Below are 72,089 nucleotides of genomic sequence, written 5' to 3'. Positions count from 1 at the left end.
TATAGGAGTGATATCCATGGTAAATCTGAAACATAATCCACTTGTACTACATGTGGTTTTTGCTTTGTATTCGGGACGTACCTGCAGTGAAAAATTCCTCAGCATGTGGAAACCCCTGATGGGCTGTTTTTACATGCTGTACTTACGCCCTGATTTCACTGTATGTTAGTATACCTTTATGCTGCTATCCTGAAATAAACCAGCGACATACCCTGAAAACGTGATGGGACCTTACATGTAGGTTTGCAAAGATTTGTGGGAAAAACTGCAGCAGAAAACATCTGTGGTGTCGTAACATATCCTGAATGGATGGGAGCAGTATAGCATGCCTGGTCGGACTTAGTGCGGGGGCAGGGCAACCATTGGAAACCCCAGTTAATACTATACACATCAATACATTATATTATTAAAATTCATAATTGGTTTACAGCGAGCTCCCGGTAAGCATGGTTCACCTATATGTTATTGCACAGTGCATAGGAGACTTGGCAATAAGCATGCTCTCCTGCTTTCTACATACTGCACCATGTATTATGTAATAGAAGAACCTGCTGATGCTACACCTGCTCACGCATCCACAGCAGCAGCAGCAGGCAGTGCAGACGCTGGCATTCTCAGCTTAGGTAATAAGCATTTCTGAACACAGCCAGGACATAATGTGTAGGTTTTGCCCCTAAATCCATTGTGCTGGTGTTCTGAGCACATGCCTGGTGTCCTCACGCTGAAGCAGCTGCCGTCCCCTCCTACCCAACTGCTGTGTGTGATCAGGGCGGCTGGTGAACTAGATGCACCTACCAAAGGTCATGCTGACTTTGAGATGAAATGAGTGTCACATTGCCTTATATTAGAGGCTTTTTTTTTCCTTGTATATGATCATTATTGTTGTTGTAAGAATTACATTTCCCCTTAGACAAACAGGGAGAAAATGAAGCTGAGCACAGTTATATACTGCAGACCAGTGGCATGCAGGTGCAGGTGATAAACCTCCGTATATCCTGTACATAGATGTGATGTCTAGCTGTATTTCAGTGACTGTTTTATCTTTTTTCCTTATGCCTTGCATCAGATGAATTGCTGTATTCCATTATCGTGGTGTATGCTGTATTAGTGTGACATATATTTCTACATATTGCCGCATGTAAATGACACAATAGCATTTCTGATTAATACTCTGGGCACAATTCTGCTGTTTTTATTGGTAAATATAGGGCTGCATAATGGTGCGTTTACACAGGCAGATTTATCTGACAGATTTTGGAAGCCAAACCCCGGAATGGATTTGAAAAAGGGAGAAATCTCAGTCTTTCCTTTATGACCCGTTCCCTGTTTATGGTCTGTTCCTGGCTATGGCTTCAAAAATCTGACAGATAAATCTGCCTGTGTAAACGCACCATAAGTCACTGGAATCTGTAAGGTGCTGCTGATCCCCACCATGTGTTTCGTGGACGAGCAGGTGTGAATAGAGCCTGATTGTACTTTAAAAGCATTTATACAGAACATTGCATTTTTTATTGATGATGATTTTTAAAAGGTCAGTACCAATATTGATATATAGGGGAAGTCAATCAGACACATCATATGTTCGATCTGTTGAGGTTCAATAACTGGAGAGTTGTCCAGCGGTGCAGCACCCTTTTAAAGGTTTAGAAGTTTTTTTTTTTTATGCATTTATTGATTGGTGGTGACAGAATTTATTGTATTAAAATTAGGCTTTGTTTGCATTTAGATTTTGGCAGTGTTAGAGATATAATCTGTATCCCTTAACAGTAAAATGTACAGTACTTTTCACCAAGCATGGTAAGCCCTCTCATTTCTTGGGCCAAATATCACTCTGGATGTTACAATACTCAGCATGGCTACCTTTCTCGTTCCTGGTGTACCTAGTATGGCTCCCCTTGTCATTCCTAGTCTACAACATAACCCCCCATATCAATTATGGTCCAGCATGGCTCCGCCTTAGGCCACTCAGCCAATCACTGGCCGTGACCGCCGCAGCCAGTGATTGGCTGAGCGGTCTTTCAGCTGAGACAGGCCCCTCTGGAGATGAGGGACCCGGTGAGAAGACCGCAAGAGGAGCCCTGCAGCATGGATAATTTATAGAGTTTAAGCAAGGGCTGCAAGGACATCGGTAACGATGTCCATGCAGCCCTTGTTAAATGATTATCGGGCCATGTAATAGGCCCGGTAAATGAGCGCAGATCTAGTAGATCGGCACTCGTTTACAGTTATCGGGCCCCCATCGGCCTGTGTAATAGTACCCTTACTTGCCGATGGTCCAGTCATTGAACATAGAATAGCAAAGTGAGCAAGGGTGATTGGGTGAGCCAGTCACATGCTATTGTCCAAGTACAAGTTAAAAGTGCATGGCACCAAAGGAGATATAGAGTAGAAGGTGAGAGAATAACTGAGGGGGAGACAAGTTTAGGGAAAGTTTTATAAGTTTGCCTGAGGAGATGAGACTTTAGGGCATGCTAAAAACTGAGTGTTGGAAATGAGTCTGAGGTCTTTGGGTAATAAATTCCAGAGAACTGGTGCAGCATGAGAGAAGTCATGGAGGCGAGAGTAGGAGGTTCTGATTATGGTAGATGTTAGTGGAAGATCATTAGAAGAACGTAGAGCACAGGTAGGATGGTAGGTGGAGATGAGGGAGGAGATGTATGGAGGGCAGAACTGTGGGGAGCTCTATGGTTGAGGAGTTTGAACTTTGAGATGAATTCTGTATTTAATGGGCAACCATTGCCGTTACTGGCAGGGGAGAGACATCAGTGTAATGGCTGGAGAGGAAGATGAGTCTGGTCGCTGGCTTCAGCATGGACTGGAGAGGGGAGATTTTAGAGCAGGGGTGTCAAGCTCAGGCCCTCCACCTGTTCCAAAACTACAATTCCCATCATGCCTGGACAGCCAAAGCTTTAGCTGTAGCCTGTGGTTTACTTTAGAGAAAGAAAGTTAGTAGGGAGTTACAGTAGACGAGAATGGATCAGGGCGGCAGTGAGAGTCTTGAGCTGTGTGGATGGTAAGAAATGGGCGGATTCTGGAGATGTTTTTGAGATGTAGGGGATAGTTGGTAAAAAAAATTTACCCTGGCTGGGAGGGAGTTTTTGATCAGGAGGTTTTGCTCTACTGTATGGTCGTATTTTTTTTTAATGGCTGCAGTATGTGATTCACATATGCCAGTGTATGCTTCTAGGGGTGGCATGTGTTGGAGGTATATATTGGGGATTAGTCTCAACATATACATTCCCTCCAAATTTTAGTACCTCCTGGAAATCTATAAATTGAATTCTAAGTAAACATGCTTCATCTTTGTTCATTATTTTAAAGATCTTTATTTAGGCCCTGTTCATGTACCTCTACCCTATGCTTCTGCCTTATGAGGTAAATGTATCCATGGACCCCTATTATCTGACAGAGGCCTTTGAGGTTTACGTTTATTTGCTGTATGAACTTGTGCAGCACACTGTCATATTTCATATAGGCACATCTGATAAAAACTTAGACCACGTGGTATTTTTTACAGTGGGAGCCTGTGGGTGAAGGATGCTGCTTGTGAGCACCCAGTGAATGGGTTTAATCCTAAGCATTTTAAGCCGTGTGAAAAGAGGCTAAACGGACAGGTCTGAAGTCCAGTTCATGCTGATGCTTGCTCTATTCTGCAAGCTGAAAATTGACAACTGCTTTTGTGTTTCTTTTCTTAGACTGAACATATACAGACATTGGAGTTGCCTTCTTGGTACCCAGTTATCAAGCAGGAAGATGATGGCACCAGTCGACCACATATACTGCACCCAAGGTAAGAAAAGTCTCTATACACAAGTCGTGCCTACATTTTCTCTTGAATAATTGATAGATAATAGTTCTTACAGCTGTATTTAGTGTCTGCCCTGGCCATACATTGGGCATTGTACAACTCCAGAGCTCAGTCTTTCCGCTCACCTTCTGCAGTCCACTCATTACCTTTCATACTGCAGCTACAAATAGCAGCAGCATCCCATTGGCTGGACGGCTATGGTGATATCGCACTAGGGAGCTTCTACATCAGTACTGCTGAAGCTCACTGTCTTGGGAGATTCTGCCCTTAAGCTTTTTCTTTTTAATATTCTTTCTTCTCACTAATCTTGTAAGGTCTGAGTCTAGGAAAGTGCTGGACACGTCTGGCTCCTGTTCACACCACCTTTTCCTATGTACAACATTTGGGATTTGGAAATTAGAAGAGGTGTTTTCTATTTAGGTAAAGCAGGGCTTCAAACATCAGACATGAACAATATCAAATGGATATATCCAAGAATTGTGTATTAAGAAAGAAACACTTAATCAAACATAATAGAGAACTGCAACAGTACCATGTTCCTAATATACAGCATTATAGGAACACCGCTACCTTAAATAGTCAGAAAAATCAACTTTGATCAAAAGAAAAAATGTTGTGGCACAGCAATCCCATAAAACACTGTCTTTTATTGAATTTCCACATGGTAAATTCTCCATTATAAAAGACAAAACATGTGCCTGTGGAAATTAAATAAAAGATTGTGTTCACCTTCTTTAACCACATATGTTGGATTATATTGAGCATTCATGTTATCTTGGTAGCATAATTATGTTAGAATGGTTCTTCTGATAAGCTCAGAAAAATCTTGTTCAGTGTACTGCAGACTTTCTGCTGGACAATTCTCATTCTGTGTACTGCAGACTTTCTGCTGGACAATTCTCATTCTGTGTACTGCAGACTGTCTGCTGGACGATTCTCATCCTGTGTACTGCAGACTGTCTGCTGGACAATTCTCATTCTGTGTACTGCAGACTTTCTGCTGGACAATTCTCATTCTGTGTACTGCAGACTGTCTGCTGGACAATTCTCATCCTGTGTACTGCAGACTGTCTGCTGGACAATTCTCATCCTGTGTACTGCAGACTGTCTGCTGGACAATTCTCATTCTGTGTACTGCAGACTGTCTGCTGGACAATTCTCATTCTGTGTACTGCAGACTTTCTGCTGGACAATTCTCATTCTGTGTACTGCAGACTGTCTGCTGGACAATTCTCATTCTGTGTACTGCAGACTGTCTGCTGGACAATTCTCTTTACGTGTACTGCAGACTGTCTGCTGGACAATTCTCGTTCCGGAGTAAGAGCATTTACATTACCAGTTTGTTACTGGTATCCTACTAACCTAATAATAAATGGAAGAGTTACACAACGTTCATTTAAAATAGTACAGGACGTGACAAATGACAGTTCTTCATTAATAGGTTGACATAACACCTTTTATTTTGTGACTGCTGTGCTTGCTCTCACTTAATCTTTCTCCTCCTACAATATATGGATCACGCATTAAAATGCATTAGGGAATTAAGGCAAACCCTGTCAAAGCTGATAGACTGAGAAATTGCGAGTTCGCCACTGTCTCCAACTCTGTCGCATGTATAACATATTCCATTAAACCAATAAATATTTAGTGGGAAGGATTACAGGTTTTAGAGACACAGTATGCAAAGCTTTGTTAAATTGAGTTTTTCTTTATAGAAGCCTTCCTTTTTTTAAGTCAGGCATGGGATGGCAGGTATCATTGATCTATCACTTTTGCTTCTTTTTGTGCCCAAGGAAGAGAGAGAATTCATGCAGAACAGAATGTGAATATAAAGTGTTTTTTTGCAGGCATATATACCGGAACTGCTCATGGACACCTAGGGACCAAGCAGAAGGCTTATCAAAGAAACAGTGGACTTGTTGCTTTTAGCAATAAATCAAATTCCGCACAAGTTTGATAAATGTACAGACAATGTTAGCGATGTCCATGCAGCCCTTGCTTTAAGACTGTAATGGTGTAAAATAATAAAGATGTACTCACCTGCCCACATTCCCCGAATTTCCTCCTGGTCACCACAGCCGTTGCAGGCACCTCTGGTCCTGCCTCTGAAAAGACAGGCTGCTTAGTCAGTCACTGGCCGAGACAGGACAACAAACACGGCCAGTTATTGGCTGAACGACCTATAAGTTCAGAGATGCATTCGTAAGTGCCAGAGGTGGCTGCAGTGAGTTGGGAGTCACAGAAATAAGGCAAGAAAACACCGGGGGAACGTAGACAAATGAGTATATGTCTTTATTACTTTTTTTTACCTTGCATCGGCCGTTGCATGGAGCAATGCGCAGATGGGCCGATGATTTTTAAACATATTGAAGAAAAACGATCCGTCAGTGATTGGCTGCTTGGCTGATTATTGTCTTTATTAGTGCTATATGTCTGAATCGGCATGATTCGGCAGATAGTTGGTCTGTGTAATAGGGCCCTTACATAGTACATTATAAATGGAATGTGAAGAGTGGGGTTGCTAATGCACTGACTTTGTAAGATGCTATGTGAGCAGAAAGGAAAACGGCAATTATATCACAGCAAGTAAGGGATTCACCACAAAAGCCCCTATGGTCTAAGCAGTGCTGTGTACATACTATAGTTACAATACAACATGCCCCTAGAGGAAGCGCGTTGGGGTCGGCGTCACCTACATACAGTACTATGGGTAAGTGGCTGTAGATTCATTACTTGCTGCTCAGTTAGGTTAGATATAGTTTATTTACTATTTATACCCATTGCTTGCTGAGCTGCTAGATAAATGAGGCTTACTACTGCTAGCATTTTGTAATGTATTACAAACTGAAAGCATGCAAAAAGGGAGGACACCACTAGATACACAATTAGGGTGCTGTAGTGCAAAAATCCAACAAATACAATGACGAAAAGAAGAAGAAGAAAGCTCTCGAAATCAGCACACCTTGTAATCAAAGTATATAAACTTTTATTTTAGCGCAGAAAATATATATTTTTTAAAACAAATAAAAACAAAAACAAACACTTAGCATCACCACAATAAGGTGAGCTCACATCCCTGTCCCAGCAGCTGAGCCCAGTTATCTACATCCTACATAGGGGGGAAAAAGAGGTTGAAGTGTGTTAATCCAGGTTGGTGCAGAGAGTAGCAGTATGAGGTAACAATACAAATATAACTCCTAGCTGCAACCCAACCTGTAAAGAAACACACCAACCCAGGTGCTAAATCAAGTACTAAGTATATACCACCTGCACCACAGAGTAACAGTGTCGGACAGAGATGGAGGATGGGCTCAGCTGCTGGGACAGGGATGTCAGCACACCTTATTGTGGTGATTAGGTAATTTTTTTTTTAATTATTTTCTGTGCTATAATAAAAGTTTATATATTTTTTGATTGCAAGGTGTGCTATTTCTAGTGCTTTCTTTTTCTTTTCGTCTTCCTATGTACAAACTAACCATTCTCTGAGCATGTGCAATAGTTATTTTGGTTTAACAAATCCCATATGTCTGTGTCTGGTAGCGTATATCAATACAGGGTCTTGTTTTGCACAGTCTGAAATCATGATATTGTAACAACTTTATTGATTTTTTAATAAAGGTGTTGTGTTATGGAAATTTATACCCATGTGTCTTTTGGTTGGTATACTAGTTACAATAAAAGTATTTAAACAAGGGATAGCTGCCCAACTTAAGAGGTGGTCAGTCATAAGAACGAAGCTTTCATATGCTTTCCAGGAACAGTGTGGAATCTCTGAGGGAGGGTAGACAGCTGCAGAGTGCATGCAAACTGCATTTTTCCCCTGTATAGAGCTAGCTAAGCCCCACCCCCTTTTTCTGTGTTTCATCTTGGTCTGTTTGCTGCTAGAGACAGAATTTCCCTAGCATTCGGCAACAGATTGCAGGGTAGCGAGACACCTATAATCATTTTCTAGGTTAAGGAATCCTTTTTGTCAAATTAAGTGATTTACACACTAGGAATCACATGGAATATTAAATGGAGGGAATGACAGAGACCATTTAAATATATACAGCATAAGGCTATGTTCACACTATGCAAATACAATGGCCGCCGTTATGAAATACGGCCATTATTTTTACATAGTGTGAACATAGCCTAAAACTAGATGGCTAAAATTAGCTTTACCAAATTTATCATAGTGGCTCATATCATGAATGTGAGTCATATTGCCAGATTGCATCCTTTGGCTGCATAACACTCAAAAAATTGCTCACCCAGTTCATAAATCTAGAATTTTAGGATTCCTATAAGCTGTGCCCCTCTTTCTACTTATTTTTCAAAACAAGTGACGTATGTAAGGTGCACGTATGTCACATTGAATAAAAAGAGAAATCACTCTGATGGTTTTTGCCTATTTAATCTGGAAATTTAACTTTCTCTACAGCTAAAGGGATTGAGCCAATTATAAGGCCAGTATAGAATCGCTGTTCTGGCACTTTCCTTATTTATTTATGTCTACTTTGCCTCCAGTCAACTGCAGCATAAAAATATATACTGTTAAAATTACCAGTATAAATTATGTCCAGGTGGATCAGTATTCAACCCAGTGGCAGGTGAGGTGCCCACCTTTTACTCTGTGAAATATTCCACAATGATTAATTACAATGGGCAATGGGTTTCCCCTTACAAAGCTGCAAGTTCTGCCTGTATTCTGCTGCCAAAAATACAATACTTTTGGGAGTCGTTTCTGTTTCTTGGCTCCTAAAAATATGCAGCTGGCTCCTGAATTCCTAGCCTTGACTTTTCTTTCTACATAAGTGCGGCGTTGGCACCTTTTTGTCAGTATATCACTGCGCATCATTTTTTTTTTTGAATGATAACTTGTGCCACCCAGTTCTACATGCTGATGATGTTGGTTAGTGATGTCACACCAGTTTCGGTTAGTAGGAGATTTCTGTCAAAGATTTTCAGTGACAGAAATAATCATTTAGCTACAGAGCGGTTCTCATGCTGCACAGTGTCATAGCTTCTTTGATTCCTGAATCGGTGCAGGTCCAAGCTTGTGAACTGCCAACAATGATATCTTCTGATATGTCACCGGCATGTGTCAGAAGCTGGTGATGAAAGTGGATTTTCTCTGTAAGCTCTGCAAACAGTCTGGTTCTATCTGCTAAAGTATTGTTAGATACACTACTTATTACATGTGTAGATTTGTCCATCTAGTCTTCTCATTCTCTTACTTGCTCTTGCTTTCTCTCTGTCTATGTCTCGGAGGGCTTTGACTTTTTTCTCTTTCTTCCTGTATGGGGCCTAAGCTTAATGTGCATTTAGAGATTCTGCAGTATGCACAATAGTACTGGACTGTGAGATAGATAGATAGTGAATTGTAAGATCAGGTGGAAAAAAAAAATCACAATTTGAGTACAGTTTGAGATTGAGCTCCTCTACAATCATGGACACAAGGTGGAGAAAATGAGGCATCTAAATTAATTTGTCTGGTCATAGGCGACATATGTGTTTTCATGCTGCTAAAAATCTTCCTTTGTAGCTTAGGTCTTTTTTTCCGCCCGCCCAGCCCATACTAGCTAATTTTCCACGCCGACTACCTGTGGTGAGACAAATGCATTCTATAAATATTAATGGATTAAATCAAGTCTGAATTAGATTCCTTTCTGGAAGTCAGTGAATGCTGATGATGGAACAGATCTTATTTCATCGGGAAGGGAAAACAAAGATGTTAAATATGCCCTTGTAAATGCCCTGGAAAACAGTCCTGGTTATTTTGAACAATATTTCCTCTTAAAGGGGTTGTCTAATTTTAGGAGAAGTAAATTTTATATACAGGAGCATATTTACCACTGCAAATGGCTCAGATTTGTTATGAGTGGTATGAAAGGAGTATTTTCACCTCTACTAACATAGTTCTACTTTTAGGACTCCTCAAGGTAAATAGATTTGCAAACACATTCATTAAGCAGGCTTGCGTCCATCTCCCGATATGATCGCTCTTTTCATCCCCTTGTTGACAGCTTGATGTCTAGGTTACCGGCCACCTCTTTTCTAAAGGCTGTGGTCAGCAAATCATGTTCAGATAATTTTTCATTATTTCTTTTACAATGATCCTATTTTTAATGTTTACTTTTCGTTTCTTTTTCAGTTACTATCTCTACATGTATGATAAAGTGGTGGCACCAAATGTGTCCCTTTCTGCTGCTGTATCGCAGTGTAAGGACTCCAAACCTATAAGAAGAGAAGCGGAGACAAACAAGCAGTCAGTAGCGGAGTCTGAAAACCAGGCCCGGAGCACAAAGCATAAATCTGTTACCTCATACCCTGACCTCTCCATGGAGGAACAGGAGAGCGTAGATGTGAAGAAAGATACAGAGTCCAGTAATAAACAACGTAAGTAAAGCATGTGAACACCAGAACCCACGCTCCTCCAAGGAATATTGCAAGATGCCCTGATTAACAGCTTAGTTTTCTGTTGATACGTGGAATTATCTCCCTGATTGTTTTGCTGTCCCTTAGGATGGGACATAATGTGATAAGACATGGAAACTGCTGCTCAGCTGTACTGGAGACACGGTAGCAGAGACATGGGGAATGATATTATGGGCATGAGTCAGTACAAAATATACTGAAGATGATTTAGTTTATTAAGATCCATCTTTCTCTGAGTGCTGAAAGGGCTCTATTACACAATGGAGCACATAAGTTACTGCGCCCCACTCTATGAAATATGGCATTCATAGCAAACATCTTTTTTTTTTCTACACATTAATTTAACATTATAACATGAGATATAGGGCTATCTGTCAGACACTTACAGCATAGGTCTGGCCCATAAATGTTTAAAGAAACATTACAGTATATGCCTGCTTACATTACTGACGTATGCTCTGAACGTAGTCAACAAACATTGCGTAATCAATATGACCCTCAGTCAGGACAGATTAAAATTGTCAAGTTTAAATTTTTTGTTTTCTAATTTTGACATCTACTCCATAAGCATTATGCAGTAGGACAATCCCTTGGCTGGGCAGGGCGTTTGACATATCTGAAGCTGGCCATACATCTCAGAGTGTAGGTTGTGACCCTACAGCAGTATCTCTGGATCTCCACATACTCATTTGGCATATTCTGAATAAGGAGTAGTGGTGTGGCTTATCTTCACAAGAATAAAAGAATTGGGCAGCTGAAAACCAGCATGCCTGTTCCTGACATCTGCTGCCAAGGAAGAGTTGGGACACCCTCGTACACATTAGTACATGCTAGTTGGTTGATCCCCCAGTAATTAGCAGGTTTTGCCTATTTAAACCTTTAAAGGGGACATGTCGTCAGGGAAACTGGTGTAAGTAAGCTCATAGTAGATATGCCTTCTAATAAGAATTCCAGCCATACACTTTTTTTTTTTCTTACCCTGGCTCTAAGATATTTTTTTTTTTGTTATTTAAAGGGGGGTGTCCCCCAGTGTGGCAAGAGCCCAGGTAGGTCCAGCTGATGTCTTCCTTTTCACTGTCTCTGTGCCTACTTGCATCTGCCTACCCAGTTTGTCTGGCAGCCCTTAGATATAGAAGGTATGGGCTGGATGTTACGCCCCCTTGGCTTTAAAGCTTCGTTTACATAACAATAAAATACCTATCTTGGCACTGGAAGGGACCACAGAGATACAAAAACAGTCTACCTGGTGGTTTCCTACTGACAGGTTCACTTTAAAACATGGAAGTTGGTTATTAATATTATGTCATAATTGAAATGTAGTTGATATGAAGAGGCAGGAATCTCAGGCTAATGGATGATAAACATGAAGTCTGTTCTCCTCATACATTAATCCTGTTTGTCTGAGTTGTTTGCGGAGATTATTTGAGATGGCGGCAATGAGAAGTTCTATTTATAGGCTTGCCTTGTGAATCTCATGACACTGCTCACATTTTCTCGGCCCTGTTGTATACTCAGCTCCAGTAAAAGATAAACCACATGAATCCTACTATTTGCTGGTTTACGGCGCACTTTATGAATAAGAGGCATGTAGCTGAAAAAGATTTATTAAACAATCAGGGGCTATAAAAGATGCAGGGAATGTAATGCTCCCAATGTTCTCCCTTTACTGCCTTCCCAATATTTCTGTGCAAGGCAGGACCGCCATTTAATCTTTGTTCACAAATGTTGCAAAATCAATAGGCTATATGGAACAAAAGCGAATGTTGATGCAATTTTATTCAGCGCAGTTTTCCCAATCCAAAATAACATTTTTCAGTAGGGCTGCTCCTAATTAAATAACCTTACTGGTAATGTGTTCTAAGGCGATGGGTAAGGAGCTGGCACTGTCCTGCTATGTCCTTTGTGTGGCATTCATAGTGAAGCTCCTAACATAATAATCAGTTGTCCTTAAGTTGTCTATACACATAAAATATATGTTGGCCAGGTGTTTCACAGACAGCCTTCTTCTGTGTAAGGTCACTTATAAGGACGCTGCTGGACAGCTTCTTCTCTCCCTTTCTGCCTCCGCAGCATGGTTTATATTGAAAAGCACTGTCAGTGTATGTAATCCGAAGGATGTGTTAAAGACCTTTCTTTCCATGAAAAATGTGGTTTTGCTGCAATAGCCATAATCATGGCTAAAAGAAGAAATACTTGGCCCACATCTATTATTTCTGTCCTCCTGATAAACCTGAACACACTACAGATATTCTCAATGAATTGATATGTTAAATGAAGTGTCATCAGACCCCTTTAACATGCATAGTCAGAACAGGTTTTTTCTATGTCATCATCATCATCTTTTCCTAATGGTGTTCTGTATATAACACTGCAGAGGTATCTCACATGTATCTCACATTTTGCATAGCGGCCCCCTTTCTTCTACTGTATCTTCTGTATACATCATTCAAGCCTTCTCTTTTGTAGAAGCCAGCTCCGGCAATGGGGAGAAAGAGACTCCAGTCTGTAATAAGGACAATATGTGCGAGGATGACAAGGGTCACATCATGGAAGAAGTTGTGAAGACGTTCCTAAAGCAACAAGAAAAATTAAATTACATTTTACAAAAGAAGCACCAAATTCAGATGGTAAGTGCAGAACTAATACAAGTTGTGTAAAAAACAGATACTAATTGCTCATATATATCTTCACATACATTTTTCTACTTTTTTTTTTTTTTAATTGCCCCATGTAAGACCTAGGGGGACACTTGCTAAGGAGTCTAATGTGTGCAACTGTTCTAATGAGGATTGGTATATATTTTGTTCCTATATCTTGTGACTAGAGATGAGCGAACCTGGAGCATACTCGAGTCGATCCGAACCCAAACTTTCGGTATTTGATTAGTGGTGGCTGCTGAACTTGGATAAAGCCCTAAGGCTATGTGGAAATCATGGATATAGTCATTGGCTGTATCCATGTTTTCCAGACAACCTTAGAGCTTTATCCAAGTTCAGCAGCCCCAGCTAATCAAATACCGAACGTTCGGGTTCGGATCGACTTGTGACTGATTTATTAAAATGTAGCACTGCCATAGTAAACGTATCTAAAAAGTCGCAAAAATGCAAATATTGCACAAGCATATTCACCTGGTACTGACGCAAATGATAAGTTGGGCGCTAATCCCGTATTATTGGAACTTTTGCTCGCCTGTCGAATACTGGCTCATAAATAAAACTTAGACCGAAAATGGGTGGAAAATCCAATTCTTCACCTAAAAATAGGCCCAAAGCCCTTAATAAATTCCCCCCGAGTGATCCACTTATGATTGAAGAAACTCTAAACTCTACGGCCGTAGTTTTGCGGTGTGTAACATAGCCTTATTTTCAATGGTATCCCGGCTGGAGCGTACACACACGTGTGCGCTCCGGCCGGGATCCCATGCGGCGCCGAAAAAACTGACATGTCAGTTTTCTGCGGCCGGAATTCAGTGAATTGCTGCCGCAGAAAGACATGTCAGTTCACACAGTGAAGCAAGCGGCTCCGGCCGCTTACTTCACTGTGGGTTATGGGAAGCTATGATGCGGGCGCCCGCATCAGAGCTCCGCGGCCGGAAAGATCACCCGGCCGGTACTTCAGTACCGGCCGGGATGATACGGGCTAAGACCGGCCGTTCCGTGACCCAGCCAGGGTCACGGAACGGACGGGTGTTCACAGCGTGTGAACATAGCCTAAAACTGTAAATGGAACGAGCGGCTGAAGATGGAAATAAAGGGCCTCCCATACAATCCAGTGATCAGTTGGTTAGCCCTGCACAGACGGTGATTGAGCCATGTGATCATGGCTACCTTGAGCATTCACTACCTTTATTATCCTTTCAGAGAGCAAGGGGGACTTATCAGCAACCAGTCTACCAACCTTTTCTGACAATAAAAAGGCAACAGCAGAAGCAATGCTCTTATGTCTTACATTTTATAAAGGTGTAGTCTTCACATTAAACAATGTACAGTAACGTGATATCAGGAAAATTGTCAAACTGTTAGAAGGAACTCAGCTAAACGTTTAGGTTTGAGTCCGACATACAGCTTGTTGGCCGGTTTCTTTGGTAAGGAGCATAATTATGAATACCACCCTGGGGTATAATTCCATCTGTAAGTTAGGGCAAGAACAAGACAAATAATACAGTGTGTTTACATGGTTACTCGTCTTTTTGTTTCACTAACACCATAGGTGAAATATAATATGGTAATCAACGGCAGATAGGCAGAAAGACCCTTTTCAATAGGGGAGATAGTGGCTTGCTTTTCGTCTGTCAGATTTTTTACTTACGGATTTTTTTTCTGATAGGAGGTGGAAATGTTGAGTAGCTCTAAAACTATGAAGGAACTGACAGTGGAGCAGCAAAACTTGCAGAAAGAGTTTGACTGTTTGCAGACAGAACACATGCAGAAAATGGAAGAGTTATATGATGAGCAACGAGACCTGGAGGAGAAGCTCAAACAAGTTAAGAAGCAGAAGTGTTCCTGTGACTCCAATGTGGAACGAGATAAGGAGACACAGTATGCAAACCAGGTGAGCAAACATTGTGTTTGCGGCATAGCTATCCATTTGATGGCCTTGTAGTTATTAACTTAAGGGGTAAGTTAAGGCGTAACAGGGGCCTTTTATATGTCGCACTATTTTTATGTAATAACGGTTTTCCTAAATTAGGTTTGGTGCAGTAGGGGTACTTTATTGCTCGGTGTACCAATATGGCCACCCACTAGCAATGCCCCAAATGAATACTGAGACCACCCCTCTGTAGTCCCTGTCACTGCATATGGGTACCCTCCTTATTCATTAGAAGAAGGGAGACGCCGTATCTGTGCACCAGGTGGGGAATGACCGCCATGATGCAATAAACTAACCTAATTTACATATTAATAAAACTTTTATTCCATATTGTGCAAAGGAGCACCATATTAATAGCAATAATATAATGTCCCTCATTAGGCTTAATCTGCAGGTAACCTGCTCTAACCTGGTAAATTGGCGTGCCAAAAATTTGATTGGTTGGGGTCCCAGTGCCCATAGTGCTCACAGATTTCTAGATATAGCCAGGAGAAGCAATACCTCTGACTCATTGCAGGAGACTCAGAGAAGGCAAAGTCCAGCAGCATCTACACAGGATGCTGTGTGGATGCTGCTGGACTTTGCCTTCTCTGAACTCTGTTTACCAGCTACTACTGAGATTTTCAGCCGTGCCAGCGTGCATCCCCTACGCATAAGACTTGGGTCTATCTGGTGCTGTCGGAACCTCCTCCTGCTTTTCATTGCTCCATTATAAATCTATAGAGTCCATCTCCTGTGCTGCTTTGTGCCTCTCTCAGATTTATATAGAAGTTGGTGTTGGTACTGTTTGATGACTTCTAGCTAATCCCAGAGACTCCCACCAATCACAAAGTAATAGGAGTTGCTAAAGATAAGCCATTTCTTCATAATATGAGCATACCCCTTTAATTTCAAATTCTGCTTAGAATGCAGTTAAATAGGAAATAAAATCACTGCTTACCCTCCTTGCTTCCTGTTGCCACGGTATCTATCATAGTCACCATTGCACTGCGCTGCACTTTTTTGTATTGGTGTTGGCCCATGGGAACTTTCCACTCAGTCAGTGGCCACAGCTGTGTCTCACCTCAGCCATTGATTGTATGTGCAGGAAGGTCATGCAGCAACGACTGACATGTAGACAGTGGCTGCAGCAGGCATATCACTTAGAATAGCATAGAATATCGCTTTAAATGGGTATTCCACTCAAACATAACTTTTCATATGTTGCTGCCCATGGTGAGACTAACAATTCCTTCCATACTATATTATCTAGTCTCCTTCCCCCAGTTCTGAACTGTTGCCTTCTGCTGAAGATACACAAATTTGTGTGTGAGCCTTTCTCTCCTCCCCCCTCCCTTCTGAGACAGATGCAGTAAACAAGTCCCTGACTGGCTTTACCTGCAAGATTGTAACTTCTTTGTAATGCTGGGAGGGTTAATCACAGGGAGTTTATTAGCAAGTTGACCTCAGAACAACCCTCCCAGCATTACAAAGAAATTATGTTGCAGATAAAGCCAGTCAGGTAGTTGTCAGCCATCTCAGAAAGGAGGAGAGAAGAGGGGCAGACAGAGAAAGGCTCACACACACAGATTTTTGTGTCAGAACTGGGGAAAGGAGACTGAATAGTTAATAACTATGAAATGAATTGTTAATCTCTTCATGGGCAGCAACATATCAGAAATTCTGTTTTAATGGAATACCCCTTTAATTTTAGCCAACAATTGTGAGTGCAAGAAAAAAAATAAAAGCCCTTACCTTCCTTCTCTGCTGATTAATATATTTCAGTACTTTTGGTAAATTTACCTAACAACTGACAGTGTGTGAAAATGTTATTTATAGGAGTGTTAATACAGGGACTGACCTAATAAGAACGACTGAAATGTACATTTGGATAAAGTTTTGATTAGTCACGAAAATATTTATTTGTGGTAATGACATGTCCATAAAACAGACAGACAGAATATTTACTGCTTCAAGGGTTATTGAAAACCTTCTGCATGTTATCAGTGATAGAACCATCAGTTTTTTTTTACTGTTTGTTTCCTTGGTGTATGTTTGTGCTGTATAGACTGTTATTTTGTGTCTTGGAAACTTCACATTACTGTGCCTGGATTACAACTCCAGAACGCCATGACTAGGCCTCACCACTTTAGAAATTGCCATTCAGACCTCTTTGGCTCCATGTATTACAAGGACGTTGCCACCTGTTTAACCCTTCCTCTTCCTAAAATCAAATAGTGCCCTATATAGAGTAGTACCACACTATCCATAGAGTTGGTAAGTGCTATTTAGGCAACTCTGTTACATTTTGGTGGGGTGACTTTCACTGAAAGGAGGAGAGAAGAGGGGCAGACAGAGAGAGAGGCTCACACACACAGATTTTTGTGTCAGAACTAGGGAAAGGAGACTGAATAGTTAATAAGTATGGAATGAATTGTTAGTCTCACCATGGGCTATGTGCATACCCTCTGTCTTATCTCTGCTGTGTGACCTGTGACTTCCCAGACAGAGAAGATAAATCCATGGTGGTGCTGAAGACTGATGTCTGTGTTTATTGCAGGGTGGCAGTGATGATATTACTAGAGCAGAACACAGGAGCCCCTGCTGACCACTGCTCCACCAGTCACCATGCAGAGGAGAGGAAGGAATACTGCTAGTCTCTTCCGCTCTCTTCTGCCATCCTAACATTATGCCGTTTCTTTATAAGATTGGAATAACCTATTAATCTACATAACAGTCCTTTATTCCTGCCACATCTACCATCAGGGAAATGTCATGTGGCCCCTGGGTCCTTTAATAGTCTGTGTAGATAAAAGAATTGCTGCTAAGGTTGCATCCAAAATACATACATACATATAGGATTATAAATGTTGTGATGTGCTTGTATTTTCCTGCAGTTGACAGAACTACGGCAGAGGCTGGATCAGGCAGAAGCCGATCGGAGAGAACTGCAGGATGAGCTGAGGAGAGAGCGGGAAGCCAGAGAAAAGTTGGAGTTGATGATAAAAGAGCTGAAGCTTCAGATACTGAAGTCAGCTAAGAGTGGTAATGGGGACTAGAAGATACAGCTCACTGACAAGCCATTATACTTCACACAGGGTTTATATGTTGGCTTGGACTTCATTGTGAGCAAATTTACGTGCTGCATACATGGGAAGGTTGCTGGACGGAACACGCGGGACTTGGAACATCACATCACTGCTGGCATATTGGTCACGTTAACAAGTACTTTACAGCTTGTCCAGCTAATAAGGAAGTTTTTCTACTGGTTTTGACCTGTGTGATATGCAGTAAAGATAACATCAAGTTGTATCCCAAAAGTCCCTTCCTTGTTAGCATTGCTAAAATGGCTCCTAAGACTCTAAAGAGCCCAAATGTGGCCACGGCTTTTTTGTGTTTTTTTGAGAGATTTCTGATCTCCATATACTCCAGCATTACGTCATAACTGCACTTTCTGTCTCCATTGGTGTGGCAGCTGCTGGACACTTACTCTGTCTACTAGAATAACCATACAAATTGCTGCTACTTATTTTTTCTTGGACTGTGTTTTTGGGTGTTATCATATATGTTCTCCATTATCAAGTCTTTCCATAAAGCTCTAGGCCTATTGGGGGGATATTAATGGTAACCTAAGAAGTCATTATGTTTCACCATCAGTAAAATTCTTCTATGCATTCATCGACATTTAGTGCTCATCTTCCAGCGTTCATACTGGTGAATAACGCCATGAGTCTTTGATAAGCTACAACTTCTATCACCCGTGTACACATTTTGACATTTCAGCACCCTGATATGACGGCTGCTGCACTCATGCAATAGACTAGAATTTCATAATGTTGTGTTTAAATCTTTTCAACAGAATTTTTTTTCCTGTGTGACACTTATTACGTATGTTCTCTTTTACAGTCTCTGAATTGTTGAGTGTCTATAACTGACCAGATGCATATAAGAAATCCTTAGAAATTGTTCCTTAATTATACTACTCTTAAGTTCTTATCACCCTTTTCTATCATTTACCTCTACTTTGTGCATTTCATAGAGTACTTAAAATAGTAGGGTGGACGAGAATAACTGTATATGGAACACAACTGGCCTCATGTATCAAAACCCAGACAGAGAGAAAGCAGCCTTATAGCAATGGCATGCATCCATAGTTCATATTTCTAATGCAGTTTCATTCAGCTCTAAAGATTGCTATAGGCATCAGCACACTTTTTTCTTTAAGATTACTTTGGAATATGAGGCCTAGTTCATGTCCATTTACTTATACATGCATCCTTTAAGTACATCTTCTGAATACAATTCATGTCTGCTATTGTGGTAACACAAGACTGGATCTGTTTCTGCGTATATTTTTCTAGAGGCTTTTTTAGGGTCTAATCACTTGAGTATAACACACTTGCATGGATTTCAATAAGCTCCAAATTCTGTCCAATATGTAACATATGTGTCCCAAACATTGCTATCGGTGCTTTAACAAAGTGCCTAGATCTTTCTCCTGTGGCCATTTATACTACTATTGAACAGAATATTACGATCTCACCAAGCAATGGCATATAGCAAGGGCATGCCACCACTTGTGATTAGTGATGAGTGAACTTGCCGAATGTTCACATTTTGCTGCACCCAAACACTTGGCATTTGACTCCCGGTGGTTGGAGAAGCTGGATGCAGCCCTAGGGCTGCCCGGACCACTTAGGACAAGTTTTCTCATCACTGCTTTTGATTATTGGGGGACAACCTCTGTGAATCCCCATAGATTCTTAAAATAAAGGGCTGCAGTTCTTATTCAGCTTTGGACCCCTGCATAGTTTCCCCTGGCACAGCAGCGCCCAGACAGCAACTGTGCAGGACACTGCAACACATCTACATTGGTACTTCTGAATGAATGGGTCTGACTGCAGTTCCCTGCACAGAAAAGTGGCCAGGAACACTGCTTCCTTAGAGGTCTCAGAGGTTGGACCTACACAGTCATAAACTAATGGCATATTTGCAATATTCCATCATAATTGGAATGACCCTTTTAAGGGGTATTCCCATCTCCACATGGTAGGGGATAACAATTTGCAAGTAAAGCCCAGTGGATGCAACTGGCCGCTGCTCCATTCATCTTCTGTGGGGCTGCCAAAAATGTTGGCGTTCAGCACTTGGCAATCTCATGGACAGTGAATGGAATGCTGGCCATGCATGTGTGGGGCGCACCATTCATTCTGAGGACAGTTTGGCCCTTGTAATTGCTGGAGGTCCCAGTGATCACATCCCACTGGTAAGCTTGTAAGCAGCCAAGAAAGAATTTATGGCTGAACCTCTAGAGCAGATTTATCATTGTAATTTTTACATTTATCAATGGTAGTTTTAGAGTTCTAAAAGGAAAAGATTTTGATCACTGCAACTGTTCATTTTGAAAGTTCTGTGGGAGGTTGACTAATAGCTGTCTCTAATACTTATGTCTTGGGCACAAACCTCTCTACCAGCTCCAACCTGTGCTACATTTCCTCAGGGCCAGAATGAGCACCTGAACAAATACCTGTGCCCACTGCTGCTATAGTGTGGTTTCTCCTTCGCTAGAGGACAGGTAGCGCATCTGCTTGCCTTACAGTGATGGAAACTAGCAAGCCACATCTATGCCTTTGTGATGCCCTGTATGGCAAAGTATGGTGCCTGCTACTGAAGAAACCCATTAACAGCCATTGATAAATCTGCCCTTGTGTCGGGGAACATTGCCTGTCAGTTCTCTTTTTGCTGCTGCAAAGCCTCATGAATGTTAACTATACATTAAAGTCACATTACTAGTTAAATGATAGGCTTCATTTAATGGATAATGAAAAGAAACATTTGATGGCACTTTTGATCTGGCAATAACAGATTCTCTGATAAATAAGTATATAAATCAAAAACTTAGTGTTGACCTTGGTGCTTCTGTATTCTGTCTACACAACCCTTATTCAAAAGAGTCCATTAATTGTAATATAGTTTCTTGAAAGTTGTCTCTTAGATCTGTCTGTCAGTCATAGCACCACAGCCCATAGCCAAAGCATTGTGGTTAATCCACCTACAACCCTGTGACTTAATGTGGCTGCAATGCCATGATTTATTGAAGGACACCTGGAAGGTGCTATTTAGGTTGACTCCTATTTTCTAATTAAAAAAAAAATCTAAATCTCTGTAATAGTGTATGGTGCGACTACTGTTGAGCTGCCTTTCCTCTTCTCTGATTTCAGCATATTGCCAACCAACTAAAATGCAGAACAAATGCAGTCATGTGAGACCAAATGGTTTGTAAGGATACACAGCCTAAGTGCTCATGTAGGTGGCGTTATTATGGCACTGTATTATACAGACCAGGTATAGTGCTGCCATTGAGACTATATTGTAATTCCATATAAATGCGTTTCGGATGCAAAACTTTCAAGAATGAAACCCATCCTATTTGGTTTAAACTAGTAGTTCTTTACACTGCATATTTTCTTTGATGTCCCACCCATTATCCTTATTGCTTTGCTGTAATACTAACCTGTATATTCTATTATGTTTTATTTCAATAGCAAAAAGCATTATTTTGTGTTTTTTCTATTTATTACAGTATGTGTGTTGTGTAAATACACCGTTATTTAGAGTAGAATATTTTTTGGCATATAGAATGATTATATAAATTCATTATCTTATTTTCTACAGATTGATATTCGGAATCATAGAGGTGCCATTTTATTTTGTGTTCAGTGACCTTTTTTGTTTTCCTTTATAACTGTATATATTGTAAAGTTTTTGCTGAATCGACTTCACCTTGCTCTAAAAGCTTCACAGAACATACATTGATTGCTTATGTATGTGGTCCTCTAAGCCACCTGTAAAGACGATATATTCTGTATTGTCACGTGGTGTATTTGATACAGCATGCTTTTTTGTATATTTGTGTAAAGTGTTTCGCTTTTGATACTGATGCACAATTCTTAGGATGTTGACTTTTCTTTTAAGAAGAAAGAGTAATTGATAAAAAAAATGTTTTGCCAAGCCCAGCTTATAAAGAGGCTTAAAATACAATTTTTTTAACTTTTATTTTCAAGTGGGTGTCTAAGCTGGAAAAAGGATACATCATTTACATTTTGATACTGGTAATTACTATAAGAATCATATAGTTGTAAAATATGCTATAAATTCTGCAAACATGCCAAGTTTTGTGAATAATTGGGATATTGTGTACAAATGGTTGTCATCATTGACATATTCGTTTTGCTTTCACTATGTTTGTCACATATAGTAGCTTTAATTTGAAGTCTTTAAGGACATCTCATAGCAATAGAGAGATACCTATTTGTAACATTGGCATGAGTAACCCTCTTACCCAGATTCCTACTGGAGTAAGGATTAGAAAGTGTCCAAAAGCCCTTATGTTTATGCTTTGCTATTAAGGCATAGATCATATGTAATACATCAGGACAATAAGACACTGCAATAAGTGCTGTCAAAGGATGTGCCGTACATAAAGACTGACTTATTACTCAGGGAAGCAGTAGCAAAATTTTTAGGGCGTCCTATTGTCCGCTTAAGACTTTTATGGCTTGAAATATTGTTACTTTGTTGTCTGGCACACAGTGAGACTTGTTTTTGTGTGTGTGCGCGCATACATATATATCTTTTTTTTATTGAATTAAAAATGGTTCACATTTATTGTAGTCATATCACCCTCTGAAGTACAAAAGGCAAAGCCCTACAAAAAACATAAAATAGGCTTATTTATTTGCAGCTAGAAATACTAAGTGCACAAACTACCCATGAGGATATGTATTTCATATGATGTGCACATATATGTTGTTAACCTTAGCTGCTCCAGTTTGCAGGTACCTTGTTGTGAGAGTTGTGACGTTCTCCAGCAGGCGTTCCCTTCTAAATGGCTATAGCCTACATCCCATAGATGCCACATAACAGAGGGGCAGGACTGGAATTCTCTGTGGTATGATTGAAGATGTTTGCATAATAAGTGTATTAGAGACTTACACATATGGGCATGTGCCAGCTATCCTTATTTTCTTAGCCATGCATGACATAATAAAGTTATTTTCACATTTTCAGCATCCCTTAGCACTTATCTAATTTATGTTAATGTTAAGTCCACTCTTACCATTTGCTTCATTGTATGTCTTATAGTAGTGTAAATGTTTGTATTTTTTCCATGGACAGTGGGTGAAAATGTTGGTTTCTGGTGGTTGTATGAAGAGCTGCACATGTTTTTGGGCAGTGTAGCATGTGAATTGCCTTGGTGTAAATGGGATTAGGTAACAGGTAGCTGCTGCTAAAGAAAAGAATGTTTAACATTAAGATTTTTTACAGCATTGATACAGTGAAAGTGTGTTCTTTCTTGTGCCCAACAGAGTGAAAAATAGTGTTGGGCATCTCATGTTTTCCGTTCTTGCAACACTTCCATTCCTAGAATGCAGGGACTTGTGTTAGAAGGAGAATAGAGATCCACGATTGCCTATGCTTGCCTTGTTGGAAACCTAAAGAGATTTCCTCAAAGCAATGCAGCTAAATTAAATTACATAATACAGAAATAGATCTATATATTAAAAAGTTTTATATAGTCAATGCCACTGCTTTAATGAATAACTGCAGAAAAGAAAATGGCTGCTACCCCCTGACTTAAAATAGTAAATAGAATAGTACAAAGTTGCATCTATGCACAATGTAAGTAATGGGGACAATAGAACTAAATATTTTTGTATGGATCATGTTCCCCTTTAGAGGAAACTATTTACTTTAAAATGAAGTATAGGCTACTGATGTATATCATTATTAATATAGAAGACATCTTTGTGATACTTGTTTAGGTACTCATCCAATTTGCCTATGAGAGATTCCAAAAGCCATTTACTTTAATACTGTGTTACCTAATGTTCAATACAGTTTTGTTTTCTTTTATAATATGAACAATCTTTGAAGTATCCAATGGGGGATGTAATGCAAGTGAAGGGTTATCCTGGCACTCTTCACTGCCAGTATGTTAGGAAGAGAATGAAGTAGTTCCTACTGAATTCCATTTTGTTTAGTGTAGTGATAGGCAAATGGTGGGATTAAATTAAGTATATCCCATTGTATGCCGGTCACATACAAACCATTAGTAATGATACTGATGAATTCATCAAGTGGGGCTACATTTTTGCATAGGAATATATTAGGTAGTGAAAAACTTGAGTATACAGTTTGGTTGGGTTTGTCATGTGAGTTGCAAGTATGTTCATAAGTGAAAAATTGTACGAATGTTGCATGAAAGTTTCAAAGCTGTCGCATACAGTCTGCATGTAGCCCCAGCCAAAAAACAAAACAAAAAAACCCTTATCAATGCAGTTACATCTTAGTCTGATGCCAGAGATATTTTAGCTTACAGTCGCCCCAGTACGTCTAAGCATCCGCTGACCTTGAAGACTGATGTGTGATGGATGGTTTCAGGTAGCTGGTTTCATGGGGTAGGGTTATGGGGTCCAAGTGGATGTACCCACAGAATATAATGCATTGTCTCACACGATATACAGAAAAGCTGACTTCATATAATCTTTCCCTATTCACTTTATACAAATAAAAGAATATTTATCAGTCATTGGTCAGTTTATGGACACATTTTCCTGCACTGCCAAATAGTCTATAAATAAGAAATATTGTAGGAATACCTGATTTAAGGATATTTCCTTGCTGCTAAGATAGTAGGCAAGAGTATATGTAGCCGGCAGAATTTCCCTTTTATTGACTTCCTTTTATGTATTGTTATATGAAAATACTATTTTATGTTTTGCTATATAGAGAGAAATTATTTAACCCCTTCATGTAATTTTCTTACTTTTAAATAGCAATTATTATCCAGTCATGCAATTTTTCCTTGGTGCAAATGTATATTCAGTGCAATAAAAGCCTTGGTCTGTATGTGAAAAGGTGGACTTCTCTGTATTTAAATCATTTAGGCAATAATGGGTGGTTTTTATAGAGGCCATAAAAATTCTACTTCCTTAAGGTTATTTTCAGTTTCACGATAATTAAAGGGATAATCTGTATTAAAGATGACCTGTCAGCTCTCCTGACATGTTGGTTTGACAAATTTTCTTTAAAATAACAATGCAGCAAGATTTGGGATACTGCCTTGCGCTGTTCTTCTTCTGTTCCTCTTGGAAATGTGGTAATAAATTAATAATTGCTTATCAAAATGGTGTTTCCCCACATGGCATGACACTCAATAGTTATTGTAAGACTGTGTAGTGAACAGCCCCGTTGACTAGAACATTGGTAAAGCAGACCATACAGAAAGGGAGAATGATAAGCATGCAGCTGATCAGTCATCTGTAGCATTGTCAATGCCATGGGTCTCCAAACTGTGGCCCTCCAGCTGTTGCTATACTACATTTTCCATCATGCTTGGACAGCCAAATCCAAAGCTTTAGCTGTCCAGGCATGATGGGAATTGTGGTTTTGCAACATCTGGAGGGCCGAAGTTTGGAGACCCATGGTCAACGCCAACCAGCAACTTTCCAAACTAAGCTAACACATCCTTCTTCTTTTTTACAGTGAAATAGCTCAGGCTGGGCTAAGACAGTACTCACCTGCCCTGATTCCCTACCGCCTCTATCCTACCGCCTAGCCTTGCTGTTGATCCGACTCAGATTTTCATAGGCTGTGCGGACACTTCCTTGTGTGGTCCTGCTGGATCAGAATGGGTGGGAGATCAGGGCAGGTGAATGGTCCTTTGTATTGCTTTTACCCAAGTACATTTCACTCTATTCAAAGTATTCCTCAGACAACACCTTTTAACACCCTGATGTCAATTTATTCACATTTTTACAGAAGTAATAAAAGAGGAACAACATAATGTAGAAATCTAAAAATTATGTAATATGCATGTATATACTGAAGCAGACACTTCAGCTGACAGGTCCTCTGCTGTACCTTCCTTACGTTAATACTTTCTAAATGTGATATTTTTACTAAAATCTTTCTTTCAAACAGAACCGTAACAATTCAAAGAGGGGCAGCAGTTTACCCAGCAAAGCCTTGTCTTGTGGGGCAGGAGTGTAGAATCCATTGTTGGTGCAGAGGGCAAATCCTTAGGAATCTTTTAGCATCAGTTATGCAATCTATTGGTCTCTCACTTCACTCTAGGTTGCTTGGTATACTGTGTGGCCCTGTGGCTTAGTACTAGTACTAAGGCTGCCAATCTAATCTTTTTACAATTCTTCTTCTAAAAATGCCATTGTTCACTATTCTAAAGACTGGAGAGAATTTTTTTCCCTGTTTCCTGTGATGTGAAAAGAGTCTTCAAGTTAAAGCCATAAATATATATCATGATCCTTTTATTTATGACGACTTTCCCTTTTAGCCCATGTTTTTTTGTAATATATTACATGTTTTTGTATTTAACTCATGTCCATGTGAGGACTCCTTTTTAAAAATAAATAAATGCATAGTTCTGATTTCTCTGATAGTATTGTAGAGATAGGACTCACCTGTGCGTTGGCCGAAATATGCAATACGCATACAAATACATATTTGTATTTACCCTGTACATTTTTTTAACCTGTGTAGAAATTCTTCTGCTGCTTCCTTGCATTTAAGGTCCCACTAAACTTGCAATTTGATGCACATTTGCACAAGTCAGCACTCCCGCATTAAATAACGCACATACATGGGAACTCATCATGTATTATTTTAATGTGTATGCCTTTTAGGCAAAGAGATCTATTTGAGGATGAAGAAAGATGTTATTTTTCAGTAAAGCTATATTACGTTCTCATGCATACTGTTCAGAAGCTGTTTATGTTGCATGAAAACCTATGTAAAATGTGAATTATTGAATAAAGAGCATGTATAATACATTGCTTTGTTACAAGTGATACCTGTAAAATGTCTAAAGCGAAGAAAGTGGCTGTGAGATAGCACAGCTCTCCGCTTTAGGATATTTGCCAATGATGTATATACAGATCATGCTTTAAGTAACTGTGATTGTGAATTACATGAAACAAAACTGTCCTCTACCTCACAAGAAACTAACAGGTGTTTTATATGGTTCGAAACAATACAAAATGCATTTATCTGGTCAATCAGTTTACAAAATGTGGGAAAATCTATATTGCAACATTGCATACTGTGCTTTCTGCTTATACCTCAAAATGTATTTTTGTGCTGTTCTCCATTGTCATTCCTTGTAAATATAAAATACCACTGGTGAATTCAGATCTTAATAAAACATGATGTGGTGACTTTCTATTGTTGCACTTGTTTTATTGCTGAGTATCCATACTGATCAGCAGGGTATTCAGCAATTTAAAGGGAACATGTCGCCAGTTTCATTCTGCTTAAAGCATGGCCTCTACACATCTTGTAGCCTTGACTACCTACTTCTCCTTATAGCTGTATCAAAGAAGTCCAAGTTTACCCTTACTCAGGCAGTGTTGATGGAGTTGTGGTCTATTTTTCTTGAAACACTTGATTATATCATGACTGCACCCAACAAAACATGAAAAATTCAACCCATCACAATAACTTTTGTCTTTATCATGTTGTAGAAAGGAGTAAACTGTATTAAAGGGGTAGTGCGGCGCTCAGCAATTATTCACAGGATAACACACATTACAAAGTTATACAACTTTGTAATGTATGTTATGTCTGTAAATCGCCCCCTTCCCATGTCCCCCCACCCCCGCACGTGTACCCGGAAGTGTGGTGCATTATACATTACCTGATGACTCAGCAGAGGGGGGCCGGCTGCAGCGAGTCGGCCAGCCTCCCGAACATTGCATCGACAGAAGACGGGGGTCGACACGCGTCAGGTATGTATATGGCACCACACTTCTGGGTACACGTGCGGGGGTGGGGGGACATGGGAAGGGGGTGATTCACAGACCTAACATACATTACAAAGTTGTATAACTTTGTAATGTGTGTTATTCTGTGAATAATTGCTGAGCACCGCACTACACCTTTAAATGTCAACACCTACCTAGACCAGTGCTTTTAATTCCAGTCCTCAGGCCTCACCAACAGGTCATGTTTTGAGGAATTCCTTAGTATTTCACAGGTGATTGGTGAGGCCTGAGGAGTGGAATTAAGAAGCACTGACCTAGACAACAGTTGGTCAAAATAATTGTAAGTAGTAACACAAGGTTACCGAAATGGAAAATACTTTAGTCGGACAATAGCCAGGGGCCATAGATCAGGACAATATCTGCACAATACAAATAGTGAAGCGCCACATGCAGTTTACAAAAATGTGTATTGGCTAAGTAGCCAGAGTGCTATTAGCAAGAAAGGTATATTCAGATAAATACTGTACCATGCGGGGGGTAAAAAGTCCAGACTGCTATGGCTTCCACCTCAGACCCCAAGGTAAGTTTTGCCCTGCTTGTTTTTTCTGGGGGCACTGAGGGGAATGGAAAGCAAAGCTCACGTAGATCACAAAAAAACACCTTAGTAAGTTATATGTATTTACCTGTGAGTAACACAATAGTACAGAGAAAATGGGAAATCTCTGATGTACAAGCTGCAATGTTATTGTGGGATAATTGGCAGTAATAGAATACATTGTATACAACAGCAAATGAATCACATACCTAAAAACGTGCCAAACAACATGGTGCTGTGGAGTATGGACCTGGGAATAAGGCAGGAAATCCACAGTAACATGCTCACTGAGAAGTCATTGCAGAATCCCAACCTATATTGTGATGCATAGATATCACATGAATAAGTAAGCTGGGCAGGAGAGCAAGTCAAATGGCTAGTATTGGTTTTGTATCTTAAATCACTAGTGTATGGTTAGATTGGTTTCATACTAATGACTGATGTAGAAGCAATAGAATGTGGACTGTATCCTTCCAACCCTGGCCTTCAGTGTTCCAGAGATCAGATTGGGAATTACAGGTAAGTATTGCCAGGGACTGCAGGATGTATTGTTTGCAGTGTCTCTGTGGGAATGGTTGACAGGCAGAGAGACCCATTAGGTGCCGCCCATCTCCTGCCCTCATGTGCTGCAATAAAACTACTTTTCCCCCCCGATGTAAAGCTACTGCTGCAGCAGCGGCTGGTATGCTGGTAGAGCTGCACAGTAGATCTTTTAGGGTGCAGCAGGAAACCGTATGCTGATTGGTTCCCTTTAAGCACAAATTAGTAAATAATTTAATTTCTGTAACCCAACTGAAAGCTATGTTTAGAAATGTAATTTATTTTTTACATAATCATTAGTGTAATCTTATACATAAAATGTCTCATTGACATAACAATTACACACCCAGACAGAAATGTCGGATTGGTGCAAACCTCTGCATGCAGTAATGTCTCAGGAAGATGTGTATATGATTGCAGGTGTGGTCGGATTAGACGCTGGGTCTTGCCATGAGAGGGCTTAAAACTACTTCCCCTGCTGTCCTATATTGGACATAGTGAAGCAGGATGGTTATTTAGATAAATTACCCCACATCTAGGCTGTTCAGATCAAGCTGTTAAGAGGTGCTGGGAACAGTGGTTACACTAGGGCATGCACACATGGCGAACAGGCTCCGTAGGGCCCATACAGAGCACCAGTGGAAAGGATCAGTTAATCTGTTGACAGGCATGAGGATCTTCCCTAGTTTCCTTGTCCACCATCCAGACACAGGTGGAATCTTCATTACACACCCGTGTCTCTGCCTGGACCATTTCCAAGTGCTTATCACAAGAAAAAAGGGCCTATTACATGTCATGCCGTTTACAGCTAGCCACCTTCACCAATAGTGTCATGAATGAGAAACCTGGACTGCAACTGCATTGTCTGTAGAGATGAATCCAGGTTCTGTTTGGATCTGACAGCAGTCAAGTTCAAGTATGGAGTCTTTGTGGGAAGCACTTCAGTCTTGCCCTTGCTGCTGATCTAACACTGCCCCAACTGCTGGGGTAATGATCTGGGGAGCCATCGCATCTGACAGCCAGTCACCCATTGTGGTGAGACACTCTGCACTAACAACTCAGCCATGTGTGCAGGACATCCTGCAGCCACCTGACAGGGTGCAGATTGTAATACTTCCTTGGGCTGTCTGGTCTCCTGCTTCAGCAACCATGAGTGTGCAGGACCCACAGGCTCAGCTGCAACATCTGTGGGCAAATATGCCATAGGATACCATGCAGAACCTGCATTCCTCCACGCCCAACCATATCTAATCCCATATCCAGGCTAGAGGTGGCCAACTGGATACTAAAGCCTTTTTTAAATTGTACAGCTTTTCCCAAATAACTTTAACTTTATTATTGTAAGCTTGATTCTAACCATCTTATATCTTTATGCTTTTACATGTGACAAGACAGGTCAGAGATTGCAGCAGTGTCCCATGAACTGTGAGATACTACCAATTCTTGCACCCTGGAAATTTTTGGTTAAACATGAACAGTCTATTTACTATTTGGAAATAATTTTCACATGCTACATATATATATATATATATATATATATATATATACTATAAGGCTACAAACCCACTTGGCGGGTCTGCAGTGAGTCCCCTTGCTGCATATTTGCAGCGAGACTCGCTGCAGATCCCGGCCCTATACTTCTAATGTCAGACAAACACGCAGCAGGGATATACATCCCTGCTGCGAGTTTGTCTGCAGCCCACCCCATTAACCCCCCGGCCGCCGGAGCTGATACTTCACCTAATCCCGGTGTCTTCAGCAAGCTGGAGCGGGGACCAGGTGAAGTATATGCTCCAGCCAGCCCGATCGGGGGGGGCAGGCGATCGGGCGGCCGGGGCTGCGGGAGGTGTTAAAGGGGTTGCGGGCGGGCGGCTGGCTGGAGCATATACTTCACCTGTTCCCCCCTCCGGCTTGCTGAAGACACCGGAACCGGGATCAGGTGAAGTATCAGCTCCGGCGGCCGGGGGGTTAATGGGGTTGGCTGCAGACAAACTCGCAGCAGGGATGTACATCCCTGCTGCGTGTTTGTCTGACATTAAAAGTCTAGGGCCGGGATCTGCAGCGAGTCTCGCTGCAAATAGGCAGCGAGGGGACTCGCTGTAGACCCGCCAAGTGGGTTTGTAGCCTAAGGGTACAAACCCACACACACACCGTATACGCAGCAGAAACGCAGCAGGTCTGCAGCAGATTTGATGCTGTGTTCAGATATTTAGATCTAATCTGCTGCATATCTGCTGCGTATCGCAGCAGAAAATACCCTGCGTATACGGTGTGTGTGTTTGTACCCTAAGAGAAACAGATCGCATATTCATGTTTCCCAGGGAGCAATGCACCTGGGATTTTTACTGCATTAAGCGCTTTGCCTGGCAGCCAGCAGTGTTCTCATTTGGCTGGTCTTCCTGAGATCATGAAACAGTTGTCTGTAGATGGATTCTTGGCCTTGGTTTTTCCCTTGTCATTACATTGACTTATAGGCACACTTAATATGGTGGTTTTGATGGGTTCCCTACAGGAGTCACCCCTTGGCGGAGGCTAGTCCTGTGTTTCAAGACTTTTAAATGAAGCTCCACGGGCTCTTCTTTTGTATATATATATATATATATATATATATATATATATATATATATGCAAAAGAAACATAGGTAGATAGATACAATAGAACTACCTCTGATAAAAGGACAGCTGAAACCTGTTCCTCTATATAAACCAAGTGTATTTGAATAGAAAATATACAATATACAGTTTACACTTAAAGTATAAAGACGAGTCAGCAAGTCAGAAAGAGTGAGAATATTTTCAGTAATAATATTATTTTATCCCCCTTTTTTAAATGCTTACTCTTATTCTTGTATTATTTTAATCCCACACTATATCCAATAGCTTGCCTCTATAACTGCATTACCGCCATTGTCCACTAGTGGTCTCTACAGGCACATTAATGAGAAGGTAGGCGACATTTCCAGCCAGACACGTTTGCTTTGCTGAGTATTAACGATGATTATAAGTCATTACAAGTCAGCAATAATACAGAGAGAGTTCTTTTATGCTTAAGGAAGAACTTTAGGGAAGATCTATTACAGAACAGTGAATCAGGGTATTAGATACCAGTATTATTATTATTATTATTATTATTATTATTATTATTATTATTATTATTATTATTATTATCATCATTATTATTTTAGCATTTTGTTGCATTCTCCTTTAGTATAATTTTTCATCTATTTATTATGTCAACAAAATGTAATCAGGCAGCAGGTTCACTATAAAAGTTTGTTCCTCAGCATTTAGGCGACTTCCCTTAGTGATTAGTAGTAGTGGGACCCCCACAGTGTGATACCTCCCCCTTCTTCCATATAATTGGTGTGTCCAGACCACTCACCCCCCAGTGAGCCCCTTTCCCTCTGTCATTGGCTGGAGGTGCTTTTTGGTCCCTGGCTTATAAGTGGAGGGGTGGGCAGGGGAGGTCACTGATTCCTAGGAGTCCACAGCTCTTGTACAGGACACATCCTCCTCCAGTCCAGCTCTCCACTGCTCTCTGCTCTGGGACACTAGCTGTCATGGCTGGAACATGTCTACAGTTCTTTGGGTTTGTCTCAAGTTTTGTAGGATGGATTGGTGTCGTTGTTGCCACCACCACCAATGACTGGGTGCTGACCTGCGACTACAGCATCAACACCTGCAGAAAACTGGATGAACTGGGCTCCAGGGGACTATGGGCAGATTGTGTCATCTCTATAGGACTCTATCACTGCAAGCCTCTGGCTGACATCCTCACACTGCCTGGTAAGCTACATGGTCTCCAGATTCCTTATGAACTTTTAACAGTGCCAGTCACATAGACAGATAGTAGCTAGGGTAGTCACAGATATGATGCACACAGATAGACAGATACATACATAGGCATATATAGCTGTATATTATAGACTTAGCAGTGGCAGTATATTGCCTCCCCAGTGTATATTATAGACATAACAGTGCCAGTCACATAGACAGATAGTAGCTAGGGTAGTCACAGATATGATGCACACAGATAGACAGATACATACATAGGCATATATAGCTGTATATTATAGACTTAGCAGTGGCAGTATATTGCCTCCCCAGTGTATATTATAGACATAACAGTGCCAGTCACATAGACAGATAGTAGATAGGGTAGTCACAGATATGATGCACACAGATAGGCAGATACATACATAGGCATATATAGCTGTATATTATAGACTTATATGGATAGATGTTTGCTGTATTCAATCATGCTTTTGTCCTTTTTCATTCATAGTTCTAAATGGGGATTTATTATGCTCATGTTCTTGGACTGTTCAAGCACATTAGTTAGAGGTAAAGGGTCACTCTGTAGACGTATCACTTTAAAGCAGATTTTTTATTTTTTATTTTTTCTGATTATATGTGGAAACGAGAGAGAATTTGCTTGTACAGTATAAATATAGCTTTGATACATTAATGTCAATTGACATATACTATCATACTGTCTTATATTTTATTTTATACTTATTGTTTTCTTGCAATGTTGAAAAACAACATAAATAACCATGTAATGTTTAAGTCAGGTAATGATGTAGATAGGCACAATGAAAAAAAAGAAAGAAAGAAAACACACAACCAATTTCCCTCAAAATATTTTCTCTCAAAACTATAACTGCTGGAATTTTTGGAAAATGTTTTTTTTTTTTCCTTTGTTTTTTTTTTCTACTAGTTTCTGTCTTTTTAAAGCCCATGGTGAATTCATGACATATTGATAAGAGATATGAACAGGCTCCAGAGTTCAACCATATCCAGTATCATCCCTTACCCTTCTCCCCAGTAATCTGACCTTTTAGTTCCAGGATGAATAATTTGCAAGCAGTTTAGGATATTGTTGCACACTTTTCTTGTAGGGAAGGTTACATAATACCAGTTCCTTTAAAAAATATTACTCATATAAATTGTAACCAAAATTGTGACAGAATTACCTGACAGGTTACTGATGACTTACTTATGAGATCGTTTGGATACAACTTTCCTGTGCTTATGCTGCTCAGACAGTTATACCTGAACTAAATAGATTTGACATTAGATTCATCATAAAACTGTGATGTGCAATCTGGACTATCTTAATTCAAAAATAAATAAAAATAAAACATATATACAATATATATATATATATATATATATATATATATATATATATACAATTTTAGCTGTGTCATATATGTATATGTCTAAAGGAAAATAGATGTTATTTCAGCTGGTTTGGCCAGGTGACCTTTAGATTATGTCTTCTTTCTGAATAAGCAGATTGATCTTTATAATCTGTATTTCTATTGAGTGTGCCTTCCATATTGCAGGGACAGTCCACTGTTGGCTGTATATAGTATATTATCTCCGGCCATTAAAGGAAACGTGTAATTAGAAAGTGACCTATTCATTCAAGTTTTTATTTTTTACATTATTGTCTAGTGCAGTGCTTCTCAAACTTTTTCTACTGGAGCCTCACCCAACAGACCAAGGCAATCCCTGGGCCTCACCAGACTGACCAAGAGGGTGCCTGGGCCTCACAATCTGTGGTGGAAGTCCATTTAACCCCTTGCCGCAAAATGACGTTTGGGGAACATCATGTAAAACAAGTAGTTCCCGCAACATGACGTTCCCCAAACGTCATGCTTTCCCTGCCTCCCCCCGCTGTCCCTGACGGTGATCGGGCAGCGGGAGGAGGCTATGTCACATAGCATCCTCCTGCTGCATCTGCCCGGAGGGGAGCCGCGCTCCCCGCGGGCAGTTAACCCCATAAACACCGCGGTCAATGCGACCGCAGCGTCTATGAGGGAGATTTGAGTTCCCCCGCCGATCGGGCGGCGGGAGGAGGCTGCAGAACGTTGCCTCCTCCCGCCGCCACATCTGATGTGTCCCCCGCCCCCCCCCTCGTCCCCCGAAACCGGCGGATCGGCGCTATTACCGTTATAGCGGCGATCCGCCGGTAACGGGTATTCCCGGCGCCGCCGATCGCTTTCATCGGTGGGGGGGAGATGAAAATGTATAAATCAGACCCCAGATCAGCCCCCCTAGTGGGCGATCACTAACCCTCCCCTCCCCGGGCGGCCATCACATCCAAGATGGCCACCCCCATCCCTGCGAACAAACGATGTTTGTTCGCAGGGATGGAAATGAATAAATGATCAAAGCCCCATGCTCTTCGCCACCGGAGGTAGCGGAGAGCATGGGGCAGTGATCGGGGACCCCCCGTGTGGTCCCGGAGCAGGCGATCGGCGGTAAATACTAAATACCGCTGATCGCCTGTTCCCAGTGCAAAAAAGCACTTTTTATCCCCTGTCACCATAAATCATTGGTGACAGGGGATAAAAAGTGTCAGTGTGTCGCCCCCCAAGTTGCCCCCCACCCCCCCTGTCACCCCCGTCCCACAGTCACCCCCCCTTCCCCATATACGTTACCTGATCCTGGAGCTCCTTCCTCTTCGGTGTCCTGGCTGGTTATGAAGTGCGCATGCGCTTCACAACCAGCCAGCTCTGAAAATTTAAAGTGACAGAGACCAATTTGGTCTCTGTCACTGAACTATGATTACTGTGATAGAAAATATCACAGTAATCATAGTAATACAGTGAAAATGAATATGTAAAGTACAAAAAGTGACAAACATACAAAAAAATAAAACACACACTTTTTTATTATAGTAATAATTGCAGTTTACTCCCAAATTACCCCTAACCCCCCCAGATTACCCGTCACCACCGCAGGTTGCCCATATCTGCCCCAGGTTGCCCGTAATCACGCCAGATTGCACGTAATCACCGCACGTTGCCCATAACCACCGCACGTCGCCTCTAACCACCGCACGTCGCCCCTAACCACCGCATGTTGTCCCTAACCACCGCACGTTGTCCCTAACCACCGCACGTCGCCTCTAACCACCGCACGTCGCCCGTTACCACCGCACGTCGCCCGTAACCACCGCACGTCGCCCCTAACCACCGCACGTCTCCTCTAACCACCGCACGTCGCCCCTAACCACCGCACGTCGCCCCTAACCACCGCACGTCGCCCCTAACCACCGCACGTTGCCTATAACCACCGCACGTTGCCTATAACCACCGCACGTTGCCTGTAACCACCACATGTTGACCGTAACCACCCCAAATTGCCAGTGACCCCCCCAGATGGTGCGGAATCAGCCCTGATTGCCCGTAACCCCCCAGATTGCACGTAACCACCGCACGTTGCCTCTGACCACCGCACGTTGCCTCTGACCACCGCACGTTGCCTATAACCACCGCACGTTGCCTCTAACCACCCCAAATTGCCAGTGACCCTCTCCAGATTGCCCGTAACCACGCCAGATTGCCTGTAACGACCCCAAATTACAGGTACCCATCCCAGATTACCTATAAGCACTTTAGTTTATCCGTAACCACCCCACGTTGCCCGTTACCACCCCACGTTGCCCGTTACCACCCCACGTTGCCTGTAACCACCCCACGTTGCCCGTAACCACCCCAGATTGTCTGTAACCACCGCAGGTTGCCCATAACCACCGCAGGTTGCCCATAACCACACCAGGTTGCCCGTGACCACCTCAGCTTGCCCGTGACCACACCAGTTTGCCCGTGACCACCCCAGGTTGCCCGTGACCACCCCAGGTTGCCCGTGACCACCCCACATTACCTGTAATCTCATTTTTTATTGTGTTTTAGTAACTGCGCTATTCTAATAACTATTTCTAGCTGCGGTTTTGCTCCAGCAAATTGGCGCTCCCTTCCTTCTGAGCCCTGCTGTGTGCCCATACTGTGGTTTATGCCCACATATGGGGTACCGTTTTACTCAGAAGAAGCTGCGTTACAGATTTTAGGGTAGTTTTTCATTTTTACTGTCTTATTTTGAATACTTTCCTCTTATACCTGTGGGGTCAAACCACTCACTGCACCCCAAGATGAATTCTTTCAGGGGTGTACTTTCCTAAATGGGGTGACCTTTGGGGGAGTTCTATTCTGCTGACACTACAGGGGCGCTGCAAACGCACCTGGCGCTCAGAAACTTCTTCGGAAAAATCTGCACTGAAAATGATAATTGGCGCTCCTTCCCTTCTGAGCCCGGCTGGGTGCCCATACAGTGGTTTATGCCCACATATGGGGTACCGTTCTACTCAGGAGAACCTGCGTTACAGATTTGGGCATGCAGCTTCTCCCCTGTTCCTAGTGAAATTGAGAAATTTCAAACTAAACGAACATATTATTGGAAAAATTCTAGTTTTTCAATTTTACTGTCTTATTTTGAATACTTTCCTCTAATACCTGTGGGGTCAAAATGGTCACCACACCCTAAGATGAATTCTTTGAGGGGTGTACTTTCCAAAATGGGGTGACTTTTGGGGGGTTCTCTTCTGCGGACACTACAGTGGCACTGCAAACGCCCCTGGCGCTCAGAAACTATTTCAGCAAAATCTGAACTGAAAATGCTAATTGGCGCTCCCTTCCTTCTGAGCCCTCCTGTGTGGCCATACAGTGGATTATGCCCACATATGGGGTACCGTTGTATTCAGGAGAACCTGCGTTACAGATTTTGGGGTGCGGATTCTCTCATGTTCCTTGCGAAATTGAGAAATTTCAAACTAAACAAACATATTATTGGAAAAATTCAAGTTTTTCATTTTTACTGTCTAATTTTAAATACTTTCCTCTAATACCTGTGGGGTCAAAATGGTCACCACACCCCAAGATGAATTCTTTGAGGGGTGTACTTTCCAAAATGGGGTGACTTTTGGGGGGTTTCTCTTCTGCGGACACTACAGGGGCACTGCAAACGGACCTGGCGCTCAGAAACTTCTTCAGCAAAATCTGCATTGAAAAAGCTAATTGGCGCTCCTTTTCTTCTGAGCCCCGCTGTGTGCCCATACAATGGTTTATGCCCACATATGGGGTACCGATGTATTCAGGAGAACCTTCTTTACAAATTTTGGGGTACTTTTTTTCTCTTTTTCCTCGTGAAATTGAGAAATTTCAATCTAAACAAACATATTATTGGAAAAATTTGTGTTTTTCATTTTTACTGTCTAATTTTGAATACTTTCCTCTAATGCATGTGGGGTCAAAATGCTCATCCTACCCAAAGATGAATTCTTTGAGGGGTGTACTTTCGAAAATGGGGTGACTTTTGGGGGGATTCTATTCTGCGGACACTACAGGGGCTCTGCAAATGCACCTGGCGCTCAGAAACTTCTTCAGCAAAATCTGCATTAAAAAAGCTAATTGGCGCTCCTTCCCTTCTGAGCCCGGCTGTGTGCCCATACAGTGGTTTACGCCCACATCTGGGGTACCGTTGTATTCAGGAGAACCTGCGTTACAAATTGTGGCATGCTTTTTTTCTCATGTTCCTTTTGAAAATGAGAAACTTTAATCTAAACGTATATATTATTTGAAAATTTAAATTTTTGATTTTTTTATGGCCTAATTGTGAATACTTTCCTCCAGCCCCTGTAGGGTTAAAATGCTCATTATACCTCATTATTAATTCTTTAACGTGTCTAGTTTCCAAAATGGGGTCACTTATGGGGGTTTCCAGTATACAAGCCTTCTAAATCCATTTAAAAAAAGAACTGGTCCCTAAAAAAAATCAGTTTGGGAAATTTTCACAAAATGTGATAATTTGCTAATAACACCCTAAAAAAGTAAAATATGTTTCCCAAATTATGCCAGAATAAAGAGGACATATTGGTAATGTGATTTAGTAACTAATTTATGTGCTATGACTTCCTTTTTTAGAAGCAGAGAATTTCAGAAGTTCATAAAATGCAAAATTTTCAAATTTTTCATGATATTTTGATGTTTTTCACAAAAAATACACAAAGTAGTGACCAAATTTTGCTACTTATATAAAGTGTCATATGTGACGAAAAAACAATCTCAGAATCGCTAGCATACGTTAAAGCATCACTGAGCTATAAGCGCATAAAGTGAGACAGGTCAGATTTTGAAAAATGAGCCTGGTCATTAAGGCCAAAACAGGCTTTAGAGGCAAGGGGTTAAAAGCTGGAAATAATGCTAGGGCTACCTTTCACCCACCTCCCAAGCCCTACCTACTAATAAAACAAGTACAAAATAAATTAATAATGTTGTTAAAATGGAAATTTCTGCAAACAAAAAAAAAACTGTGGAGATTATAGTTACTTTGTGAAAACTGGCTCCCCAGCTGGGCCTCACCAACAAGTAGGGGGTGCCTCACTGGTGAGGCCCGCCTCACAGTTTGAGAACCACTGGTCTAGTGCTTTCTTCTTTGGATGACACATCTAACTCTGGTACAATTTTAGATTTTTAACCTGTGCAATTTAAGACAAAATTAGGAATAAATTGAATTATAAATCTGGGAAATTGTTATGCACCAGTTTTTCCGAGTTATCATAGTATAGTAGAAAATACAACTCTGAGTTGCTATCAAAGGAAGAGCCATACTGATGGCACTTAGTTCCTAACTTGGAGTGTTAGGATGATATCTGTTTCCTGTAGTGTCCTCTGTGCAGCACATCTCACTCATATGGCAGGACATCTCTTTCAATCTTAAAGCGACTCTGTACCCACAATCTGACCCCCCCCCCCCCCTTCTCTCAAACCGCTTGTACCTTCAGATAGCTGTTTTTAATCCAAGATCTGTCCTGGGGCCCATTCAGTAGGTGATGCAGTTATTGTCCTAGAAACAACTTTTAAACTTGCAGCCCTGTGCTAAACGGCCATGGCCTAGAGTGTGTGTGCATTAGGCTGGCACAACCTCTCTGTCCCTCCTCCCCACCCTCATCATCATAAGGAATGTCCCAGGCAGGTATTTTCCTATTCATCAGCTGTGTGACCACTGCACATGGGCTGGATCGTTAAGGCACCTGTGCAGTGTTCACTGCAGAGGAATAGGAAAATATCCTGCCAGTGGCATTCCTAATGATGAAGTGGGTGGGGAGAAGTTTAAAAGTAGTTTTTTAGGACAATAACTGCATCACCTGCCGAACGGACCCCAGGACATATCTTGGATTAAAAGCAGCTATCCGAAGGTACAAGTGGTTTGGGGGGGGGGGGACAGATTGTGGGTACAGAGTCGCTTTAAACACATCCCTCCCTTTAAAGGGGTTCTCTAGGATTAGAAATAGCACTTTCTTGCATAAATAGCTACTTTCTTGCATAAACAGCACCACCCTTCCCTGTTTACTTCAATGGAAATGAGCAGAAATACCCCTTTAACTGTAGCACAGCCCTCCATAATTGCAACATCTCCCTTTTTACAGCAGCTTTCTCTATTATAGCACATCTCTCTTTGCTATAGTACAGAAGTATTTATTCTGAAATCGCTGACCATCCCTTTATGTTATCAGAACAAGAAATAAAGTTAAAATCTGCACGCCAGTAGCTGACATGTGATGCACTCTGAAAAGATCACCAAATCATAAGCTTTGTGCTAAATCCCACCACTTAATAATAATAATAATAATAATTTTTATTTATATAGCGCCAACAGATTCCGCAGCACTTTACAATTCTGGAGGTACATACATAGACAAAAAATCGACATTACAGAGATACATATAATTATCCATACATGAGGAGTGAGGTCCCTGCTCGCATGCATGAGCTTACATACTATCAGGAGGGGGTGCGAGACAAAATGGCAGAGGGGCAAAGTGCATCGTTGTTCTTATGGTCCAGCCATCTTTATAAATAAGGCAGTACAGGTAAGGGGGGTGAATCTGTCACCAGCCAATGCCTGCATGCACAGGTCTAAGTGCTTAAATGCTTGGTGTGTGTGTGTGTATGTATGTGTCTGTGTGTGTGTGCGTGGTGGAGGTGTCTGTGTGTGTGTGGAGGGGGGGTTGAGGGTTGAGTCAAAATTAGGGAACCTGGTAAGCCTGTTTGAACAGATGTGTTTTGAGGGCACGTTTGAAGCTTTGTGTATTGGTGGTGAGTCTGACAGTCTTGGGTAATGCATTCCATAGAACTGGTGCAGCTCGGGTGAAGTCCTGGAGACGGGAGTGAGAGGTGCGGATCAAGGTGAGTCATTAGAGGAGCGTAGGGCACGGGTAGGGCGGTAGACAGAGATGAGGGAGGAGATGTATGGAGGTGCAGCACTGTGGAGAGCCTTGTGGGTGAGCAGGAGGACTTTATATTGTATCCTGTGTTTAACAGGGAGCCAGTGTAGTGACTGGCACAGGGGGGAGGCATCAGTATAACGGCTGGACATGGGGATGAGCCTGGCCGCTGTATTGAGAATGGACTGGAGAGAGGAGAGTTTAGAGGAAGGAAGGCCGATTAGTAAGGAATTGCAGTAGTCAAGACGGGAATGAATCAGAGCGACAATGAGAGTTTTAGCAGATTCGACAGGAAGGAAGGGACGGATTTTAGAGATGTTTTTTAGATGCAGATTACAGGAACGTGAAAGAGATTTAATGTGAGGAGTGAAGGAAAGATCAGAGTCAAACATAACCCCAAGGCAGCGGGCTTGTTGTCTAGGGGTTATGGTCGCACCACAGACAGAGATGGAAATGTCAGGTGGAGGGTGTTTAGCAGAGGGAGGGAAGACAAGAATCTCAGTCTTAGAAAGGTTTAGTTTTAGGAATAGGGAGGACATAGCGTTAGAGACGGCAGACAGACAGTTACTGGTGTTCTGTAGAAGAGCAGGGGTGATATCACGGGAGGAGGTGTACAGCTGGGTATCATCAGCATACAGATGGTACTGAAAACCAAACTTGCTGATGATTTGTCCGATGGGTAAAGTGTAAAGTGAGAAAAGGAGAGGGCCCAGGACTGATCCCTGAGGAACCCCAACTGTAAGGGGGAGAGAAGATGACGTGGAGCCAGAAAGTGATACACTAAAGGAGCGGTCGGAGAGATAGGAGGAGAACCAGGAAAGAGCAGAGTCCTTGAGGCCGATAGAGCGGAGCGTGGAGAGGAGGAGCTGGTGGTCTACAGTGTCAAAAGCTGCAGATAGGTCCAGGAGGATGAGAAGTGAATGGTCACCTTTAGATTTGGCGGAGAGGAGATCGTTAGAGACTTTAGTAAGGGCAGTTTCTGTAGAATGGAGAGGACGGAAACCGGACTGAAGGGGGTCAAGGAGAGAGTTGTCAGAGAGGTAGCGGGTTAGGCGGGAATAGACCAAATGTTCCAACAGTTTGGAGATAAAAGGAAGATTAGAGACAGGTCGATAGTTGGCTGCACAGGAGGGGTCTAGGGAGGTTTTTTTCAGTAATGGAGTGATAATGGAGTGTTTGAAAGCCGAGGGGAAGATGCCAGAGGAGAGGGAGAGGTTGAAGATTTTAGTAAGGTAAGTAGTGACAACAGGAGAGAGAGACTGGACAAGGTGTGAGGGAATAGGGTCACTAGGGCAGGTGGTGGGACGAGAGGAGGAGAGGAGTCTGGAGACTTCCTCCTCTGTTACAGGTTCAAATACTGAGAGGGAAGAGGAGGAATTACAAGAGGGAATGGGATCAACACTTCTTTGGGACTGGGAGGTGATCTCCTGACGGATGGTATCTATCTTTTCCTTGAAGTAGGATGCTAGGTCTTCAGCACAGAGGTTAGTTACGGGTGTCTGAACTTTGGGTTTGAGGAGGGAGTTGAGGGTATCAAAGAGACGTTTTGGGTTATAATATAGAGAAGAAATGAGAGAGGTAAAGTAAGATTGTTTAGCAGAATGAAGAGCGGAGTAGTAGCTTCTAAGCACAAATTTGTAATGTAGGAGGTTTGCATCAGTTTTAGACTTCCTCCACGAACGTTCAGCACACCTAGAACACCGTCTTAGAAAACGAGTTGAAGGTGTGTGCCAAGGTTGTGGTCGTCTGCGTTTTGCTGATTGAGGTGTGAGGGGTGCCATTTTGTCAAGGGTTGTTTTGAGGGTGTCGTGATAGCACTTGGCAGCCAGATTGGGACAGGAGAGCGAAGAGATAGGAGGCAGTGATGACTGTACAGAGTCTGTAAGTTGTTGGGTATTGATGGCACGTAAGTTTCTGTACATGACCAAGGTTGGGGTGTCAGGAGGAGAATGAGTATTAGTGATTGAAAAGGAGAGAAGATTGTGGTCCGAGAGCCCGGTAGGAGTGTTGTTAAGGCGAGAAACTGGGCAAAGTCTGGAGAAGACGAGGTCCAGGGTATTCCCACCCTTGTGGGTTGGAGAGTCAGAATGCTGGGAGAGGCCAAGGGAGGAGGTTAGGGAAAGAAACTGAGAGGCCGATGGGGAAAGTGGTTTGTCAATAGGGATATTAAAATCGCCCATGATGAGGGCGGGAATGTCAGAAGATAGAAAGTAAGGAAGCCAGGTAGAAAAATGGTCAAGAAAGCGTCATTGTGAACCAGGGGGGCGATATATGACTGCGACTCTCAGGGAAAAGGGCCGGAAGAGTCTAATGGTGTGCACCTCAAAAGAGGAGAATGAGAGGGAGGGCTCAGGGGGAATGACCTGGTAAGTGCAGTCCTGAGAGAGAAGTATACCCACTCCTCCACCATGTCTGTTATCAGGTCTAGGAGTATGGGAAAATTAAAGGCCTCCATGGGTCAGAGCAGCAGGTGAGGCTGTGTCTGACTCTTGTAGCCATGTTTCTGTGAGAGCCAGCAGGTTGAGCGATTTATTGAGGAATAAGTCGTGGGTTTCAGTGAGTTTGTTGCAGACAGATCTAGAATTCCATAGAGCACAGTTAATGGAGATGGGGTCTGGCATGCAGGGAATCTTAATCAGGTTAAAAGGGTTTCTGTAGGTGGCCGATGAAGAGAAGCTGTTAGTAAAGGTTGGAGGACCAGGGTTAGGAGAGATGTCTCCATCAGTAAGCAGGAGCAGAGATAGAGATAGCAGGTGTGAGTAAGAGAGGGAGGGAGGGAGGATGTTTGGAGGAAATGGGAAGAAATGGGTTATTGTATGGGAAAAAGACAGCAGGGGGGGTTAGATCAGCAGGTAGAAGGGAAGAAGAGATAAATATACTATTGCTTGATATAGGAGTTGGGGGTTTGGAGCAGAGTTTGAGTATTAGGGAAGCAAAAGTGATAGCAAAGGTGAACATTTTTGGAGAGCAGAGGAGTATATGGAATGCAGTTACCTTTAGTTCCCTTCTGGTTTAATTCATCTAGACACTTTGACTGATCAGCAATGACCATGGTCAGGAATGACCAGAGCAGTTCACTATATAGTTAGATAACTAGCTGAGAAGTGCTACCAGGTGTGAAACATGGGGTGGGTGGGGAAGAGATGGAAGAGGGCAGGGGTAACTGATAGAGAGAAGATTGTAAACAAACAGTTTGGGTTCACTGCTTAGAAAAGAGGGCAATAAAAGTCAATGCTGAGAAGAGTCGAGCCAGATATCATACCATGAAATTTAAACAATGCAATGGATAATGGGGGTAGGAGTTGATAGTTGGAGCCAATTCATACCATAAGCCCTGCTCTCCTGGCAAGCATTGCAGAAAGTAGTAAAAAGTCAGGGCTTGCATAAAAATGTGTGTATTTTTATGCCAGAAAACTGGTGTACACTGGTAAACTGGTGTAAACCACTGGACCCATGCTCTACAATGTGCCCAGCTACACTAAAGATATCTGAGCACTTAGTAGGGCAGAGGATATGATACTCCATGGGAGTCAGATTATACCGAAATTGACTGTCAGCCTAGCACAGTCTACACCTCTGCACTGATTTACCCTGATTTACCCTTGAGACAGCTATGCTAGTACTGTCATGGATTGCTTGTTTACCTACAAAACTGAAAACACGCTGTGCAACTGGAGTACAGTCCCTAACTAGAGTGACTAAGGGCCGTATTACACTGCACAATAAGAGGGGTAAGCAAGTGGCCCTCACATAAGAAGCCTATAAAATGTCTCGTTGATTGTGTGGCAAGGGCTGTACTAACATTGTTAGCGATGTCCGTGCCAGAATACCCCTTGCTTTAAAGGGGTATTCTGGCATATAGAAAAAATAATAAACATGAATGCTTACCTCTCCACGCTCCTCCCAGTGTCTACTGCTGTGCCCCAATGACTGCAGCCACCGTGGACACTTACAAACTTATCTCTGCAGTGACAGTCCGCTAAACCAACCACTGGCTACTGCGCTGTGGTGTGTCTATCAGTGATTGGCTGAGCAGGCTGTCACTGTAGGGACTGTAAGCAGGGGCGTAGCTAGGATTCATGGGGCCCCATAGCAAAAAACTGTACGGGGCCCCATGAATCCTGTACGCTCCCCTACCCCCCCCCCCCCCCCCCACACACACACACTGCCAAACACAGACAATGAGGCACATATACACACACAGAGGCACCATTAACATATATACAGATACGCCACTGACATACACACATATATACGCTGTAATGTGATTACACTAGTACAGATGTATACACCATGAATAGACTGTATACAGGGAAATCATCTCAGTGTAATAAGAAATACTCAACCAGAAATAAAAGAAAATGCAGCAGATATTAGTGGTGGGTTCTTTTATTAGAGTCCAGCATTAATAGAAGCTGCTGCAGAACATCTTTGGGAGCAAACCTGTCAATCACTTGAGACACTGCTGACATACACAAACACACACATATACACCAGTGTTACAGACATTGCTGACACACACACACACACACACACACACACACACACACACACATATAGCCACAGATACATACACATACTGACATATAAATATAAACACAGATACATATATACACACACTGACATATACCAACAGATACATATATACACTCACTGACACAAATACACAGCACTTACAGCTCCCAGGCTTCCCCCTCCTCCTCCTGTAGTCCAGGCTGATCTTCACATAGAAGTATTCAGGACCTTTGGGTCATGTGACCCAAAGGTCCTTCACTCCTCTCCTGTGCCGTGCAGGACCTGGCAGGTCCTGCTCCTCTGTTCAGCCCGCTCACCCAGCACTACAGTGAGGGGGCTGAACATGGCAGTGGGGGTCCCTCTTCCTCTCTGGACCCCTGGGGGTACAGTGGTCGGTGCCTAGCATGAAGGCAGGGCAGGCTTCCTCGGGCCCCCTTCCTGCAGGGGCCCCATAGCAGTCGCCTTCCCTGCCTTCATGGTAGCTACGCCACTGACTGTAAGCGTTGGCGGTGGCTGCATTCAACAAGAAATTCAGAGACAAAGCAGGAGGACACAGGAGGAGTGTGGGAAGGTAAGCATAGCTTCTTTATTATGTTCTATTTACCGTGTACCCCTTTATTCAGCTGCTGGCTATGCATCTTCTATTACACGTTGCGATGCGTGGCCTTCAGCTAATAATTTCTGAACTTGTTTGAAGACAATGATCAGCCAATGATCGGCTCCTAGGCTGATCGTTGTCTTATTACACAGGGTCCTTACACTGTTTAAGTTCCAATCCTAGGTACCATCTACTAGTACCATAACAGCACTGGTGTACTACTGCATCCAGCATGCACAGCCACTGACTGCTTTGAACTACATGTTATCAGATTCCTTTTGTCCCAGAATCTTGGGGGACAGAATGAAGCAACAGCTGGAGCATAGGACAGGCCTTAGTTTATGCTTGTAACATGTTTCCTTCACTATCTGTTGGATTTAGCCATTCGCCTTGCACTGTTTATCAGTGCTGAGCACTTTATGAATATAACAATGGAGCCATTAGCTGAAGCTAGGGCTGACGTTATCTGCTTGCATCTCGCAGTGACTCTATTAATACTGAGCTCTGTCTTGGGACCAGGAATACAAGATTTGGTCTCTTTAGTGAAGCATTCCTACCTGCCTGCTGTATGTGCTGAATAAACAAGATTACAAAACCAGGATGGCTTACGATTTGTGCACAATGTTAAGCTCATGTTCTTCATTTACTGGGTTATTACTGATATTGATAGCATCAAAGAAACAACTTATCCTCTGGAGTAAACAAAATCTCCTTCCAGCGGCAAAGAATAAACATCCTGTCATTTCTGAGCAATATCTGTGTACACAGAATATTAAAGAGTTTCTTCAGTCAGAATAATTTTACTGGTGAACAATAGTAAGCATTACAGTGAGACTGCCACTAAGTATACTGCGGAGCGTTGCAGCCATCTTCAGGCTATTTACTCTTCTCACAGGATCTACACTATTGACTAGATTGCATACCCTGCCTGCATAATATCTCCATGTTCCTGAATGGGAGGCATGATAGCTTTTTATCACCTGCTTTCTCATCTGTTTTCTCATATTGTTTTCTCAAGAGTCCCTAGTATCAGATAGAGGGTTGTCAACCTAAAGGCCACCAAGGAATTATCAGACGTATTTGGCCAATTATCGTCTGTTACTGCCGATAATCGCTTGGTATAATAGCTCCTGTTAAAAGGCAACAATCAGCTGACATGCACAATGTCGGCTGATCCTTGTCTTTCAACTTGTTGAAAAAATAAGAATGATAACAACGGTCTGCTGGCTGTCGCTGCCTGCAATAGGAGCGGCGACAGCAGCAGACCGCCACTATCTCCCATGGACTCCCCTCCCGCAGCTCCCTGTGCCTCCTATACTTACCTGCTTGCTGTCGGCACGTGTAATAGCACCAACAGCAAGTGGGGAACGAAGAGCAAGCAAAAGCTAATCTGGCACATTGATGCTCGCTTGCTCCTCCAGTGGACTGCCGGGACCCCTGCGGCCAGTGATTGACTATGCGGCTTCTCTGCTAAGACAGGCTGCTCTTGAAGCTGCAGTGTGCAGTGCCGGGACGCATACAGAGCCCAGGAGAAGACCAGGAGCGTGGACAGGTAAATTATTAACTATTTGGGCAAAGGCTGCACAGACATCGCTAACGATGTCCGTGCAGCCCTTGCTTAATTATTATTGGGCCGAACAATAGGCTCAGTAAACGAGCAGATCAACACTCGTTTACAGTATTAATTGGGCCTTCATCGGCTTGTGTAATAGGACCCTAAGGTAATATGGTAAGACCCATGGTTTAGGTATTCACATCAAGATTGGGAAACAGTAGCACATCACAAGGCCATGATCTTAGTAGAAATTGAGGTATTAGCCTGTATTGACAAGAACATGCTAGGCATCATCTTCATATTAGTATAAGGTGTTTGGGGCCTTCTAGAACAACTGGAAAATCATGGCCAACTCCTTTGTTCAGAGAAAGATAAGCTGCAGTCAGAGTGCTCTTGCTGCTTACCTCTTCCCTCCAGATAGAGAACAGAGGAATGCTCGGCCCTGCTGAGCTTTCCTGTGTATGGGGAGGATGGGCGGTGGGAGGGAGATATGAAAGATGGCCGATCATTTGGATGTCAGTTATTGTAGGTGTATGGGGGCCTTTAGTTAGGACAGGAGTAGTTTGATTGTTAAACAAGGTTGAACAAATCATTTGCTCAACTGGCCCTAAATGGTCAAACTGGCCATAAATGATTAAAGACACTGGGCAGTGGATGAATTATCTGTCTGGTTATGTTCTGGAACATTCTAACAGCATATTGGCCAAAAATTGCACACACAGCCGACTTCTTTCTAGATCACAGTCATTCATTGGTCACCTAGAACAATTGCTGTTAAATTTTGGTTAAAATCATCAACTTTAATCTAATGGGCATGGCCACCATAGGAACCATGGGCACAATAAAATTGTGTACAATATACCGAGTTGTATAATTCTTGGCTGCGATGAGCATGTTTACAAAGTCATCATTCCACCAGGTCAGTACATGAAAAATCCAGATTAAGTAATCTAACAAAAAGAAGACAAATGGTGCTAACAAAAGATGAGTGAGTAGTACTCGATGAGTAGCTATTCAATCGAGTAGTGCACGATTCGATAGATTCATTTTTTAATCGAGTATCCGAGCAAAAACACAGTGAAAATTTGATTTTCCTCCTACCAAGGTTGGCACTTTTTTCTAGCCAATAACCATGCAAGGAGGAGGGGTGTGACAGGCCCATAGTGACCTCGAACTATAACAACTCAGCTCCTGCTGCTCGTCATCAGATGCCATCTTGAACCTAGTGAGGGAGAGATCTTGGAGTAGGGACAGTTAGGATTTAGGTGATTTTAGGCAGGCAAGACCCCAAAAGCCCTTCTTAGGGCTACTACACAGCACAGCATATAGCTACATCCATACAGTGAATAGGCCGCCTACCAGCACATGATCTACTTAGACAGCCAGCCAGGCAGCTGGTAATTTTCCAGGGTACTCCCGTGTAGAAATGAGACGAAAATTAGTTTTGTGAACTTTGCGAATTTGGGGTCAAACTCGTTAAGATTTGCAAATCGAATCTTAATGAATTTCAATAAAACAGCCAAACTGTAGTAGCTACAGTACTGGGACTACTACAGAAGAAAGAATTTGTTAACGTTTGTTCTTGAACAAGCGTCAAAATTTGAAATAGATCACAATTTAAAAACAATGTCAATCAGTCAGTCAATCAATTAATTTCGTCCATGGACAGCAGTGGACATTGGCGGTGCAGCGGCGTAACATTGATTTTCTCGCAGGACAGCAGTGGAAAAAATAATGGCATTGGATGAGTTTTTTTCTGGTAAAATGTACACAATTTTGCTAATGTGAGATGAAATATTGAATTGCGCAGCTCTTAAGAGTCTTATTTCTGTCTTTTGTGCAGTTTATAAGGATATAGCTTTCTTCCATTCAGTCTTATCAAAGCCAACATTTATCTATACTAATGCCCCTATTCCACGAGTCGTTTGGAGGAGGAAACGAGCGCTATTAGCGCTCGTTTGCTCCTCGTTCCCCGCTCGCTGTTGCCGCTATTCAACGCGGCTGCAGCGAGCGGGTGAGTGCGGGAGGGGCTGCGGGGGGGGGGGGCTGCCCGGGGGATCGCTGATCGTCCGGGCAGCCCATAGGATATAGCAGCGTCTGCTGCTGATGCTCCTATTCAACGGAGCGACGGCAGCAGATCGCTGCTATATCAGTCGCTTGTTTTTCAACATGTTGAAAAACAAGCGACTGCAACGATCAGCCGACATGAACGATGTCGGCTGATCGTTGCACTCTATTCCACGGGACGAATATCGTTCGTAGCGGCCGATATCGGCCGAATACGAACGATATTGCTCCTTTAAACGACCCGTGGAATAGGGGCTTAAGTGTGTTCCTGTGCCAGTTACTTTCCCATACTCTATAGATATCCATTCACTTGATTGCTCTTTGTTTGGAACTCGTCTAAAACCTAAATGATGCCGCTGATGTTCCTGCTCTTCAACCAGTTAGTGGAAATACCTCAGACAAGGGATATTCACTGCTTCCCTCCTCTCTTCAGACTTGCTTCCAGTGAAACAAATAGGACAGGAAACTAATCCAAAGGGAAATCAACCAAAATCACTGTACAAAGGCTTTTCCTATTAACTGATAAGTGAAGATGCAGGATGTGGTTTTTACAGAAGGTATGGGGTATCCCAGTAAACAGACACTCATCATGGGAAATGGCTTGTTAGCTGTGTTTCTGTGTGTCTCTTTGATATTCTGTGCAGTAATAACTTTAACAACCATTGAAACCCATATCTCTGCCCACATTAGCTTCTAGGCCACGCCCCTCTGTACCATTATCGGCATCGGCTTTCCCGTGACAGCGCCGTTCGATCCGTGGGTTTATCTTAAAGAGGATGTACCTGGTGGTACATCCTCTTTAAATCAGCAGGAATCAGCAATCTCTAGATAAAACCAGGAGAAGCACTTGGTCGAGTGCTTCTGTCCCTGGCTCTCTACCTTTTTCCATCAGCTTAGACCAGTGCTTCCCAACCTTTTCCACCTCGGGGCACCCCTTGGAAAAAAAAGTTACCATGGGGCACCCCTACTAAATAATGTTCTACAAAATAAGAAAACCGTCATACAGTGACTCACAGGTGACGTCTTCTTTGATCTGAGGCGTCACTTTCCCTTTTTCCTCTCCATTCAGTCCAGTCCTCCATGATGATTTCTTCCAGATATGTTTCATCTCTTTAGAACCTGCGAGATAAACATCTTAGGCTCCGCACATTTCTAGCAACTTCCTTTCCTTTCTCCCTCCTGTAGGCTTCCAAAGTAACTGCGCTGTTTGGTATTATGTGCAGTAAAGCGAGTAGGAATGTGGGATGCCCCCTGTATGTAGGATCCCCTGCTGTGCCCCCTGTATGTAGGATCCCCTGCTGTGCCACCATGAGCTAATAATGTCCCCAGAGGTGCCCCCCATAAACTAATAATGCCCCCAGAGGTGCCCCCATGAACTAATAATGCCACCAGAAGTGCCCCTATGAACTAATAATGCCCCCAGAAGTTCCCCCATGAACTAATAATGCCCCCAGAAGTGTCCCCCCATGAACTAATAATGCCCCCCAGAGGTGCCCTCATGAACTAATAATGCCCCCAGAAGTGCTCCCATGAACTAATAATGCCCTCAGAGGTGCCCCCATATACTAATAATGCCCCCAGAGGCGCCCTCATGAATTAATAATGCCCCCAGAGGTGCCACCATGAACTAATAATGCCCCCAGAAGTGCCCCCATGAACTAGTAATGCCCCCAGAAGTTACCCCGTGAACTAATAATGCCCCCAGAAGTGTCCCCCCATGAATTAATAATGCCCCCAGATGTGCCACCATGAACTAATAATGCCCCCAGAAGTTCCCCCATGAACTTATAATGCCCCCAGAAGTGCCCCCATGAACTAATAATGCCCCAGAGGTGCTCCTAAAAAAACAAACATCCTACTCACCTAATTCACGCTGTGTGGCTGCAGGCAGCAGCTCTCCACCTCTTCTGGCTCCATCTTGCGAGCCGCAGGGACGGGACCTTCGGCAGACGTGATGACGTCACATCATCACGCCTGCCGGAGAGGTCACGTCCTGGCATCCCATAGGCCGCAGGTATGAAGTGCCAGCAGCCTATGGGAGTGAATGTAGGAGAAGGACGCTGACAGGTCCTGCTCCTACATTCTGCTTACTTTAATGTTCTGCCCTCTCACTGTGCGGACGGAACATTAAAAGTGATCCGTGCATCCCGAGAAGCTGCGCGGCTGCGTGGTTTACTAGTAATTTGTGAGGAAATAATTCAGTGGGAGGTCTGTGACTTTCTAAATTCTAAAACTTGTACTTTAAATGAGTTTTGAATCCCTTTTGTATAATGTTGAGAACTTTTAATAATCCTATGGTGAGAAAGGGAACTCAGCTCTGCTTTGCCCCATCCCTTTTGCTATTAGGTTGCGGTCACACAAAGTGGGCTCTTGGTTACTATGTTGTTGGTTTTGCTGTACAGCTTAACCAAAGGTGGTATTGGGAATCAAATGCGGAAGGTTCGACAAGGTTCAAGTTCTATAGAACCTAAGATTTTCCGCTGTTCGATCATCGCTAGTGTTGTCGTGACGCCAGTGCTGGTCCAGCACACAGGTGTGATGTTTGTACCTGCTTTGTGTTGTGGCTGGCTGTACTCCCCAAATGGTCGGTGGCCTGTCGGGTTGTAATAAGCTCTTGTCACAGTAGTCCTGAGGGGCAATTGACCCACTCAGACTATTGGTACCGCCACCCACAGAGAGTAGGAAAAAAAACCAAGGTGTGCGGTTAGTGTGTATGGGTGCTGGTGCGTATTATCAAAAATAGAGCTTTACTGTAAAGTCCTTTAGCAATATAATACACTTTAGCAGGATCTTCACATAGACTTTAGTGCTTGAACTTAGTTGTGCTTGAGAAGGTGCTGGAGAAGTTGAGTAGTAGAGAGGTAGTTGTAGTGGTACTTGGAGAGTTGAGAGTAGAAGAAAGTAGAGGAGAAGAATTTGTAGAGGGAGTCCTAACGCAATGTTCAGAAGAGAAGTTACTTGTACCTGTGTATAGACTATAGTCTGACCACCTTAGAATGAGTACCGCCTGGAATTCCGGGATACAGCCTATTACCTAGGCTATATCCCGGAATTCCAGTCAGTACTTGGGCTGTTTCCTCCTTCCCCATGGACAGGGAAGGCATCGGGAATCAAATGCTGCACGTTTAAAAATGTTCGAGTTCGATTGAACCTAAGATTTCCAGATGTTCGATCATCTCTACTGCACAGGAGAGACAAAACACCCATGGTGGGACACCACAACTGTCACTGCAGGTTTTAAGCCAAAACTAAGAGTGCATTCAAACAGAATGAGAAAAATGAAAGAAGAATTATATTTCTGCTTTCTCCTGAATCCACACCGGGATTTAGTTTAAAAATTGCAATGACGGTATCCAACCAAACTGCTGTGTGTGACCACAGCCTCAAGGTGGCATCATCCTGTACAGAACATCCTATTCCAGATGCCCTTCTGTACTAGGTTGCAAAATCCGACATCAATTGTTATCCTTGCTAAGGGGCTCTCTTGATCCAATGTATGCCATACAACACACTATATTTAGCCAGCTATATAGATCCATAGCCAATACAACAAAATAAATGGAAGTGAATTTAGGTACAATTTCAATGAATGTGAAACTGACATTAGATGCAGTTTAAGGTACGCTATGTCTTGTGCTTTGTGTATATTGCATAATACACTCCACAGTAACCCATTTATATTTCTGTATTAATGTAAGAACACAAAAATGTGGTTCTACTCAGTTCAGGGGAAAAAAGGTTTCCTCTAAGTGTTTTTTTCCTCACTAGACAAAGCCCTTTTATATCTAATGTTACATCTGGCCATCATCAGTTTTTCCATTTTGCCAAGGACTCGGCTGCTGTGTTCTTCAGAGACCTTGCATGCAAAGAGTAACCTTTTTAGCACACAAATATAAAATCAAAGTTGGGCAAAAAGGGAGACTGAACTTGTATTTGTTATTGATGCTTACAATGTAATTTATTTTTTCATCCTTTTTGAAAACTGTGACTATGTATTTTGCTGGTCAGCCTGTTAGTGTGCGGCTTATCACCTAATAAAATGCATCCTGTTGCTGTTGACAGCTCACATCCAAGCCGCCCGTGCCCTGATGATAGTTGGATCTTTCCTGGGGCTTCCTGCTGTCTTCCTGCTTCTCTCTGCCATGCCCTGCATCCGAATGGGCCATGACCCTGGAACAGAGAAATACAAACGCTTTACACTGGGTGGAGTGCTGATCGTCATTTTAGGTAAGGCATCAAGGAAATGCTCAGTAGGGGCTATTGTATAGCTGTTTTCCATTGACAAATACAGACGTAGGCACCACAATTTATTAAAGTACTTTTTAACAGCCGGTAAAATTTTTGTGTCATATTTTATCTTTTTATGAATTGGCATGTGATATCTATATACATATGTATTTCTGCATTGTTGTTTTTCCAATCTGATTTTCTACATTCTGGAAATAAGGACTTTAATGAAGTCATTGCATATATAAGTTTTGTTTACATAGAAAGATCTGACCTTTAAACTTCTAGTAAATTTTTAATACATAGATGATGTTGTTTTAGACTTTATAGTGCTTAATGATTTCCATGCTGAATAGCAGTAAAGGGCACTGCTGTTCTCCTGCTGTAGCAAGGTAACTCAGGCTAACTATAGACAACAGCTTCTTTGGCTACTATGATACCAAATGCCAGTAATTAATGGTTAAAGTGAGCAGCCCTGATATACATCGTCAGGTCTTGCAGTTCACCTATATAAAGTATGTTAATGTAATGAAAATTGTCTGCCTTTTATGTTAGCAAAGCAATAAAATGGTACAGCAGATGCATTGAGCAAGCTAAAAATGCTTTGTGTGCCAACAATTGTTATACATTTCTTGTACAGGAAATGAAAAGAGACTATCAGCATTATTCTACAAGGCCATGGTCAGTGGACACATAGAAATAGTTATCCTTACAATAAAGTATTGGATCATTAGTACCAGGGGATTAATTGGACCCAGGGGAAATTGCTATGGCAGTGTAATTTCAGAAAACCATTGTCTTCAGATTGTACTTAGCCCCTTCCTATATGGCCCAGTGTTTTCCCAAGGCCGCCAAAATCAGGAGAGCACCATTAGCCATGTCTCATGGATGTTCTTAGAATCAGAACAGGTTATTTTTCTTTATTATAATTCTGCAAATGCAGGTGAATAAATGAAAATCTCCTTGAAGAGATTTATTAGACCCATCCCTCCCCAAGAGTAGCCAAATGATTATTTACCGCTAGATTTTTAGTGGCTCATAGAACATAGATCCTAGAAGAGCAGTATTGTCACTTTTCCCTTGTTTAATTCCAACAGATTAACACAAAGTGTCATATATTCCATCCTCTCTCTTCTTTATTATCAGGCTAGGTGGCTAATTTTAACAGTTTAGACAACAAACACCTTTAGACACCATAATAGCCATTTTCAAAGACTTCAAATTATAAACTTATACTTTTTTTTTTAGATTACATTGGCCAAGATTTACTAAAACTGTCTTATTTTTGGACAGACTTTAAATCCACCAGATTTATCACAATTTATTCTGTTGATCTGGTGCCTCTGAAGACTGTCTAGTTTACATTAGGACCACCTATTGGTAGTTTGCTTAACCAAGTGCCAGAATTTGAATTAGAATTTTGTTTGATTTTTATCCTCTTTTAGGCCATGAACCTTTTTCACATCAGTCAGAAAAGTGTTAACAAACATGTCTAAGTTGCATAGTAAATGTGACAGAAGACATGGGTGCAATTGTACCAAAAATTGGCCAAAATTTACAATAGTAAAACGGAGCCATTGTCTCGGTTTAAGCGACTCTTTACCCACAATCTGACTCCCTAAAGCCGCTTGTACCTTCAGATAGCTGTTTTTAGTCCAAGATCTGTCCTGGGGTCCGTTCGGCAGGTGATGCAGTTATTGTGTTAAATTGACGTGGCCTAGAGTGTCTATGCCCTAGGCTTGCACCGCCCCTCTGCCCCCCCTCCCTGCCCTCTTTACCATTAGGAATGCCCCAGACAGCATTTTTTCTGTTCATCACTTGTCAAAACTGCACAGGTGCCTTAACGATCCAACACATGTGCAGTGTTCAGACAAGTGATGATTAGGAGAAATGCTGCCTGGGGGCTTTCTTATGGTGAAGTTGTTTTTTAGGACAATAACTGCATCACCTGCAGATTGGCAGATTGTGGGTACAGAGTCGCTTTAAAGTGGTTATTCAGCCTTTGAAAAGTATATCTATACAATGTTAGGCTATGTTCACACAAAGTATATTTTTGGAAAATCACGTCCATTGTACAACGGCTGTGATTATTACGAAAATATACGTTACCTCTCTATCTATGGGATCCTGGCCGGAGCGTATACACAGGGTATACGCTCTGGCTGGAATCCCTAGCGGTGCCGCAAACAACTGACAAGCTTCAGCTCTATTAGTGGTGCAGGCTCCCATTCCCAGCAGATATAGAGAAGAGTAGATTCTGCTTTCTCAGATAAACAGCAGCATTGAGGATATAATACACTAGTACAATCACAATTTTCATTGGCAGGGCTGATTCTAGGTTTTGTTCTGCCTGAGGCGAAACCTGATATTGCCCACCCCCAAGAGCGAACACCTCGCCATCACGCCCCCCCCCCCCAACCCAGCCTATTGAAAATCATAAGTAAGTAAGGCGTGTGCAGAAAACCTGCAGCTTATAATAATAAGTGCATATACATTTCAGATATACTATAAATCCCGGTGCATTACCTTCCTTCCTTGCTGACAAGACAGAAAAAGTTTCCGTTTCCAGTTCCACAAGTGTATATAGGGAAGAAAGGAAATGCAAAATGGCTCTCACACCTCTTGAGCAAAGAGATGTCCCTTCAAGTCAAGTCTCGCTCAGTCAAGGAGCCTTAGAACATTGACTGGGGATTTTATGCCAAGCCAAACAATCTCTCCAAAAGGAAAGATTTCCCATCTGCAGATAGCTATTTCGGGGTTCAGTGGAGCAGCAATGGTCTGTAAGTCTCCACACGTCTTTATGACATGCTCTCCTTAAGGAGAGTCACTACCCCTTTGACACAAGTGTATTTACCAATATTTAATCTTTATTGCATCTGCAAGAATTAAAGCACCTGACATATACAAGAGTCAATGTATTGTGACTACTCATAGTGATCTTATTCATGCTTATACTACGATTACACCTTGCTAAATTTACAGGGGTAGTGATCCTGTGTAGTGTAGTGATGCCTGAAGCATATAACAATACCTGCAGAGTGTTTGCTATCCTTTCTTCCTTGCGTTCTATGTCTATGTCCAGCTATCATTTGCAGATCATGGGGTCAATGAAGTCAGTAGTGTGTAGCAGACCGTATCATTTATTGCCACCCCATGCAACATGCCGCCCTTCAGAGATTCTACAAGGCTACTGCCCTGAGTAATAAACTCATTTGACCTCATGGCAGAAGCATTCATATTCATTGGGGGGGAGTTATCAAGCCGATTGCTAAAAGATCAAATCAAAAGACAGCTTTATATATTGATACCATTGCCCATCGTCTGGTTTAACTTTCAAATCTGCACTTGAATACTAATTTTTCAATCCGATTGTCATGGAAACACTTTTTTTAACTTCACAATGTAGAGATAAAGCAAGTGGCACTCACCGCATCTTCAGGTGCAATAGTTTCTTTATTTACATCTTAAAACTTGATGCATGGGAGGAAGAGTAGCCTTGAGCGTATCGAGTTGCTCCATGCGCTCATGGCTACTCTCCCTCCCATGCATCAAGTTTGTGAATAAAGAAACTATTGCACCTGAAGATGTGGTGAGTGCCACTTGCTTTTATCTCTACAGTGTGAAGTTTTGCTGCCTTTAATGTTTTAAGTGAGCACCCCTCTGGTGCAAATTCATGTGTCCAGGACTGGGGATCCTACAACCAGCTGGTCTAATATATTGTGTGTAGGTGGTGCCAGACTCACTCTTCCTCATAGACTATTGTGAACTGAACATCTTTTTTCTTATTCACACAATTTTATGATAAATCCTGAAACTGGGATTTGCCAGTTGTTAATCATTGACTTTCGGGCATCTCAGACACTGATCTTCCTTTCAGTCATTTAAAGGCATTATCTATAGAAAAGAAGTCATATGAATTATTGATCAAAGGACACACTCCATACATATTCATTAAAAAATCTACTTATAAAAGGTAAAGATGAAAACATTTATTTTATTTTATTCGGGGAGAGCTATTACTGGCATTAGCTATTTAATGATTGTAGCTCTTTGTGCCATGTCCTTCTGCAAGGAAGTGGGCTGCTCACACAGCATGTGAATGATAAGGAACCCCTGACTTTCCTGTGCCTTAAATCACAATTGATGATAGGATGTAGCGATCTGTCAAGGAAAGGAAGGACCATGGACAAGCTGTTTTCTTTTTTCCTTTTCCACATCTGAGTGTGGGTTTCAAAAAAGTGACTGTAAGATAGGAGTACAGTTCGGTTATTACTTTTGCAACTATAGGAATTTTAAATTCATTGACTTTGAAATCTGCCATTTTCTTAAAGTGCATCTTCCAAGTGGAAAAGCATTATCAAACCACCAACAGTTACATAGGTCTTGAGAAAAGGATTCTATTAAAGTTATATTGTCTTACTCTTTGGGTGGTTCATCACACCGTCCACAAGCTTAGATGCTGCATTATCCATATGTGCCTTTATAAAACTTGTCTTTGTCTTCTTTAAGCTCTAATTAGTTCATCAATAGACAGTGTCTCCTAAGCAGGGCTAAGTGTCCACTTAGCCCCTCTCTCTGCCTTAGTCCATTGCTGTTAGTCATGCTTCCTCTGTAATGAGGCAGGAAGAGGCGGTTCAATGGATACTAAGCTCCGCCATATTGACATGGTCCAAAAGTGATAAAAGCACATAGGAAAACTGGGGTGATGGTATCACTTTAATACCTTTAATACTGTCACTTTTGCTTTCCATGTCTTTAAAGGGGTAGTGCGGCGCTCAGAAATTATTCACAAAATAACACACATTACAAAGTTATACAACTTTGTAATGTATGTTATGTCTGTGAATCGCCCCGTTCCCCGTGTCCCCCCACCCGTGTACCCGGAAGTGTGGTGCATTATACATTACCTGATCCGTGTCGAGGGCCATCCGCCATCTTGTGCCAAACGTCATCTTCGGACGGACGGCTGAGTCGCTGCCGCTCGTCCCCCCTCCGCCGCGTCACAACTGTGCTCAGCCGCGATTGGCTGAGCATAACTGATTGGCTGAGCACAGTTATGCTCAGCCAATCGCGGCTGAGCATCGGATGACGCTGCAGAGGGCGGACGGCATTCGGAACAGTCGGAGCTGTTTGCCGTCCGCCCGAAGAAGACGTCGCTGAATGAAGATAGAAGACTGGTGTCGGCACGTGACAGGTATGTATAGCGCACCACACTTCCGGGTACACGGGTGGGGGTGGTGGGACACGGGGAAGGGGGCCATTCACAGACATAACATACATTACAAAGTTGTATAACTTTGTAATGTGTGTTATTTTGTGAATAATTTCTGAGTGCCGCACTACCCCTTTAATGTTATGATAAATGCATTTTTATTTGGCACTAAAGTGTCAAAAGGGTGTGGCCTCGAATCTGTAGTACATTAACGTGTCAAACATGTCTCTTTGACATTTCAATGCATAATAAAAGAACAATTTTCCAAGATTTTCCACCTTGCAACAGTGATTTTACCCCCTTAAGAGTACATTTATAAGCAATAATCTACTCCAGAATTGAGTGATTCAGTTTCCAGCTATTTATATTAGTTAAATCCGGACCATTAAATCTGCAGCATGTGAACCCCAGCATATTCAGTGCGTGTTAATGTACCCTTTTTATTCCTGTTGCCTCGCCACCTGCCCCTTCCCTGTGTTTTGGACACCTGTTTTGCTCCTTGCATTGACAGTGACTGAGAGCAGAGATCCCTGCACACTGCTAAGGAGGAAACCTTGCAGAGGAGCAGAGAATCAGCACATGTGTAGCCACCTCAAGGTGGACATATTATAAGGAGGCGAGGTTTAGCAATAACATGCTAAAATGAGAATAACATTTTTAGTAGGTGTAAATACATATTAAGTTTAGGTTATTTATTTACATATTTTAAAATAGTGGCTTTTACCAGCATGGATTTATTGAAGGTGAAGCATACCAAGGTTGTTCTTCAACCTATGATGCTAGGAAGAAGAAATGCTGTTCTGCAATCCAGATCATAACTAAAAATACTAAATATTTGTTGTCAAAGCTTCTGCCATTCCTTTAACTCATTCCCAAACCCTTCAGTACTCATTTAGACATAATATGTCTACCTACTGAGCACCATATGGCCCTATATCATTTATATTTCTTTCAGTATTTATCTCCAGAAGGTAGCTCTGCTGTGGAATGAGCTTACCTGTGGTGCTATTATTTTTCTTGTACCAGCATAGGTCACATCCATTCCCATGTGGTTACAATGAACTCATAGATTATTTTTATTGGGTACAGGAAGTGTGTTCCAAGCCAAGGCGAAAGGGACTCCCTGCTGCCTCTTCAATAACAATGACAATATAAAGGGCATAGACTGTAAAAAAAAAAGGTACATGACAAGAATTGTTGAACAGCTAAATAAGACAGGGCCATTTAATAATTATGTTCCATATGATAGCCTAATAAGTAAAGAATCACTGATTACTAGAGATGAGCGAATCTACAGTATGATTTATGAATCTAATGGAGAAGCCATCAGTTCATTTAGTTTTGCAACAGTCCAGAGTTACAACTCTAAGCAGTCAGGAATCTAGAGATAGTCCAGAGTCTCATTCTAGACCTCTCCTGTAAATTTCAACACTTTCAAGACTTTTTCAAGACAAAATAAATAAATGATCTATTTATTAGATTTAGGTTTGGTTGAAGCAGTTATATAGGAACATTCTCATATCTATTTAGATCTATATATGTTAGGGAGCGTTGGTATTGATGCTGGTACAAGAAAACCAACATTTACTTACTAAAATTTTAATTTCCTGGAGTCTGAAGGCAGCATAAGACATTGTGAGTATATGTTCACACATGTTGGAGTTTCATTCCATTGAACGCAATTAAGGACTTCTTCGTGTAAACAGTCTTTCACCGATTCACCCTATGTGTGAGAACAATCAAATGGAGACAGGTTAATTACCAATTAATCAATTAAGCACCTAAGGGGGTTGGCTACTTTAAAGTAAAATTGTTCATTGTAGAGCATTAGTAAGTGTACTCACAGCACTTACTGACAGCAGCTCCCTGTGTACCTTATAGAGCTAAAATCAGACTTCCCTCCTCCAGGCTGTGGTGTCCTGTTCTGTGGTGATTCTGTCCATAAGATGGCCGACATGGAGGAGCATCTGACCATGCCACGCCCCCAGTATCCTCCATAGGCATATACAGGCTCAGTGGTGGACACTGGGGGCAGAGCGTTGTCACATGGTTCTTCATGTCTGCCAGCTTTTGGACAGAATCACCACAGAACAGGGCAGCTTAGCTTGGAGGAGGGGGAGTCCGATTTTAGCTCTGTGGGGTACACTGACAGCTGCTGGGAGTAGGTACATCAAGTACACTTACTAATACTGTACACTGAACAACCCATTTAAGTATCCACCCTATAAAGCCAATCACCAGATTAGGAACTGGTGTAGTTTTGTTATAGCTATAACAAGTAATCAAGGATGTGAAGTTTGTGCTGCCTATGGACCCCCAAAAAAATTAAAGGGCTATTCTACTCAAACATAACTTTTTAATGCTGCCCATGGTGAGACTAACAAATCAATACATGCTTGCTATTATCTATTTAGTCTCCTTCCCCTAGTTCTGAGCTGCTGCTTTCTGCTTAGAACACAAAAAAAACTGTGTGTGAGCTTTTCTCTCCATCTCCCCCTCTTCTTTGTGATGCTCTGAGGTATAATCTGACTTGTAGGCCATGACATTGATGAGCAGAGATCCAGTATACAGCATGTGCAGTGTCCCAGAGCAGGTGTGCCACTGTTCTTTTCTAGCACATGTAGCTCGGTACCAGTGTAATGCTCTAGGCTAAAGGCCTATACTTTTCTGTTCCTACCTCTTGATATCACCGTGTCTTATAGCTTGTGTTGCACAGCTAAATGAAAGGTACCTAAGGGTTAACAAGGCACTTATTGATGATTGTATATTTCTTGTATTATGTCATTGTTTGATTATGTTATGTGTTCCGCCAATCCTTGAGCACCTAACACTGTCTCCCCCTATCACAGGTCTAGGTTAGGGCTTTCCAGAGAGTTCCAGGCCTATCCCAGAGCCCCTTAACACTATATATTCTGTGGTAACGTAATTTCAGGGGTCTAGTCAGTGCAGTCTAGAGAAAGTACCAAAGAGAGAGTTGTTCCTATTGCAGCTTATTCCAGGGCCTGACCTAGGAGCCAGGACCCATTGATGGGTTTGTACAGTAAATCACAGTGTGCATGCAGCTCCATATTTCTTCCCACACACCTGTTCCTATAGTCATGTCCTTCTCCTACTCCATTGTTCCTAGTAGTTTAGAGTGCATGACAATACTGAGTAGCAGCCACCTTGGATGTTATCAGTTCCATATTCAATAGGATATTTACATCTGACTGTCAGGACTAGAGATGAGCGAACCGGGTTCAGGTTCGAGTCCATCTGAACCCGAACGTTCGGCATTTGATTAGCAGTGGCTGCTGAACTCAGATAAAGCTCTAAGGTTGTCTGGAAAACATGGATACAGCCAATGACTATATCCATGATTTCCACATAGCCTTAGGGCTTTATCCAAGTTCAGCAGCCACCGTTAATCAAATGCCGAAAGTTCGGGTTCGGATGGACTCGAGCATGCTCGTAGTTCGCTCATCTCTAGTCAGGACTGATAGGAGAGGGGCAGGGTATATAGGGACAAACACTATTAACAAGGGGAAGGGTAACACCATAAATTTCTAGGAATAACCGTCACACAGAAAAGCTGCCTCAGAATTGTTATGGGATGCAAATAATTATTAAACCAGCAATGGCTTATAGTCAGACAGTGATCACACTGACATTGCTTATCCATGTGTCCTGTCTTCCATTGCCCACTTGTAGCTGGTTGCGTGCATGTTGCCTCTATAAGCCAAACAGGCAACAATGCTTCACATTTACTTCTTAACCTAAGCTACTGGATAAACAATAGATTCATCTTCTCCATTGCTGCACCAGTCAGATCTCTGTTTATATCGCTATCAACTTCATCATCTCAAAAACCTATCCATTTTTATAATACCTGACTACAGCTCACTCAAGCGCGGAAAGGAAAGATGGAAATTTCCTTGAAAAGCAGTTTTCTGAAATGCCTGTCAGACAGCACAGACCTTTTTTCCATTTAGTACAAAGTTAGGAATAATTACCTATCCAAATACATCAAAAGCTCATATTTGGGTGTTGCGGAGCTCTATGTTCCTGTTTATGACGTACTATCATTGGCTGAGCAGCGCTTATGCTTGCTGATAGGTTTGGAAAACAGATGAGTAATGTCCAAGGTAATATAAGGAATGATTCATCTGTGAGTCACATCCAGTGCTGACGGAGAATTGATACCGTCTGAATAGGTTACATGTCCCAGGTGCCTGTAAACTCACCTCTTGACTGCTGGTCTGTAAGAAAGTTGTTACAGCTCTGCCTTGAACAAAAAAATGCTTTGTAGAAAAGATGAGCTTGGCATTACATTAGAGATGAGCAAATCTTTCAAAAATAGTGTTCATTCTCCAAGATGCTAAATTTTTATTCTGACAAATCGGTTCCATCATCTCTAGACATAATGATGAGCTCTGTAGGTATATAGTTATTACAAGACCATTCCAGGAATATAAAAATCACGTGGAGTAATACAAACAGTAAAATTACTATACAGCTAAATGCATAGTAGTGTCATATTGTATGTGTCAGGTCTTCACAAAGGAGAACCCACATAACGGAGCTAGACAACATAATGTTTTCTCAGAAAAACAAAAAACAATGATAATCGACCCATGTAAAAGTGACAGCGATCAGCTGAGGATCTAGAAAATACCCGATCCTTGGCATCATCTGTTTAGAACAGTGGATGTGAGGCCGATAATAAAGGGAAACTGACAGCATGGATATACATATCAACATCACCATTGATGAAAACCATTGATGGAAACCACAGTACCTGATCTGCAGGTACTGTGCATCTGTGTATGCAGAATTTGTAACAGTAAAGTGTTCTGCACAAGTAAAGTTGTAGGCTGTTACCCTCCAGCTTCCTGCCTCCTGGCCACAAGGGCCACCCAGATTCATTACCTGTCAGGAACAGTATAGCCAGGCATGCCCTTATCACATGGCTTACATAGGTTGAGCTGGAACATTGTGGCCATTTTACAGGATAGTTATACTTCGGGAATCAGGCCCTGCCTACAAACTACACCCACCTAATCCTATGTGAATCACAAATGTATCTTGCCCAAACGACTCAATGTGTTTATGAGTTAAGCAAGAAAGGGGCCATGTAGCCTCGGTTGGGAGTCTCAAAACATGGGAGTGGGGCTACGTATCGGGGGGTTTGCTGATCTCCCCACTGGGAGGCACCCCTTGGCAACAGGTTTCCCTCCCTGGAGGGATATCTGGTTATTCCCATGTTTTGAGACTCGCAACCGAGGCTTCACAGACCCCTTTCTTGCATATTTAAATGTAATATGGGGCAACGTATCAATGGAGACTCTTCAATGAGTACTCCATTGGATTTTTTTTGCTCATGTCCCTGAGCTCAGTGATTGTTGTGTTTTTGTTGTGTTGCACAATTTATAACCCCACCAAAGCTCCAGCTACTAAAATAATTTGGATTAATGGAAAGCAATTGTATTAAATTCTCTTAGTCTAATGTAATCCTTCCTTCTAGAAGCTATTGTGTTTTTTGGGCTCTATAAAGTGACTACACTGCTCCCTTGTTAGACAAGTGTGAATAGATTCAATATTTCAATATTCGCTGATTTTGCTTGACATGTATTAGTAAGAAGAATACATTCCCCTCTGATGCATTAGTATTTAAATAACTCTCTATTTCTCTATTGAATGGCTGACTTTTAAAAGCAGTGAGTGTTTCAATACCCTGAGGTTTATAGAAGAACATTTAGATTAGGTATTCAGCTCTTGAATTACCGTTTTCCTCCTTATGATCAAAGTCAGTTGTCTGGTTTGATCCAGTCAGTCTCGTGCCCGAGAAAAAGAATATAGATGACCTATTTCTTACCCCTTACAGAAACCAACGACATGAAAGTTTAATTAGGTTTACTTAATCTGCAAGCAATTCTAACTATAGCCGAGACTTCATCTATAACCAGTAGGAAATCCCTGTTTAAATACAGTTCTGCACATCTGTCCATTGACCTTTAATACACAAGATGAGTCATCGGTTCTCCAAATTATGGCATGTGGGTGTCAGTTTGTGTAGGAACGTGGATAACTAACCTTTAATGCATTTTAATATGACAATTCAAAAAGCTGGGAAACAAGATGGGCTGTGCTAGCTGTTATTTCTACACCTAGAAAAATAGAATTCATATTTTTGAAAAAATGAAAAATCTATAGTTCAGCAATTTATAATCCTACAGTCTCAAATAAAGGTTACATGTTTTAAAGTCACTGAATTACAAAGAACCTGGCATTACTTTTATGCTGCATTAACGTCTCATCAGGGAGGTCCCTGGCAGCTCCCCTCCCCAAGCTTAGTTGATGGAGCTCTCTATGATATGGTTGAAACAATATTATAGCACCCCTCTTATCATTGTCAAGTGGTGCCCACATTTTTCTTTTACTATTCTATCACAGATTCTGTCATTTACTAGTCTTTTGATCAGAAAATGATGGATGTCATAATAGAAACACCACAGACCTTAGTGAGGTTTGTCAGTTGCCATTGGTGCCAGAAATGTTAAATCCAACAAGCCCAATTCCCAAACATTCCCAGCCACCTTTGCTTGATTGGCAGCCTAAGCGCTGGGATTTACATTAATTTCTCAGCACTCATGCTGACAATCAAGCATGGGTGGCTGAGAAGAGGGCGGAGACAGCGTGATTATATACCACAGCTCCGCCCTCATCCCTACTTATCCACTGCCAAGATGAAGGATTAAAGATGAAGATTTTGAGACTTGAACTTTGACTGTCAGGACATAGCTTCGGAGATCTGTGCCTGGCATCTGTAAGGTACTAGGGCTAACTCACTCTCCCTCAGGGAGGTCATGAGTTCCCTTTAATATGCATACAAATAACTTACATCTGTTTTAGTGATGAGTTGAAATCGCCTCCTCATCGAAGACTGCTGGGAACAGCATCAGAGATATGTGCCAAGCAGCTGTAAGGTACCAGGGCCAACTCACTCTCCCTCAGGGAGGTCATTGCTTAATTTACATCTGTTTTAGTGATGTTAGGAATAGCTTATTCCAATCTGATTACAAAATACTCACTTATATGTCAGAAACCATTTTCCAGTAAAATAGCCATTAACTCACTCATTAAATAATAATAATAATAATAATAATAATAATAATAATAATAATAAAAAGATTCCATATGTGTAAAACATGACTGTCAACCAAATCAGTCATCATTGATAGGACAAAATTAAGTTCAATTCTTATATGTAGCCACATCATCCAAGAACCATTGGGAAAGACAATAAAGGACACATTGCTGTAAAGAAGTGGACATGTTTGTCAAAAAATAAACTGCTGGTCTTTTCAGGAGAAAGAACTAGCCTGAGTAGTCACCTAAAGCTAAAACTGCAGCATTTAGCATTACTTTCAGTGGTGAGAAAAGACAAAGGGATAGACCAACAAAGAATAGAAGAAGGAATACATTGTACTTAAAGGCTGTTTTAACTGAAAAAGAAATTTTCTATGATCTATGGTCTATGGTCTATGATTTTCTAAAGTACCGTATCATTCTACTAAAACTATTGTTTTTTTCTTCTTCTTTTACATAGCGTTAAGTTCCATTATGGCCACCATATGGTTCCCAGTGTCTACACACAAAGAGACGACCATTGTGACTTTCGGCTACTCCTTGTACGCAGGATGGATCGGAGCAGCGTTCTGCTTGTTCGGTGGAATAGTTATTGTTTGCTGTTCTGGGGAATCTCAAGCATTCATGGAGAATCGATTTTATTATTCATCTCAGGGGTCTGGTTCCCCGACTCATGCTAAAAGTGCCAACGTTTAAGGATCAAGTGATCAGGTGGCCAGGCTGGCTGTACAGCATTCTTGGACTTTAATAACTTATGTGCCTTTTAAATGTGTCTTTGTATGCTGTTCTACAATTTAAGTGCCATGTATATATGGACAAATGTTGAGTACTGTCTTCTTACAGGTCTTCAACGTATTCTTGTATACCTTATGTAAATTTTTTGGGTGCTCAGGAAAGGATGTCTAGAACAGAAAACATCTTGATTTTGTAGCATTTTTACCTTTATAAGTAAATGGTGTAGATGTACCTTATACCTTTCTTTAAAAATTTTAACAGAATTTTAAATGATATATGTCAGTTTTTTTTTCTTTTTCACTAAACAAAACACGCTAGACCAGAGAATATTTATATAACATAAATTTATGATGTATAAAAAGTCACCATTATAAGATAGGTCACCATTACAGGCTAACCGATGTGGACCTCCCAGTGCTAAACCATGGAAGCCATTATTTTCATATCTTGCAACAATACTATGGTCTATGTGGAAAGGTGCTCCCTGAGAGGAGATTGTGGGAGCCAATAGTTGTAAACCTGCTTACACTGAATGCCTACATACTCGGCAGTGCAGCTTAGGGCTTTCAGAGAGGCTGACTGGCAGAGATCTGTATAAAAACAAAAAGCGAACAAATAATATTTTTTAGAACCACATATGATCAGTTTTTAGAGATTTTCATAAGTCTCTGTTTACACGAAGCAAAACAGGCGGAAATCCGCAGCGTCTCTCCGCGCTGAAGAATGGAGCCTTCCATAGACTGTCATTATGATAGGGAGGCTGTCGGAAACTCCGCCTATTTTGCTCCATGTGAACGGAGCTTAAGGCAAAGGTTATAGTATAAAAAAAAACAATATATAAAAGCAAACAGATTATTAGTTACTACTTGGTTTCTCCAAAAATAAGACAGGGTCATATATTATTTTTTTCTATGAAAAAAAAGATCTGGTCAGCTGACTTTAACTTGGGCTTATTTTTGTAGCAGCACTACAAAATGAAGCTAGGTCTTATTTTCAAGGTAGATCTTATTTTTGGAGAAACACAGTATCATTAAAAAAAATAAATAAATAATATATATATATATATATATATATATGTCATAGACTTCTCAAAAGTTTTGATTGGCAAAAGAACAGACTCCCATTGATCTCTAGAACGAGCCAGGAGAAGTGGTCAGCTAAGTGCTTCTCTCTCTGTCTCTGTGCTCTCTGTAGGAGATAGACTCCATATACTTTCTATAAAAGCAACCACTTGCAAAGATGAAAGTGACAATATTAGAGAAGCGCTTAGTTGAGTACTTCTACTGCTTCATTCTAGTGTTTGGTGAGGGTCCGAATACACAGACCCCGACCTATCAAAACCTTCCACATGTCACTATGATGTCAAAAGTTTTAAAAAAAAAAATACATGATACTTATCTAAAGGTTATTCCTACATAGTGGGCATTTCTGTTAAACAGAGCATATTGTCACTGAAATCAATGGGACTCATATTCCAACACAGAATAATCAAGGAAATATGCATGAAAAATACATTGTGTGAACATAACAAGACCTAAAAGGGAAAACGCTTTCGGGGATAAGTGCTTTTTATTCCCAGTGGTGGGAGCTTTTACACAGAGTTTTGTATCATCTTCATCTTTACATCAATGTATACAAACAGAGAAACAAAGATGGATTTAGTGAAAGGTTTGAATGTTTGCCGTCCTTTGTTTCATTTAAACAATGCTTTGCAATCCCCAACAGAAACTAGATAAAGACTACTCAGTATGTGAGTGTAAGACCCAAGATATAAATGGTACCAGGCCCTGGGAGTGAACAAATAACAAAGGATTGTATTCTCTGGTAGACCATCTACTACACTATAGATATTCACTCAAGTGTTGTAGATGAGATGTCATCATCTTCACTGACGCCACAGATCTGGTCTTTTTCTTTTAGTATAAATAATATATATTACGATGTAATATAGAAACCTAGAAGAATGTTGGCAGATAAAGAACAGTGTAGTTGTTACTTGGTTGTGCGCTGGTTATGTCCACATGTGTTACTGTTACGAGATACATTCTAAGAAGTTTGTAATAATGTTTGAAAACAAGTTCACGGTCATAAATTATTCTGGCCAATTAAACTTTACCAGTATCTATGAATTGTCATATGCGGCACCCTTATAAGTGTTGCGGGAACAGGGGAGGACCACGGTCAATGCACAGTGTTTTCTAAAGCTAGTTATGTTTCCCATGCAGAATGTGGTTCTCAATAGTGTCTTTAGAGTTACAATTGGGCCATGACATTTCTGGCTGTTTTGGCCAACTTGGTGCTCATCATGCACCATTTTTGCAGATTGAATAAAATTTTGAAAGGTTAACGAAAATGACTCCTCTGATAGAACTGTGAGAGAAGAGAAGGCTTAGGGTCCTATTACACACATAATACACACACATAGATTATCTGACACTTCTTGGCTTTGGCTTCAATGATCTGTCAGATAAATCTGTGTGTGTAATAGGGCCTTTAGGGGCAGCACAGACTGGTATATGATAACATCTGTGCTGGTGAGTTTAGGGACTGAACTGCTAGCATAGAACTCAGTGTAAGCAGCACCCTCTCTAGATCTACAAGCATGGATGCAGCTGAACCAAGGTCTACTTCTTCTCTATCTTTCCTTTCAGCAGCAAAGCTCTGTCTATATTGCAGAACTTGGACATTAAAAGTGATATCACTATTTCAAACATTTTAAGAAAACTTCTCTATTCATTTGTATCTGATGTTTTGGAAAAATCGAGCAATTTAAAAAATTTTCAAGCGGCAAAGGGGAGTATATTATCCAATCATTAGTCACCTCTCCCCGTGCCATTGCCGCTCTGGATTGAGGCTTCGGGACCCCCGCCAGGCTATGGGATCTCCTTCACATGACCTGTTTGATGGACTGCCCGCTTAGCCAGTCAGCGAATGGGGCTTGGCCTGTCACATTGCGCATCACAGGCATGGGGAGAGATAAGTAGTAATTGTTTATTATGTTCCCCCTTGCCAGCTGCCAATTTTTTTTTAATTGCTTGTCTTTTCCTTTAAAATAGTTAAGTGCTAGGGTAAGATCATTTATATCATTCATTCATTTTACTTGTTAAGGTCGACCAATAAGAAGCTGTCTTCCATTATGCACTGTAATATTTGACATTGATTTTGGCAATGTATGTTCTGATTTGTGGTAAGCCATGAGATGAGTGGGGCAGCGTGTGCCAGCTTGTACTCTTGACAACCAGTGTTAGGATGGTCTCATGCCATATATGTATTTCCCTGTCTCTCACCGTATGACTATAAAAACTGTACATTTTAATTGTTTTAAAATTTGTGAAAAAATGTTGCCTTGGAATCTGTTAACATGAAATTTTAATTCAGGTGCAAAGGTTCTAATGATAATATGTGTAAATAATACAATGATATTTTTATATTACTTTGTGACCTTTTTCTATAACCAATTTACCAACTGTTACTTTGGAAAAATGTACAATTATTATAGCAATCCATCCTATATAAAATCTAATAAAATATTCTTGTTAGTCCTATATGGTTTCTTTTTCTGAGCAGCTTGTAAATGTTTTATATTACACCAATATCATGATATTATGTATGACTTTTGCTGATTTAATGATTTATTCTAAGGAGATATGTGATATTCCTTAAAATTTTGTACTGTATATAAAGGGCAAGGATGTTTCTACGCTATAGACAATGCAGGGCTCGGGGCAGTATCGCATGACATAATTAATTTGCATTGTCTGAGCACTAAAGAGAGATTGGTGTTTAGTTAGGCTTGTAACCTAGTTATGAAGCCATGTTTGTTAGTTGGTGATAACAGCAGGCTTTTCAGTTCAAATTTCAGCGATAAGCACTATATGGGGCAAAAATATATGAACATGTAAATGTCACAGCTAAATTTGATTGGTGAACATGCAGAGGCGTAGCTAGGATTCATGGGACCCCACAGATCGCAGCAGCAGTGATGTAACATCACCCCCCCCCTCCAGTACAGTCATTGTGTGCCTATGACCTGTCAGAATGATGGAATGCTGTGCTGGGACAAGTTAGTACTGGGGGGGGGGGGGGGGGGGTTGATGTTGCACCACTGCTGCTGCAATCTGTAGGGTCCACCGCGATCACTGCTGATTACCGTCATTTCGGGGTTTGGACACCTATTGGTGGAATGATGGCTGTTGGCACATTACTCTAGTTCAGGTGGACTGATTGACCTTTGGGTGTCTTTAACCCCTTCAAGACAGAGCCCTTTGATGCACAAAAGTCCAGGTCAAATTAATGCAATGTTCCTCCCCGCCTTCTAAGTGCCATAGCGCTTTTATTTTTCCACCTACAGGGCTGGTTTGGGAGTCTTTTTTTGCGCCATTATCTCTAGTTTTTATTAATATCATATTGGTGTAACAGAAAAATTTAAATCACTTTTTATTAATTTTTTTTTCTGATATATAATTTATTGAAATCAGCAATCCTGGTGTGTGTGTGTGTGTTTTTTTTTCGTTTACGCCGTTCACCGAGTGGGAACAATAATGTCATATTTTAGTAGATCGGACAATTCGGCACGCTAAAATATGTATTATGTTTATTTATTTTATTTTTTAATATTTTTATTTTTATAATGTGCAAGGGGGTATTTTAAACATTTATTGGGAGAGGGGTTTATAAGGGGTATTTTAATATTTCTAAAAACTTTTTGTATTACACTTTTTTAAAGACTTTTTATCACTGTAAAACATGCAATCAATACATTACATGTACTGATCTATGAAATTCCATAGCATAGATTAGTGTTATCGGCGATCTATGTATAAAGCCTGAATGAGAGCAGACTCTACACATGGATCGCCGATCCGACAGGATGGAGGTAAGTGACTTACCCCCGTCTGTCGTCACAAGCGATCGGGCCCCCGCAGTCCTGTTCACTCAGTGAGAAGAGGGGAGACAGGGGGCGCTTCCTCGTGTGATAAAAGATAGCCCGGTGGATGGTAGCAGGGTCTTACAGGGATCCACTCACCTGGGTAGGTTGTGCAAAATTTAGGCACAACTCTATATGCAGCATGAAACAGTGTACTCCGCAGCTGTACTGGGGGACGTCACCACCAACGGTGGGAGAAGCAAGTGTAGATGTGTAATCAACCGATTACAGGACCAAGAGTCGAATCCACACCAGAATATAGTAAGCGCAGGAGTATATAAAATTGCACACAGCGGTGCAGCCAGGAATCATCCAGAGGTAGATGGCATAATATA

General features: G+C 41.7%; 2 protein-coding genes across 2 annotated transcripts in view; both read left to right on the top strand.

Annotated features, from left to right (window-relative positions):
• SKIL (SKI like proto-oncogene) overlaps positions 1–22,424 on the top strand; it is a 39,260-nt gene extending 16,836 nt beyond the window's left edge. The window contains exons 3-7 of the mRNA XM_069975208.1: positions 3,696–3,790; positions 9,945–10,189; positions 12,695–12,855; positions 14,555–14,779; positions 17,695–22,424. Coding sequence (XP_069831309.1) covers positions 3,696–3,790; positions 9,945–10,189; positions 12,695–12,855; positions 14,555–14,779; positions 17,695–17,856 — 888 coding nt within the window. The 3' untranslated portion in view covers positions 17,857–22,424. The remainder of the gene's footprint in view (positions 1–3,695; positions 3,791–9,944; positions 10,190–12,694; positions 12,856–14,554; positions 14,780–17,694) is intronic.
• Positions 22,425–32,265: 9,841 nt separating this feature from the next.
• On the top strand, positions 32,266–67,044 carry CLDN11 (claudin 11). The gene is made up of 3 exons (XM_069973818.1): positions 32,266–32,500; positions 53,588–53,752; positions 66,553–67,044. The coding sequence occupies exons 1-3, from the start codon at positions 32,275–32,277 to the stop codon at positions 66,786–66,788; spliced, it is 627 nt and encodes a 208-aa protein (XP_069829919.1). The 5' UTR covers positions 32,266–32,274; the 3' UTR covers positions 66,789–67,044.
• The last annotated feature ends 5,045 nt before the right edge of the window (positions 67,045–72,089 follow it).

Source organism: Dendropsophus ebraccatus, chromosome 6 (assembly GCF_027789765.1).
Source record: "Dendropsophus ebraccatus isolate aDenEbr1 chromosome 6, aDenEbr1.pat, whole genome shotgun sequence".
In the NCBI taxonomy this organism is placed as follows: Eukaryota; Metazoa; Chordata; class Amphibia; order Anura; family Hylidae; genus Dendropsophus; species Dendropsophus ebraccatus.
Note: the sequence above shows the minus strand (reverse complement) of the source record. Positions and strands in the feature narration are given on the sequence as shown.

Coding starts and splice junctions, on each gene's coding strand:
- CLDN11 (XM_069973818.1), top strand. CDS start 32,275: ATGGCTGGAACATGTCTACAGTTCTTTGGGTTTGTCTCAAGTTTTGTA. Junction 32,501..53,587: donor TGACATCCTCACACTGCCTG/GTAAGCTACATG, acceptor TGCTGTTGACAG/CTCACATCCAAGCCGCCCGT. Junction 53,753..66,552: donor AGTGCTGATCGTCATTTTAG/GTAAGGCATCAA, acceptor TCTTTTACATAG/CGTTAAGTTCCATTATGGCC.